Genomic DNA, 72,089 nt, shown 5'->3' on the forward strand with positions numbered 1-72,089 from the left:
CGAGGGGATACATTGTTGTTCCCGTATTTATCTGGGTGCGTGGCTGTAATAAAGGAAGGTTCGGTAATAAATACGCCTGGAAACGTGCAACAAATTGTTGATTATTGTATTGTTATCGGGAGCTGAGCTTCCCTAAAAGTTTCAGAGTGCTAGCTAGCGGGAAAGTTGGTGAAATATCGATTGCAAGATTTGATCATCACAGACAGACAGAGGGACACGGAAGCGAGCTAAGAAAAACGTGGTAATAAAATAGGGGTGAAATGGTAGAAATTCGTTTTTTGGCGTTGGATTGTATGTTCATTACTCGAAGTTTTAGTTTTTCCACGTGTAATCATTCTATTGAATCGTAAATTCCTCTCAGGATGTAAAATTGCATAAAACTTTCGGCAAAAATACACCATGAACTTGAAAATCACAAGAAGAGCAATAACTCCATGTTTTTCCATCGGTTTTTAGTTACAGTTTGTAAAATGTGTTAATAATAGAACACGAATTTATTATTTGCTTTCTCTTCATGAAAAATATTCGAACGAGTCGAATCTCAGCATTACGTTTCCTATAGTGCATATAATCGTTCATGTTATCATCGTTCAGGGTATAACTTCGCCCACACTAATCAAACAATTGCTGTAGAGTGCACGTGCCTTATGTGTCTCATATAAGATGTACATGAATGTCATTGATCAATTTAAAACAAAATTGTTTGATAACCGAAAATTATCTGTTTCAGTTCCGGATATTACTTCGTTCACTGTAGACAACGTAAATCTGCACCAATCCTTCGATGTTCACTTCACCGCCGTGTGCCCTGACGCATACTGTTATGGAATCAGCGTGAATGACCTCAGCATTCAATACCCAGTGACAACGGATACCACAGTTACTTATGATGTACCGCCCTGCACTGACTTGACGTTCACCCTCTATTTCAAGAACTGCGCCGATGAAACCGACGCCGGATGCTCAACGGACTTGCCGTACATCACAGATCCAGGTAGCATTCGCTATCTATGATAAATTATGCAATTGCAACTTCATTTTCATCTAATTTTGTCATTAAAAGTTTATCATACATGTCAATTTTCTTCCATTTGCTAAATGGAGAGAATAACACTAAATCCATGAATGCAGATATTATATGACCAAGGTATGAATAGCTGCAAATAGTTAAATGAAGAGCTTCGCCGCTACTTCAATTGACAAGCTTACGAGTTTTTTTTGTAACCGCAATTGGCGTCGTCGTAATATTTTTTTACGCAACGGTAACTGATGGCGCCATTAATTTCTTCGACGATAAATTAATTGTAAAGTTCAATATAAATTTCGTCAAAACGTCAACTGAGGACGGCATAATTTTTTGCCACTACGGTAATTGACAGCGTCGTAAATTTCTCCGTCATGACAGTTATTGTGTGCGTCGTAAGTTCTTTGTCTGTACGGTAACTGACGGCCTGTTAAATTTCTTTGTCAATGAGGGACGTCATTGTGAAGTTCATTGTCACTACGATAATTTGCATACACATTATAAGTTTTTTGTCATTTCGGTAATTACTTACGGCACAAATTTCTTCGCCAATACGATAATTTTCAGCGTTGGAAGCGCACGTTGATACGGAAATAGAAAGCGTGCCGAGGTTGCTCACCAATACGGTAATCGACGTCGCCATTAAGCTCTTTGATGCTGCGGCAATTCGCGGCAGTGTGAAGCTCTTCATCGCTCCGTAACTTAAGGCGTCTGGAAATTATTTGTCGCTTCGGTCACTGATGTTGCCGTGAAGTTAATTACGTGCTTTCTGCAGTAATTGGTGTCAGTGTAGAGCTCCTGGTCACTACGATAATTTGTGTCGACCTGAAGTTCTTTGTCGATACGATAATTTGTGTCGTTGTAAAATACTTGGTAATTACAGCGTTGGAGACAAGTGAATAGACTTGACTACTGTTAAAATGTACGTTATGGTAGCCTGCCTCTAACAACTGGTTATTATTAATACCGATTTAGCACTTGAAAATGGTAGAAATTCGTTTTTTGGCATTGAACTGTATGATCATTGCTCGAAGTTTTAGTGAAGACAACTTTCTTCAAGGAAAATTGCCACGTATTATCATTCTATTTAATCGCAAACTCCTCTCAGGATGCAAAATTGCATATAAATTTCGTCAAAAATACAACACGAACTTAAAAATTACAAGAAGATGAATAACTCCATATTTTCCATCAGTTTTTCGTTATAGTTTTTAAAGTTTAATGATAATGTTGATATATTTATTATTTGCCATCTTTTCATGAAAAATATTCGAACGAGTCAAATCTCAGCACTACCTTTGCTATAGTGCATATAATCGTTCATGTCATTATCGTTCAGCGTACAACTTCGCCCACAATAATCAAACAAGTGTTGTAGAGTGCATGTGCCTTAAGTGTTTCATTTAAGATGTACATGAATGTCATTGAATAATTTAAAACAATATTGTTTGATATCCGAAACTTATTTGTTTCAGTTCCGGATATTACTTCGTTCACTGTGGATAACGTAAATCTGCACCAATCATTCGACGTCCACTTCACCGCCGAGTGCCCTGACGCGTACTGCTATGAAATCAGCGCGAATGACGTCAGCATTCAATACCCAGTGACAACGGATACCACAGTTACTTATGATGTACCGCCCTGCACTGACTTGACGTTCACCCTCCATGCCAAGAACTGCGCCGATGACTCCGACGCCGGATACTCCAGGGACTTGCCGTACATCACAGATCCAGGTAGCATTAGTTATTTATGATAAATTATGTAATTGTAACTTCTTTTGCATCTAAATTTGTCATTAAAAGTTTATCCAACATGTCAATTTTTTTCTATTTGCTTAATGGTGAGAATAACACTAAATCCGTGAATGCGTATATTATATGACCAAGGTATGATTAGCTGTAAATAGTTAACGGCTTAAAGTTGGAAGCACGTCAGTTACGTTGTCGTGTAGTGTTTTTCAACACTAGTACTTGACGTCGTCGTAAAGTTATTTGCCACTATAGGAATTCACGGCGTCATGAAGGGCTTCGCCGCTACATCAATTGACAGGCTTTCGAATTTTTTTTTGTAACCGCAATTGGCGTCGTCGTGAAATTTTTTTTACGCAACGGTAAGTGATGGCTCAGTGAATTTTTTCGACGATAAAGTAATTGTAAGGGTCATGATTATTTTCGTCGCTACTTCAACTGAAGATGGCATAAATTCCCTCGCCGCTACGGCAACTGACTGCGTCGTAAATTTCTCCATCATGGCAGTTATTGTGTGCGTCCTAAGTTCTTTGTCTGTACGGTAACTGACGGCCTGTCAAATTTCTTTGTCAACGAGGCAATTTTCAGTGTCGTGAAGCTCTTTGTCGCTTCTGTAAACGACGTCATTGTGAAGTTCTTTGTCACTACGATAATTTGCGTACTCATTAAGTTCATGGTCTTATCGGTAATGACTTACGTCGCAAATTTTTTCGCCAATACGAAAAATTTCAGCGTTTGAAGCGCACGTTGATACGGAAATAGAAAGCTTGCCGAAGTTGTTTGCCAATACGGTAATCTACGTCGCCATTAGGCTCTTTGTTTCTGCGGCAATTCGCGTCATTGTGAAGCTTTTCATCGCTACGTATATAACTAAAGGCGTATGGTTTCATGTTTTCTGCAGTAATTGGTGTCAATGTAAAGCTCTTGGTCACTACGATAAATCATGTCGGCCTGAAGTTTTTTGTCGATACGATAATTTGTGTCTTAAAATTNAGGTCCCAGAAGGATTACTAGAATTTGAAACAAGAACCAACACCAGGGGCCACAGCTATAAACTAAAAAAACTGCGGTGCAACTTATCCACGCGACAAAATTTCTTCTCGCTTCGACTCACTGACATGTGGAACAGCCTCCCTGAAGATATTGTTGACGCTCCGAGTATGAACGCGTTCTAGAACAGACTAGACAAGGCCATGCAAGAGGAGGTCTTAAAGAGGAGGTCTTAGTCTTAAAATGCCTCGTATCCTACGGAACAACTGATATCTAGAATCGATTTTAAATCTACCGTCCGTTGAAAAGATCTGATCAAAAGGCCAGTCTAGTTAAGAAAAGCACAAGAATCGGCGACAGGTCTATCCAGGCCTATTCTCTAATGCCGAAGATACTATACTATACTATACTATACTATTATACTAGTTGCTAAATGGAGAGAATAACACTAAATCCATGAATGCAAATATTATATGACCAAGGTATGAATAGCTGTAAATAGTTAACGGCTTTAAAATGGAAGCACGTCTGTTACGTTGTCGTGTAGTATTTTTCAACACTAGTACTTGACGTCGTCGGAAAGATCTTTGCCACTATGGTAATTGACCGCGTAATGAAGAGCTTCGCCGCTACTTTAATTGACAAGCTTACGATTTTTTTTTGTAATCGCAATTGGCGTCGTCGTAAAATTTTTTCACGCAACGGTAACTGATGGCGCCATTAATTTCTTCGACAATAAATTAATTGTAAAGTTCGTTATAATTTTCGTCAAAACGTCAACTGAGGACGGCATAATTTTTTGCCGCTACGGTAAGTGACAGCGTCGTAAATTTCTCCGTCATGACAGTTATTGTGTGCGTCGTAAGTTCTTTGTCTGTACGGTAACTGACGGCCTGTTAAATTTCTTTGTACTCAGTGCCCATCAAGACAGCGAGGTGGGATGTATGCTGCCAGTCGCTCTATGCCTCGCTGACTTGGTTTGAGGCTTAATTACGGTATCTAGGCTACGTTAAGACTCTTTTACGTCCATTTACGTCCAACGCGGCAGTTTTTGAGCGTGTTGTAAACCTCCTACTGCTCTCACGGAAAACCTATCTCCTAGAGTTTTAAAGCTACAGCAATGAGACATATACCATTCGATTCGTAAAGACCATACCTATCGATTTGAACATCACTTTTTTAAATTTCTGTCTGGTTCGTTTTTTATATGGGGGAGAAGGGAAAAAGTGAAAAAATTGGAAAAACTCGCATAAAAAAAAACACGGGGAAAATGAAAAAAACCCATGTTTGAATCGATAGGTATGGTCTTTACGAATCGAATGATACGTGTCTCGATGTTGTAGGACGATATTTGTAGGAGATAGATTTTCTAAAGTACCCGTTTTTGGCCGTTTTCTATGAATTTGACGTTTTCTATCAATTTTTTCGAAAAATTCATATGAGCAAAATGTTATTTTTTTACATTTTACGTATGTATGTGAAGTTTCATGATGATCGGATAATAACTGTAGAAGTTTTTCCGGAGGGTAGCCGGTCCCCTTAATTACGTGCTTTCTGCAGTAATTGGTGTCAATGTAGAGCTCCTGGTCACTACGATAATTTGTGTCGGCCTGAAGTTCTTTGTCGATACGATAATTTGTGTCGTTGTAAAATACTTGGTAATTACAGCGTTGGAGACAAGGGAATAGACTTGACTACTGTTAAAATATACGTTATGGTAGCCTGCCTCTAACAACTGGTTATTATTATTATCAATTAGCACTTGAAAATGGTAGAAATTCGTTTTCTGGCATTGGACTGTATGATCATTGCTCGAAGTTTCACTGATAACCACGTGTTATCATTCCATTGAACCGCAAATTTCTTTCAGAATAAAAAATTGCATAAAAATTTCGGCAAAAATACAACATGATCTTGAAAATCGCAAGAAGCCAAATAACTCCATGTTTTTCCATCAGTTTTTGGTTATGCTTTTCAAAATGTCTCAACAATACTAGAAAAATTCCTTATTTGCTTTCTTTTCATGAAAAAACATTCGACAGAGTCAAATCTCAGCATTACATTTCCTACAGTGCATATAATCGTTCATGTCATTATCGTTCAGGGTATAACTTCGCCCACACTAATCAAGCAATTGCTGTAGAGTGCACGTGCCTTATGTGTTTCGTTTAAGATGTACATGAATGTCATTGAATAATTTAAAACAATATTGTATGCTAACCGAAAATTATTTGTTTCAGTTTCAGATATCACTTCATTCACTGTAGATAACGTAAATCTGCACCAATCCTTCGATGTTCACTTCACCGCCACGTGCCCTGGCGCGTACTGCTTTGAAATCAGCGTGAATGACGTCAGCATTCAATACCCAGTGACAACGGATACCACTGTTACTTATGATGTACCGCTCTGCAGTAGCTCGACGTTCACCCTCTATGTAAAGAACTGCGCCGATGAATCCTACGCCGGATCCCCATCGAGTTTGCCGTCTTACCCTACTGCAGGTCAATGTTTGTCTCTGCTGTTTTGTTTCATACATTTCATGAAACTCATAATAAAATTTATTTCAAATAACATCTCGCTATGAGTTTTTATCTTTTATTACATTTATCAATGTAAACTCAGCCAATAATGCTAGTTTTCTAGAAAATTAGTGAATAAGAATCATTAACAATATTTCTAATTTCACGAATTAGAATTTGAGTTGGATTTGGAAGTACTAAATTAATATTTCCAAGAGGAATTTCATTTTATTTCCATAATGTTTCGAGTAAGCATTATTTTATGTTATTCTAAGGTCTTCGACAAAACTTGCATTAGGGAACAGCTTCTGTCAAACTATAATCATGAGATGTACCGTGGAAAAAACGTTTTGTTACATCAAATTTAGAACACGTTCTTTAATCGATTTCAAATTTTGAATTCGATTTTAGAAAACACTTTCTGATATTTACCTTACCTAGCCTAGCATTAATTCCGGTTTATGTCGACCACTTTCGGGAATTGCATATGAGCCATATTTCTTTCAATTTCCATGACATACCTACAGGAAATCTGACACAAAATATTTCATAACAGATGTAGCACTGCACTGTGCTCTTAACTTCTTACTTCTTTAACTCTTATATCCTTCTACGACTTCCCTCTTATACTTATCCAGCATTCAACTCGTCCTAAAATCCATATCTCCAAGATCTCCATTCAACTCATTTTACCAAATATTTTCCTATAGGACTATATGGGATGTACCAATAGGATTATTTTGTATTTGTATCTATATTTCACCACAGGACAAGTGGATGGCTTGAACGTAGTCCCGTACAGTCCCCTGGACAGTTGCTACGCCTACAGCTCTCTCCACACCATACAAAGCGAAGCCAAAACAAGGTGCTCCAGAAACCTCTTGAAACTCCTCGACTCCAGAGACAACCTTGATGCCTATAAGTTCTTTACGACCGTTGCTAGTAAGTTTATCAAAGAACACCTAATTTTTTTTAACATTTATATTCGATTTTGTTTTTAAATATCGTCAACTCGAGCAAAAATTTCATGGCCTACAAGAACTTTAGGAGTCTTTGATCTGAAGTTTTCCCAGGTTTTTCACTAACTCTATTTTTTCGCTCTGAGGCTTGCATGGGTTGATCTGAAGATTCCACTTATTTTTACTCAAATAATTTTTCTATCGTGCAGAGGCTTGGGTTGATCTGAGTTATAATGGAGTAAGCTGGACGTGGGGGGACGGGTCTACGCTCCTCTCGAACGATGCGCTCTGGGAACCAGGCTACCCAAAACTGCCTTCCATAAGGCGATGCGCGTTAGTCATGAGAAAAACCAAGCGACTTCGCAACGGCAAGTGCACGCGCAATCTGGCCGCAACTTTGTGCATTCAATAAAATCGTTGCAATTTCGACCCCGTGAAAAACATGGTTAGTAAGGTGGATATAAATATCGGCGAATTAATCAGCATGCAAAACCTTTTCGGAATGCGTTTTATTTTTCTCAGAAATAGTCACCTGGAAGTCACCTGGAAAAAACTGGCTATTTTAAATGATAATCCAAAAATGTTTTAACTGGCCATCAAGAAATTATAACCTAAAGAGCTTAACGAAGTCCTGTATAGCCTCATCGGTAACACGTATCTTGGCTAGGCAGCGAATGGTCAAAATTTTATTGAAGCAATAAAGCTTCCAGCTTTTTCCCTGTATGGATTGCACTGCATTGATCAAGCTGTGAGGTGAAAATGAAAGCAATAAGTATAGATATGTTGGGACGCTGGTTAATCGAACTTCTGAATAGTCGAACCTTTGGATGACTGGACCACCCAATGATCATCGGATCACTGACTAATCGGACCACGAATAATTGGACGACTGACTACTATTGGACCACTGACTAATTGAACGTTTACGTATTTCTTATCATTAGTTGCTATCTGACTAATTTGTATTATCCACGCTTCATAATAATTTTGATTAATCACGCTTCAGAATTTTTTTATTAAACTTGCTTCATAAAATTTCATATTAAACTTGATTCATTTTAATTTTTACCAATCACGCTTCAGAAAAAATTGTATTAACCTTGCCTCAGAAATTTTTGTATTTAAATTTCTTCAAAAAATTTCTTGTTAACTTGCTTCGAAAAATTTTGTATTATTCTTGCTTCCAAAAAATTGCTATTGAACTTGCTTCAAAAAATGTTTATTAACTTTGCTCTGGAAAAAATTTGTTATTGACCCCGCCTCAGAATAATTTTTATTAACCTTGCTTCAGAAAAATGTTTATTAAATTTGCTTCAGAAAAATTTTTTATTAACCTTGCTTCAGAATAATTTGCTATAACCCCGCTTTCTTTAACTCTTTCAGGGTATGTAGTTGCATTTCCATGGATTTTTTACATGATATACGTTATCTTTTCCCATCATAGTTAGACAAAAAACTGCAAGTGGTTAACCCAGAGGAGAAAAATATTCACATTCTTTATCAATTTAAATACCACAAATGAGAGATGACTGATAAAGTTCATTCAAGGTTTTAAAATTTCTTCTCTTTTGACGTTAGTTTTTAACAATCACTCAGAAGAATGAATGGGTCACATTGTACTAAAATCAACGCACCTCTGCCCGTAGCACTGGTAAGCATTATTGATATGCGTATTATTTTGAAGTTATGACCCACGCTCTTTGGACAAAGACCAAGAAAGTAAAATATTTGTACCTATTATATTATTTTATAATATTTTATCTTATAAAATAGTTTTTTATAACATATTATTTTATGTTACATTCATTTTATATCAGATCATTTTGTTTTATAATCTTTGGTGTGTAATACAATTAATTGGTGGAATTAACTCAAAATTTTCACGTATATAGGAAGGGCTTTATTAAACTTCATTAGGTAACCTATAACTTCACTATCTATTTATACACTGTCTCTAATGGTACGATTATTCCTTTTTTCTACAGTATTGAGTTTTAGGAGCAATTAATATGGTGATAATTAGTATATAATTTAAATGTTTCATATTTAGTGTCTAGATCGATTTGATTCAGCTTAATGTCTATGATTGTCAATTATTCAGTATACACTTGAAAAACTGATTATTATTGGCAACTTTGGCCAAGCCGACAAATGGGTTGGCCAAACCGAGTCATAGCGAGCTTGCAAGCTGCTCTTCAACCCTGAGCGGGAGAAGATATGAAGAAGCTAATTTACGTGCTGCCCGAGTCCTAGGCGACACGTACTTCATAGTCGGATAAGCATCAAAATTTTGTTAAGATAAAAAGTATCGAGAATTGGGAAAACGGTGAGGTAGGTCTTGCTATAAGGCATCGGGATGTATAGCATTAAATACAAATATCCGGAGAAAGGACTTCCAATTTTCTTTGAATTATACGTGCACAAGTAGAGGTTCTACCCTACAATGGAGAGACAAGGCATTATGAATAAGCTTTTACGAACACTGCAATTTATTTCTCTCGACTTACCTCCATGAAAGCCCAATCAGTTCGGTTACGTAGATAGCTGGTCCTTCGATCCCCTGGGCGCTGTGTTAGCGGTATTTACGCGCAGATAGAACGTTCCATGTGCTAGGGCCAAAATCCAGAAGAGCAAATTGATATCGCCAGACATCAGCTACGTACTGTACATTACCATTGTGGTCCAACGTGGCCTCTTCAGTGCCCACATGGTAGTTGCCGCCAGTCCCGATCGCTCCGTAGTTCTCAAATGACTCATAGAGACGGCTTGAATTGGATGAAGAGAAGTGAAGTTGGTATAAACCCTTTTTATGAGATGAAGTAAAGAGGTAGCTGATAAGGTTGTACAGGTGCCGGTCACCTGTGTTTTTGCTCAGAGATGATTAGCCATAGACTCCATTCCGAGATTGCAAGGAGTAGACTGTGTAGCGTAACTGTGTATAATAGACTGTAAACTGTGAGAATCAGGGATAGACAGGGATAGACTTGGACACGAAAAAGGTGCAAGTTAGACCATTATTTCGAGTCATTATATGCAAGAAATACAGAGGATTAAGCTACGAAACAACTGCTGGGCTCGTATAAGTAAGGATGAACTTATCATTGATAAAATTTATGGCATTCAATTAAAATTCAAATTGGAAGCCCCGTCAGAAATTAAAAGAAACTGAATGAAAAATTAAACTTACTAAGTGAAAAGTTTCGTCAAACAAGGTAATAAGGGACGGTTTTGAGAGTTTTTCGTTAATAATTTCCTACCATGAAATATTTCATAAACAAGTTTGGACTCATTTATAGCTCTGTGTGAGGGCTATCGTATGGTATCTTAAAAAAATTCCATATGCTATTCGTAAGGTGCCAGATGCAAGAAAGTGTCCCGAATTACCCCTGGTAACGGGGTAATCCGGGATACTTGAAATAAAACTTAATTTTAAAACGTTGGAAGCACGCAGAGTGTACACATCTATTACTAACAGTAGTCAGAAGTCCTTCTTTTCCTTAGTAAATGATGTAGATGTATGGCCCAGATGAGAGCCGTGAGAGCTGCGTCGTCATTTGGACAATTTTATTTTTTTTAGAAATAACATTTTTTGTGATTTTTGCTTGTTTTTTCATTATTGATATGATATTACTATATCCATACATTACCGTATTATTGATGTGATATTACTGTATCCATGAACATGCCATTGAGCATTTACAATAACTTTGTCCACTGCAAGCTTCATATCAGTAGCCATTCAGCATTTCTTCTGTATATGTAAGCTTACAGGATGGCTTGTAATTTCACACCATTTTAATTGTGTCAAGTGAATTCACTATACCAAAAAATTTCGTAAAAACATACCTGAAACCAATATAGGAATATATAAAAGGAAACCATAAGGAATATATTAAAGGAAACCAAAAGGAATGCGGATAATGCGGAAATATCGTGTATCGTTAAACCTGTATATCTGGATCAGTAGGAAAATGCAATGGGAATATGTGGTTGACAGTTTTACTATTCCAGTTGTAGTCAAAGACGATGATTATAAACTCATTCGGAACTGGCTCATTTGGGAGAACCAAACTGATGGACGTTGTTCTTAAGCATTTTTGGCCATCTAGTCGTGGGGAAGGTTGCTGCGGACATTTGCAGCACATGTGTCCACTTCCAATTATTTAAGGTTTCTTCTCGGCTGGTTTGTCCTCCAATTTTGAAAGTTTGGCGAAATCATCTTTTGATCTATTTAGGTACAAGGGATTTGGTCAAGTTTCCCAGGTCGAGATGTGGGAATGTCGCCATTTTAGTAGCGGTCGATCATTATTATAAGTTCATGAGCGCTGTACCGTTGCGAGATAAGACAGTGAAATCCGTAATATAGATACTCTCGTTGGACTGACTTACTTACATTCTTCAAAGTACCAAACCGTATTTTGACAGATAATGGGTCAGAATTTGTGAGTAGTAATTTTGAGGAGGCATTGAATTCATTCAACATTTCCCACATTTTATCCACAAAATACAAAGCGTCATCAAACGGGTCTGTCGAGAGATGCAACCGTACGATAATAGAGCTATTTGAAGGGTTTACAGGCGGTGAAGCGAGAACGGCTTGGGCCCAGAATAAGGGAAAGTAGTGATTATTTATATCAACACTTTTCACTCAGAATTGGGTATGTCGCCTAATAGTTTTCTTCTCGAACGATGTCACGAAAAGCCGGATAATTTAATGATGAACTCTGAAGTTTTGAAAGTGTGGCGTGATGGACTTTATGCATTCGAATCGTTCGCAGTATACGATAAACTAGCAATTGAATTTTAATAAGCTATCATTAATCCTCTGATAAGCTATTGCAGATATACGATCGTCAATATGAAGTAATGCAAGTAACAACCTTGCTGCCTTGTTTTAACCGCCTTGCTGGGCAATAACTCTTTGTAAGTCGTTTGAAACTTTAGTAGAGTTAATATCGACTGTTTGCTAGAGGCCCGTAGGAAGTTTTTTAATGGCGATTCGGCTGCATCAACAAAATATGTATTTCGTCGGCATTCTATATCGGCAGAAATGGGTAACTCCCAACAGGTAAGGACATTTGCAGTTTCGGTAACAACATTTTTGATTTGCTGTTTCAGCTTTGCCGAACCCCAAATTACTGTTTCGAAATTATCAAAACGAGATTTGATGTTTCAACATTACGAAACAGGTCATACCTCTGGGAGTGTGGAAAAAATTGTAACGGCTAAACTACATCTCTCCGTCGTTCGAAAGTAATAAACTCATCAAATCTAAATGTTTAACGAATATTTCGCTTGAGATTAATCAACGTTCGATTTATCAGTGTTTAGAACAATCGCTTGAGATTTATTTTGTATTGAGATTTATTTTGTATTTTTTGCATTTATTTAAAAAAAATTATTTTGTTCAACAATTACTGTCGAAAAATTTCAACAACCGAGAAGAAGTCAGCACGCAACTGTCGAGAATCATTGATACTGAATCAAATTTTTAACTATTCTCATTACATGTCAGACTTGGCTCAATTTTCTCAAGTTGTTATTCGAACAAGCTAAATCTCCCGTACTTAGTATCATCAATCTATCTCTTAAAAAATAAAACTTTTGTTCAGAGTGAAAAAGGGCCTGTAGGATGTGGAGTTCATTTGAGATTTCTTGTCCATACCATTTTGAAGACAATAACGGCAGGGCAGTAATGGTGACATCGCAGGGTTAAATCATTTTCATTTTACATAGAGTTCATCAAAGAAATTCTGATTTATGCTAATCAAACGGCACGGATCTCAAATGAACCTGAAAACTGCACGCGATTGGTTTCCTCAAAATTTTATCATACGATTGGGTAACACACGTTACCTTCCCCTGATTTGTAACGATGAATTTCTTTCTCGTTGTAACACTTCAAACAAGAAGCGAATGGCCCCAAACCACAAAGCATTCGAGACATAAAAGGCTAAATAGCGACTACAATTAAACAGATTCTCCTGCGTTTGCCGGCCAAAGTTTTTGTTCCAGAGCCCATCACAGTAGAGATAATTCCAATTGATAGCAAACAACATAAAATATTTATCAGTGTAGCTTCATATCAAAAAGGTTTCATTATTTGAACAATAAACAAGGTCACTTTCATGCGAAGTAAAAATTGTCCAAATTCTCATTGTCCAGGGCCAATGGTCCTGAGCATTTATAAAGCCCGATGTGGTGGGAACACTGCTACAGCTAGATGTGATAGAAACACTGCTACAGCTGGATGTGATAGGCACATTGTTATAGCTGTATTTGGTAGACACATTGTTACCGTTGGATGCGGAAGTAACACTGCTACTGCTGGATGGAGTAGATCTCGCTTCTGAACGGCAGTCTTCGTTGACGACCGGTCGAGTTTTCCCGTCAGATCGGCAGTTAGTTTTGCTGCCATTAACCTTAGAACTTATTGGCATATTCATTTTCAGCTCACCTAAGCTTACATCGTAAGTTAACAGATGGCGACACTCCTCAAAAGTTGATTGTTATGCTATCCATGGCGTTTACACTTTCAGTAAACGTCAGTGGAAGCCAACAGAGATTTCAGTTTGCTCTTTAGGGTGAGACAAAAATCTTCTATGGAGTTCACAACGTCTATCATCTTCAGATAGTTTTTTCTCTCTGTCTCGCTTCGTTTCATCGTTTTTTGGCGGAGGCCATTTCCTTTTTAGGCAACGGAGGAATTATTTCGGGAGGTGATTCAGGTGCATCTAATCCTGTGAGGATATAACCTCCTCTGTGCCTTCCTGACAGGGAGGAGTATCGACGCTCAGGCCGAGTCTTCAAATTATTCTCACCGTAAATCTTTCCAGGCTTAGGGACCATGTCTTCAAAAGTGAAACGGGTTGCCGAGATGGAAATAGGTTTCAATTTCCTACTGCCCACCAATTCTTGGGCCCGAAGAGCAGCGTCTTCAGCAACAACTTCGTCGGCGTTGACGGTCATGTTGAGCTTTGTTATCCCAAAAAAATCCATAATGATCTGCAGAACTCTGGGAATCCGACTACTGCCTCCGACTACGATAACTTTCTTTCACTTCAGTCTTTGCAATTTTCGCTGTTTTGATAAGGTTACTGAGAATAACTTGCACCTTTTTGTCCAAATTTCCTATAAAAGTTTCTTCAAATTGTCACTGCGTCATTCTGCTTTTAAATTTTCAAATTTTACACTAGATATGCCCAGATTGTAACAATCTGAGAGTCTTTCATGAACGTCAAGTTGGTCTTTATTTTCTCACAAGAAAACTTTTTTCTCGTCAAACTTTGTGGAGAATCAGGGTTATTATCTTTACTTTTCTGGCTGGTTCTCTTATCAATCTCTTTCATCAGCACTCAATCTAAATAGTCTCCTCCTAAGTCCTCATCCCCACTCGCTGCCAGCACTCGCACCTCCAGGTAGTCAACTCTTAACAGCGACACGTCAAGCTTTCCTGCCCCCATGTCGAAAACCAAGACGTTGTACGCGTTGTGAAGTTTGAGGCACTCACTGAAGGATAAATTTGAGGCTGAACCTGAATTTTCCAATAATATTTTGTTGCGCTATAGATCATAGCCGTCGCCTTTGGTTCAATGATGAGGTCCAGCAACTCCAGGTCGGCTATTTTACACGCGGTCACAATCGCCTCGCGTTGGGAGGTGGTGGTGCAAGCGGGCACCGAGCCCACGGCGCCCGCTTAGCTGTGCTCACCACTGCTTATCAATAGATTCCAGTCTAAAACTAGATAACAGTTTATGCTAGATACTAGTTTTTACTAGCTACTAGTTTGTACTAGATATTAGTTTGTACTAGATACTACTTTGTACTAGATACTAGGTTGTACTAGATCCTAGTTTGTACTAGATACTAGTTTGTACTAGATACTAGTTTGTACTAGATACTAGTTTGTACTAGATCCTAGTTTGTACCAGATACTAGTTTCTACTAGATACTAGTTTGAGCTAGATACTAGTTTGTATTAGTTACTGGTTTGTACTAGTTACTAGTTTGTACTAGATACTAGTTTGTACGAGATACTAGTCAGAAGTTAATGAGCCAACTGCTCTAAAGAAGTTGTACTTTGTTCAATAATATTAATAACTTTATAAATATTTCACTTATATAATGACGAAAATCATTTATTGTCCAATACATAATTATTTTTTTTATTTGCATTTCTATGTCATAAAGCCAAAAGATCAATCATAGTATTTTCCAATAATTTGTTCATTTAATGCTTTAATATCCTTAAAATTTTATCGTTAATATAATGCAATATCTCTTCTACATTATATTAAAATATAATATAGTGCACGTGCGTCACGCTCACATCAAAGTCTATCTCGAGCCAATGAAGAAGATAAGAAGCCAGTCAAAATTCCCGAGCCCTTTGATTAAAATTCGTTAACATTCACGAGGACTGAATTGCTGTCTGGTGGTACTGGTGGTACTGGTGGTACTGGGGGTACTGGTGGTACTGGTGGTGCTCGTGGTACTGGTGGTACTGGTGGTACTGGTGGAACTGGTGGTACTGGTGGTACTGGTGGTACTGGTGGTGCTCGTGGTACTGCTGTCTAAGGTGATACTTGCCATGAATCACTCGGAAACAATTTTTCATTATGAATTAATGCGGAATTCGCTATTATGAATAATTATTCGATTTTCCGAGCTCTCAATTGCACTTACCTGATACCAGTCGTCCCGTACAAAAGACTGTCAGTGAATTAGATAAGCAATACAACTGCGTGACATCCACGGACGTCATAGAGCCTGGAATGCTGCAGTCATTATTTCCGTATCATTATACGAAACGTGATCTGGGATTACAGAATTGGAGATTACAGGGTTTGGGATTACAGGATTTAGAATTAAAGGACTTTGGATAACTTGATTGATGATTACAGGATTTAGGATAGCTGAATTGATGATTACAGGATTTGGGATTACAAGACTTAGGACTGCTGGATTTGGGATTATAGGATTTATGATTGCAAGATTGATGATTGCTGATTTCTGATTACAGGACTTAGGATTACTGGTTTTGGGATTAAAGGATTTGGAATTACTGGATGTTGAATTACAAGATTTAGGACTATCGGATTACAGGATTTAAGATTACAGGATTTTCGAATATATGAGAACTTGATTCTCAAATCTGCCCCATGCCGAGCCACATTGGATTTTGCTACTTGTGTATTAAATAATATTTTAACATATAATAATAATAATAATAATAATAATACAATGTATAGTTTATATAATTGTATATTATATAATAAATTGTATAACGTGGTTATTGTGGATGATTCTGTTCTCTAAATATCACGCTGGACAGGGTTGTAAAATTAGAGTTTTTATTGCGTCTCAGAATCCTTTTTCTAATGTTCCACAAAATATTACCATCGAATAATCAACGAAGTGTTTTACGAAACTAATAAAAATTCTAGTCAAGAGGAATATTTTCATTTTATTTATTTATTTTTATTTCTAATAATTATTTTAGACGCCATAATAACCAATTTTACTACGTATTTATTTCAAGTCTACGATGATTTAGAAAATATCGTTTGCCAGAAACCGACATATGAAAGCTACTCAGCACATTATTCTACATTCTTCATATTGCAGAGGTGAACTTGGCATTAGTGTGGCACTTATCTTCCATCATACACGAGATAAGGCACATATGTGGAAGGAATTTAATGGCTCTCACCTCACTGGACCACATGCTTCACTAGAGGACCACACGCTTTACTAGAGGGCCACACGCCTCACGCTCCACGGTGACCAATTACACACACGAAAATTAGTGTGACTTTGTCCAAGTAGCGGTGACATACAAGACTCGTGCCTAATAAGTGGACTTTAACTCAAAACTTAGAATAAATTAACTTCGGAATAAAACTTGAAACTAACTTGAAATTAAAAGTTTTGGTTTGGTAATAACATTACCATGACATTGTTCAAGGTGTCAATAAATTGTAATTGATGAATATATGTGTTAATGTTTCATGATTCTATTCTATTCGTTCAGTCACTCTTTATTCGTCATACGCATCTTTGCGGGGCCAAACTGTGTCAATATGACCCGCATATGTACAATGAGTGCGTTTGTGAAAAAATGCTTTGGTGAAATAATGGCTTCGTAAATTCCTCGCCTTTGTGAAAAATTTCTTATGTGAAAAAGTGTTTATGCGAAAAAATATCTGTGCAAAAAGTGCTTATGTGAAAAATTAAGATATATGAAAAAATGCTTAGGCGAAAAAATGCCTTTGTACAAAAGTGCACAAGGATTTAAACAATATATCATCCATTTCTACGAAAGCTCATCCGAAAATGGCTTGATCGCCTAGGAGAAATTCTTCAGGAACACTCGCAGGCATAATTGCGCTCATGCTGCGGAAGACTTCAATTTCCTTCCCGAAATTTCATTGTGTCTTGAATTCTTATTTTGTTAATATAATATCCCTGTGAAATTTCTGTCTATTTTATCTACATTACTTAATTATTTTTTAATTGACCTGGCCGTGCATTACAATTTTCAACAGTTAAGTATTTAGTTTTCTGCTCTATAACTTTATACTACAGTAACTTTATTATTCAATGTTACCACTTTCATTTAATGATGGAATTTTGGCGGCTCCTTTTTTTCGTATTTTTTAAATAATATTGAGCCTAGGTATTATTGTTACTGTTTCCTGATGATGATTTTTTAGGTAACACTGGTACTGTTCGAAGTTACTTTAATTACTTTTAAGAGTTAAACATTATAAAACATAATTATTAGGTAATTATAATATAATTATTTGAAATAAGTTATTATTATTATTATTATAAAATAATTATAATTATTCATATTATTAAAACCGGGATGCACTGCCATGTTGAAATCTTGATCCCTCAAGCGTAAGTTCTCAGCAATGTTCATTATTATGGAATTACATGCGAGCAAAACCAGCAAAACCATCAAATATTTTCAATATTTCTCATTTCCCAAGTTATATGATGGTGCTCTGTCTCTTTGTTGTGGTCCAGATGTAGCAGTCCCAGGCCACGCTGGTGCATGTATGAAAAAAGAATCTTTTTCGTTTCAACTGTTTTTACGAGTGAAATTTAACTGTTATATTATATCATAACTGTTTTTTTATTATATCATAACTCTTATATTTGCTGCTGTAGGGCGCTCTCAGTACCCGCGCTCTCAGCTAGTACGCGTATTAACATTGATGTCTACACAGCCTATACTCGTGAGGCAGAAATCGCTGCAATGGAGTGTACGATTTTAGTATTTCGCTCATGTCTTGGCAACGGCTGCTTCGATTCAGTTCAAACTTTTTTCACTGCATGTCCACATATTTTTAACAACTATTCATGCAGGTCTCGAGCCGAAATTTTTTTTCGTATTAACAATTTTGTGAAAAAACATAAATTTGGACGATTTTTTTGCAAAAATTAAAGTCTTATAGTCTATAATCTATCCTCGATCGATTTTGTTTAAACTTTACAGGCACGTGCAGCTAGTGCTGATGAACATTTTGATATATGACTTGCTTCGTAAAAGTAGATTTTACTATATAATTTTCTTATACGAGAAAAAGGCAGTTTTTTGTTCATATCTCAGTTGCATATTTCATGATCATGTTTAAACTTTACACACGCTTTCTCACAAGTGATATCTACATAATAATGTAGGTTTCGTTTTTTGGAATATTGATATTTTAGAAAAAAATTATTGTCAAATTTGAGTTTTTCACATTTTTTTCAAATCGTAATTTTGACTTGACTTCTGAATGAGGCATCGCATCTATTTCGAGTTTTTTCCTAACGATTTATCAAATCAAAAGCTACAGGACGATGGGTAGCACATGTCACAGCTCTTTCTAAAGCGGCCGTAATTTGTCGATGAAAATATCATGTTGAAAATTTCCCAAGTTCCGTGAGATCTACCGCTACGGTTCCGAAACGTGTTTATCGTATCTCTACTGTATAGATGTTAATAAGCACAGTCTCTGGTAAATAATTTCGTGTGTTAATATATTTTTAGCTCCCATTTCACTCTGAGATAGAACGGTTAGAGTAAAAATGATTGTGAGATTTTCTGTACGAGGAGCAAATTTTCTATCATATATGGGGCCAGTATGGGTGTTCATGTTGATTAAGTTACATCATACTTCCTTGTGACTCCGATAAGGTCAATATTTGTTCATAAATGTCTCCTGTAACTTGTTTTTTGCCCTATTTTAAAACTTTTTTTGAGTTCCATGGTGTTTTATTCGATCTTACATCATTTCCGGCCTTGGAAGTCCAGGTTCTTTGTAGATTCTGATGAAGCCCCATCCACAGCTCTTTGCGGCTCAGTCTTTCGTGCCCAAGTACGAAAGACTGAGCTGCCTTTCGTGCGTCTCGCGCGGGTTCTTCGGCGGATGCGGTGGGACCCTAACGGGTTCCATGCGCAGTGGGATGGGACCCGCCAGTTTAACGACAGGTTAGGTATAGGACACCACTTTATTTTAATTAATGTTATTACAGCGGATTTCTGTTGCAGCCCAGATATAGCTGATGGAATCTGGGGTTAGGTTAGGAGTGCCAAGTTATTTTGTTAGCAGGGCCGACTCGGCAATAGAACCCGAGGTTGGGTTAAGGACTGCAAGGCCTTTTCCTTGTATGAATGATCGTGCTATCGGACATGGTTGTGTCAACCTCGACAAATTATCTGAAGGACATTAAGGTTAGGTTAGGGACTCCAGGTTGTTATTTATAATGAAATTATGATTGAGTTACACGCAGTATGACGCTGAGTCAGGGTTGATGTTGCTAAAGGGAAGGGAAGTAAATGTTTTTTTGTGGTAAACATCGTGGGATGTAAGATGCCTTAGCTTCCTGATATTGATATTAAGGGGCGGGTTTATGGTATTTTGGGTTATGTTGGTTTTTCTATTATTAAAAATTTTTTTTATGAATATTGGCCAATGTATGATCTTCTTTTCAGTGGAAAGTGGGATACACCGAGTCATTCAGTTATATAGTTTTCAGAGCCATAATGAGGATAATATTGGCCCTACTTCTCCCTGTGGTAAGTAGGCTACCTGCTACTGTGCTACTACTTCTACTTCTTTTCACACCATTAGTAATACTACTACAAGTATTAGTACTACTAATGCTACTGCTAGTGCTACTCCAATTTCTACTCTACTGATAACTTATTAATTAGTAAGTAATTAGTAATTTTATTCAGTATACAAAATATTACTGACTAGCGATAATTCAGAATTTGAATTATTACCTAATAGTTATTATTCAGTTGGTAAATTATCACTAAAAATGAATTATCCAGTGTATAAATTATTGCTGAAATGTAATTATTCAGTATATAGATCTTTTACGAAAATGTACCTAAAATATATATCACCTAAATTACGACTTATTTCAATAATAATTTATGCATGTATTGCTTATTAACACATCAAGACATACATAATATTATTGAAGATGAAAAATAATGTGTTATGCACAGCTAATTTCAGTGTTGTCTTCTTTTTTATTGTCAATAAATCATTATATAAATATATAATATTATAAATCAGTGCCTTTTTATTGAGATGTAAATAAATAAGCCGGGAAGAAATAACAGTGTTTTTTACTGTCATTTGAGAATATATAATTTTAATATGAAACGAAAAAAAAATCATCAAAATTTTTGTCTTGAAGGTTCTATATTATTTTGAACTGGTGGGAACTTTGCATTTTTAGGGAGCAGATCCCTACATGCGTGGAAGTTTTTTCAAAATGCCCGAAAAGAAGAAAAAATGTGAAGAATTTTGTGTTGACTCATTCTGTGTCAGAAATTTTCATATCTATGCATGGTTTTTATTGCTAAAAGTTGTGATTAGTTCCAAATATTTATGAAATTTAGAATGAAATTAATCAATGATTATTAGTTAATAATTTATACTGAAAACACATTTTTTCTTCGACGCTATGCAGCACAAAGAAACTAAAGATGCTGTAAATATTGGCCGCCGTTGGGTCTATGTGTAATTTAAAACTCGTATTCATCTACATATTTTAGAATGTACTTCATTTACCAAATCTATATTACGAAGAACAGATATTTGCCTGGTATTGATATTTTCCTGATTTTGATAATTTCCTAAAATCGATATTTTGCAGGTATCAATATTTTCCTGTTATTAATATTTTCCTGGCTTTGATATTTTCCTGATATCGATATTTTCCTGAAATCGATATTTTCTTGATATCGATATTTTCATGAATTTGATATTTTCTTGATATCGATGTTTCCCTGATATCGATATTTTCCTGATTTTGATATTTTCTTGAAGTCAATGTTTTCCTGATATCAATATTTTCCTGATTTTTATATTTTCTTGAAGTCAATGTTTTCCTGATATCGATATTTTCCTGATATCAATATTTTTTATGATATTGACAATTTCCGGATATCGATTTTTTCTTGATATCGATATTTTACTGGCATGGATATTTACCTCATAATTATTGTTTCCTGATATCGATTTTCCTGATATCGTAATAGATAGTAATTTTCCTGATAGTAATATATTCCCGATATCGATATTTTACTGATAATGACATTTTTCTGATATCAATATTTTCCCGATATCGATATTTTCCTGATATCGATTTTTCCCGATGTCGATAATTCCTGGTATCGATAAATTCCTGATATCGCTATTTAATGATATCGACAGTTTCTTGATGTCGATATTATCCTGATATCGATATTTTCCTGGTGTCAATTTTTTTCATCATATCAATACTTTCCTGATATCAATATTTTTTTGATATCAATACTTTCCCGATATCGATGTTTTCCTGATATCGATATTTACCGGATATTGCTATTTTCCTGATAATGATATTTTCCTGATATCGCTATTTTCTTGATGTCAATGTTTTCCTGATATCACTATTTTCCTGATATTGATATTTCCCTGATATCGATAATATCCTGATATCGATTTTCTATATGACATCGATATCATTGACAGAGCCCACCATTCACTCAGTGAAGTAGAGAGGACATATTGACCACATACTGACACATTTACTTATCCACAGCACGGAAACAGATCGTACGAAGCAATGAAATGCACTTTTTCTACCTGGCCAGACTCGGTCAGAATTTGCTGCACGAGGCTAAGAAGTGCGTCTCGATTTGGACGAAGTCTCACTCGTTTTTCTGTGTGTTCAGCTAAACTCGTCCCTTTCTCAGTTAAACTCGGCGTCCCAGGATGAGTTCAACTCGGCGTCCCACCGTGACTCTCAAACTGTTCAACTGCAACTCCGTGGGGGCGGCAGTGTCCAGTATCAGGAGCTCGCCGTCAGCCCTGATTACATCCTTTGTTTGAAGTCCGTAGCGACGGTTTTAGTAGCCGCCACCTCCTCGGAGTGCCGCCAGGTGGCAGCCGCTGCAGGTGCGTAAAAAATTTGGTGCTGCAGGTGCTGAGTAGATGGGGAGCCAGCAGGTGCTGAGTAGATTGGTTGACTGTAGGTGCTGGGTAAATTGGCTTCAGCGCAGGAATATGCGAAATGACGTCATTATTATTATTGAAAATATGGTATCACTAAGAGTACATAGATTACATTCTAATATATTGATATAGTAAACCAAATAATTGAAAAGTCCTTCTTAAAAAGTAATGAAATTGAGTAAATTGGTAGATGAATGCATGAGATGTAAATAGGCAAAATAATAGTTAAGTAAGATAAGGACTTGGTTTATATTGAAATGGCGAAGGCGACTCTTTTTTCGGTAAATATTTATAGAACTCGAAATTTAACTTCAAGAAGTTGCATTAATCCGTAAAAAGAGTTTTTAGATTGAGATTTTTTATGAAGTTTTTTAATAATTTATAAATTGAAGTAATTCCAAAATATGTAAAAATGTAAAAATACTTTGAATGTTTTCAAAATAGAAACCTTTAAAGGGAGCGTTTGGGTCCAAAAGTCAAATTTTCGGCTTTTCTGGTTTTTAATCTCATCTTAAAGCTTACTTTCTGACGCATCGAACGGTACTAGAACCATCTCTGTACGTTGATTTATGCGTTCACTACAGATCCCGTAAGGGGGAAGGGGGGGCATCAGTAATTCCAAAGTGGGAAATTAACTATAAAATGTCCTATCCACTCGGCTAGAGCTCAGTAACCTCACAGACAGCACGCTGGATGGTGTTCATTCAGTGGCTCTATGCACCGATGAATGACTTTGAAGTGAGTTGACGCTTACTTTCGATATCTAGGCTACGTTACGTGCCTTTACGTGCCGCGCAGCGGTTTTTTGTCTCTACTGAAAAGTTGCCAAAGCTGAAAATCTCTCCCACGGCAATCCTATCTCCTCGTACAGTTTTGAAGCTACAGCAATTCGAGATATACTGTTCGATTTGCAAAGAAAAGATCTACAAAACCTTGCATAAATTTTCCTAATTTCGTTATAGTTTGGATTTTATAATGCAAAAAAGGGGGAAAGGTGGCGGCGGTAAAATCGAGAAAATTCGAAATTTTATGAAAAATGCTCCCACACCCACAAAACTAAAAATTTCAAAAAACGTATGCGGCGTTTTATAGATCTAGTCTTTACGCATCAAATGATATGTAACTCGATGTTTTAGCTTAAAAACCCTAGGAGGAAATAGAATTCTAAAGTATCCTCTTTTTGGTTCGTTTTCTAAGAATTTCACGCTTTCTTTCATTTATTTCGAAAAATTTACATGGACAATAAAATTTTCTCTTTTGGTTTTACACATGTGTACCAAGTTTCAGACTGATCCGTCTGTAAATAGCTGAGATAAAATTTTGCCCAGACGCTCTCCTTAAATACTTGAAATCAAAACCCTCGATCTTCTAATGAATAGAGGAAATATATTGATTTTGCACTACTTATACTATACCACATTGTACCTTAAGATTGATACCACAGAGTACAATTCGTCCCCTGCTCATATTACCTCATGTTTGATGCCACAGCGTACAATTCGTCCCCTGCTCATATTACCTGATGTTTGATGCCACAGCGTACAATTCGTTCCCCTGCTCATACTACCTCATGTTTGATGCCACAGCGTACAATTCGTTCCCCTGCTCATACTACCTAAAACCGCATACAGAAAAAACGGTTCCAATAGGAGAAAATTACAAGTTGCTTCTATCTCCAACGAATTTCAGAGGGAGAGCGTTAAATTAGGGAAAATTATTCGTGCCAACCTCATTTAGTCACCCAGTGTTAACTTTAACCCTATAATTAGTAATATTATTACTAATAATATTATTGATTATAGTCTAGGCGTAAAATGGGCTTCATTTTTGCATTACAATGACTCTACACCTCGCTGAATTTGTATAGCCAGCTAGGCATTTGAACCCGTAGTTCACTGCACCAAAATTGATGTTTTAACCATTCGGCCATCATTCAAATTTTAACCATAATTTTTGTAGCTAGCACGGATCAAACCCGCAGCACACTGCCTAAATTTTGGGGGCTCATAATTTCACCCACTTGGCTTCTCTGCCATGTTATTAGTTTCATCTCAAATGTAATTAGAGATATTATTTTATAACGATAACAAATGTAACAAAAAAGTCTAATGTAATCATAGAAGAGCATACACAAATTCTATCTCATTGATATGCAGTCGAGTTTGGTTTTTGAGAATAAACGTACGTTTGCAGGCTTCTTACCAGTTTAAAAAATTTGACTTTGATATGAAAATAACAGTTATTACTCTTTGTTTCATGTAGCTACTGTGATACAAGACTTCTGGATCACTGACTTCCAACTTGGACAAAACTTCAAGGTGCAATACATCGCTGCCTGTTCAGCATACTTCACTTTCAGCCTCAAAGTCGGGAGTAAAAGCGTTGGTGCTGTTAAGTCCGGCGACGTAATTTCGTACAACGTACTACCCTGCACAGCCATGACGTTCACTCTCACCCCATCCTACGGGGGAGTTGTTGGAACGTCAAAGACGTTTAAGATCAAAACTCCTAGTGGTGAGCTTTGAATTTACTGCTAGAAATTTTCAGCTAAATATAGGTGGAAGTTTTAGAATAAAGCCAGGAAAAAATATTAGTTTTTTCTGAATTCTGGTAATATCGTCCGAGATTTATTTGATTTAATTCTGAATGAGACTTTGTCTTAAAAGCACTGCATTATATGCTTTTGTGTGGGTTATTTCGGCCTAGTTTGGCGTAAATGTGTTTGTGCTGTCCTCATGAGTGTGTTTGTGCTGTCCTCATGAGTGTGTTTGTGCTGTCCTCATGAGTGTGTTTGTGCTGTCTTCATGAGTGTGTTTGTGCTGTCCTCATCATGAGTGTGTTTGTGCTGTCCTCATGAGTGTGTTTGTGCTGTCCTCATGAGTGTGTTTGTGCTGTCTTCATGAGTGTGTTTGTGCTGTCCTCATGAGTGTGTTTGTGCTGTTCTCGTGAGTAAGTTTGTTCTGTACTTGCATGAGTGTTGGTGCTCGAAAACTGTTTTTCCTACCATATAACCATTTTGAATCTGCAGAACATACAAAAACGTTAAAGTGTTACTGTTTATTCGTGAAACCTTGCATAATACCCGGAAATTATTTGTTTCAGTTCCGGATATTACTTCGTTCATTATAGACAACATAAATCTGCACGAATCCTTCGATCTTCACTACATCGCCGTTTGCCCTAACGCGTACTGCTATGGTATCAGCGTGAATAACATCAACCTTCAATACCCAGTGACAAGGGATACCAGAGTAAACCAATGGTTACCGCCCTGCACTGAACTGACGTTCACCCTCCATGCCCTGAACTGTGCCGATGAATCTTACGCCGAATACTCAACGAGCTTGTTGCCATTCCATACAAGTCAAGGTACTCGTATATTCATTTTTTTGATAAATCATGTTATTGCAAATTTGTTTTATTTTAATTTATTATTAATAATTTATGTCATACTAGCAATTTTTTCTCTCTGCTTGATGGGCGTTTCCAAGTTCATGAACGCTGATACACAAAAGGCATAATTGGATGCAGATAATCAGAAATGACTGAAGCTGGAAGCAAGTCAAATTTCGTTGTCGTGAAGTTTTTTGTCTCTACGGGAATTCAAGGTTTTGCGGAATTCTTTAGCTCTAGGGAAATTGTGGTCGTGCTTTGTCGTTATGACAAGTGTTTTGCTGCTAACTGTCAAGTGCATTGTCGTTTTGACAGTTAACGTCGTCGAGAAGTTATTTATAACATTGGTAACTAACGAGTTGAAAAGCTCTTTATCTCTTTGTTAATAGACGGTGTAGAGAATGTCTTCGTCGTTGTGGCAATTGACGTCGTCGTTAAGTTTTTTATAGTTTTTTTAATTCATGGCTTCGCGAAGCTCTTTGTCACTACGTTAATTGACATGTTCGTGAGCTTATTTGTAGCTATGATACATGTGTGTCCCGGAGTCATGAATTTCGTCATAAATGAGATCATTATCGGCGCTGTTAAGTGATTCGTTGTTACCGCACTCGACGGAGTCGATTGCGGCGAAGTTCTTCGCCGCTATATACGATTCCATGTTGCGTTTTTCCTTCCCGACAGCTTTGGGTTTACGGTTGCCACTAGATCGATTTGAACATAAATTATTGGCTCTGTGCCCGCATCATCCGAATTTTTTTGAGCGAAATTAGCACCTAATCAGAAAATTGTAAATACCCTAACGGTCGTGGGGCAACTGAGGAGCGCATGACCTGACACTTTCTTTGGCAGAAATGGTCGAATGTAGTAAGGGGGGGGGTTAGGGTTTGGGGATTTTATCACATAAGTTGTATTTCGAATATTCACGTCCTATAGAATATTACAGAACAAAATAACATGGAAGAAATTGTATCATCGATGCACAAGGAAGCAACTTGCTAATTTGAACCGATTATAATATTGGTAATTAGGACTTTCAAGAACAACATTCCACATCACCCACAGCCAAACATTCTTCAACATTAACCAGCGCTCAACATTTTCTTGCATTCACGAGCGTTCAACCTTCTCCCACACTGCAAAAAGCCAAATTTTATGCAACAATCACCAGAACCCGAAATTCTCCAATATTCGCCAACGCTAATTGTTCGCCTACATTTTCTAGTACTAAACACTCTATCCTATTCACCCGAACCAAACGTTTTTACTTATCCCGGGTACCTAACATTATCCAAATATACCTGTGCATACCAATAAATATAATTCCCTCACATATACCAGATTCATATATTTCCTTATAATCACCTTAAGATCCCCCCAGCTAACATACCCAGAGTGTTTAGGGACACACACCCAAAGCCATGTTGAAAGCCCCACTTTTATGACGGCGACTAAGCGCCGTCCACTAGCGACACCGAGACTTTAACTGAGCTTCCCGGGGCTCGAACCCACGCCTAGCTTCTCATCTCGATGCCGCGGTGCCGACATCACTGCGCATATATGCGCGGCTCCACACAACCACCTCCTACGACAGCATTCGGCAACCTGACCACGCGACGCTTGCCGCACACATATAAGCGCGTCAAGCGCGTCGAGGAAACACCAAGTGTTTCAAAACGGGGGGTCTTTTTATCTCAGTGTACATCGGCGCTTACCACTGCGCTACCGGTACCAAGCGCCACCAAAATTGATTCTGGTGACATTCACCAGCATCAAAAATTTATTCCCATTCACCACTCATCAGTAGCAAACCTCCTACATACAATAGTACCGAAATTACATGTCACACACCAGTGCCAAGCATTTTCCCGCAATAATCAAACCTGACTGTCCTCCCACAACATTCACAAGCAACAGCCTCGTGTATCTACTAGATTCAATTTAAAGCATAGTCTTGATTTGAAAGTAGTGATAATGCAATAAAGCGCGGTTTGAATAGGGAAGCTAATTCTTGTATATGCAGGGATGGAATAAGCCAGACAAATGGCACCATACTTCGAACGCAATAGCATCTCCGCTGCATTGCTTCAAACCAGGGTAATGGGTAACCCCACCTTTGCCGAGGAACCGTAATAAGGGTTGTTTCAACATCAATGCTTCTGCAGCGGGTTGTTGAAGTCATGTATACATGTTACGTTCGCATACCTATGTACCGTGCCAACACGCGACGCTCGCATGTTGCCGTAGAGGTAACGCAAGCTTGTTTTAGATAACGCAATGCCTGCGTGTTGCTGTACAAACATGCAAGCGTGTTGACATATGAGCATCGTACGCGTATTGAAGACAACGCAATGCCCGCGGGTTTTGCTAAACACAGGCAATGCCAGCGCGATGACGGACATGCATTGCATGCTTGTTGAAGTGAAGCTTGCACTACTATCACGTGAGCATAACGTACTCATCACAAGCGTATTAAAGATATATTAATGCAAGTATGTCAACGAAAACTCAACGTTCTAGTGTAGAAACGCTTGCGTGCTCATAAGTACGAACGCATGCACATGCATCGTCAAGACTAAGGCAGGAGCTAGGTTCGCTATAGTGCTATGAACTCATGCAGCTACTGAACAGGGTGAGCATGGGGCAGCCTGACCAGTCGCTTATTTCTGGTGGCAATCGGCCTTATTTTTTTTGCCATTGAACCACCTAGATTAGTTCCTAATTTAGCGGCTGAATAAAGTAGACGGCCGATTCATGTCTGATTTACCTCTAAGGTAACCCTATCGAACTTTTGATTCCTGTCAGCCGCTGGCTCAAGGACGCCTCAAGCTCGCCTAGCGCATAAATTATAGGCTCTATGTCCGCTTTAGGTTCTGGTTGTACTGTACGAGGGAAATAAGCGCCTGATTAGGATCCGGTCCATTCTTTGACAACCATGGGGCGACTGCAGGGCGCGCGTATTGGTACCTGATACGTTTGGGGCAGACATGGCCGAATCTGAAAAATGCGTCAAAAAATGCCCCCTCCCTTCCCCCCTTTAAAGTTAAAGACCCTCTCCCTCCCTGAATGACGCAATGAATGTCCCTCCTTATCATCCTAGACATGTATCATCGCGGCACAATGAAGCAAGTGGCAAGTAAACACGAGTTCAAATGGGAATAATATCTGTTAATACAACATTCAATCACACCCACCTCATTTCCCACAACATTCTCTAATATTTACCTGAATTGCAAAACCATCGCACATTGCCCGAGCAAAATAATCTTCAATATTCACCAGCGGTCAGCATTCTCACACGTTGCCCAAAACCAAACATTTTTCAATATGCAATAGCACTCAAAGAAATCGAAGTAAAACTTTAGATTAAGTGCATCCAAAAGAAGGGTGTTTTTTTAATTATATTTTTTTTGGGGTGTAGATTAAAAACCTGAAATCCGTTTTTGGCGGTTGGCATGGGAAACCCGATTTTTCCCCCGAGGCTCTAATTCTTCAAAAAAATTGGGCAAAAATCGGCGAAATCGGCGAAAAAACCTAACCTAACCAAACCTAACCGTGGTTGCAATGTCGTGGTTGCCTGCAATGTCGTGGTTGCAAGAGTATATGGGTCACCGAGGCTAAGTTAAAAACGCTATAAATCCACGGATATTGGGGCCAAGATTTAACTTGTATTTTATCTTACAAAATATATAAAACAAATCGGAAAAAATCGGTTTTCCGATGCCGACCGCCAAAAACGGATTTCAGATTTTTTATCTACACCCCAAAAAACATATAATTAAATAAAACACCCTTTTTTGGATGCACTTAATCTAAAGTAATACCGAAATCGAAAATCACCCAACTCATAATACTCCGATTCCACTCTGGTACCAAACCCAATGATAAAACGAAAAACAAGCATATAATTACAAAGAACCAGCAAAATGATTACTTACGGAGTTGAGACTAGGATTTCTATCCATGTTTGTACGCGTTCCTCTTGCAGCGGAACGGTGACTGGTGCAGACTAAACTCAACCATGCAATTGAACTCGTAGATGAACTGGCATTCCCATAGATGAATCCAACTTTCTCGATGAATTAGAAACTAAAACCTTAAGAATATGGACACGAACCGTTGAAATATCATGATCATTTAAGCATATGCCTCGAGTTAAAAGTTTCCATTACTGACAGTTTCAAAATCTCTGAAGTCAAGTTGAAGCCGGCATCATGGCGCCATTATATTCGCGTAGTGCCGCTATCGGTGTCGTGTTTTTCTATGAACTCCACTTGCAGAACCATTGTGCATGAAAACGAATACATTTCTAGTTTCTAATAATGTTCAGCTTTTAAAATCTATAATTTTCGAGTCTAATACATCACAAGTTCACTTTTCCCTCTACGATTACAGGATTGAAATGAGCAACGTTCGTCGTTGAACGTGTGATCATCACTAGTACCACTAGCGAACTAACGCCGGGCGTCCGCAAGGTAAACGCACCGTGTAGTGTCTTGTACGACGCTGTTCACTCACTCCCTCAAGCTGCATCACGTTACCCAGGAATAATATTTGAACATTTAACGAGGCTAGCAACAAATTTAGCCCTGCGAACATGATAAAGTAACTATGAGGAACAAGAACCATAAAGCAATGACCAGGTTTTGTCATCGAGGTTGTTTGAACTAATGATTAAACTTTTTTTTTAATTCGTTCAAAAAGTAGTAACCCTAGGTGCCTGAGCAGAGTTATGTACGTTATGTATGACACTCACACCCAGTAACCGCCATTGAATGAAACGATCTCGATTCACTGAAGGAATTATGTGAACCGCACCAAAATATGAAGCAATTGTGAACCTCACATGAAAATATTGAAATTTTTTAGACCTTACTGAACATCGGAAGGTACATTGTTCAATGCCTGTTATCAGGCAATGCGCTGTCATCACAATATCAAGCAGTTTCATCGCAAATCATAGTGACCTGAACATTTGATAAAATACTTGTAGGCCCTGAATGCAAAATCGAACTGTCATCGGTTGCTTTTTCTGTCAATTAACAGCTTACATATTAGTTATGTGTGTTATGACAAGAATTAGAAATTTATCTCATGGAGCTACAAGCATTATTTTTACTGCCTCGTACTTATCAAGTATTTTTCTGCTCCTTCGCCCCTTAATCAGATTTCCATGCTTTCAAGTATCCTGCGGTTTAGAAAGACAGCCAAATAAATCCAGATATTTTTGTTCAATAATTATTGAAATGATTATCTTACAACACGTAAGCTTAGAAAATTGGGAAAATCAATTCTCATATCGTTCCATCGTATGCCTTGACAAACGTTCTCATGTACATACATCGACGCCATATGAAGAGCGGGAGATGGTCAAGGTTCGCTCAAATAATAACGTCTGCCCACAGAAGCCTGGCCAGCTGCTTTTTTCCGGCTGGTTTCGTATATTCGCCCTATCGGCTACCGACTCCCGCAATCGGCTCGTGAATAGCAGTTGGGTGGTCTATATGCAGTTAGGTGGTCTATAGGCGCCTGAGTCACCTCTAAGGCAACTGTATATAATCTGGGGCGGCCGTTAATGGCCGCTCTGATTCCGAATTTTGATTTTTGATTGGGTAATTGAGGGAATCGTGAAGTTTTCTGTCCCGACGCTAATTGATGTCATCGTGATGTTCATTGTCGCTGCAGTCATTGACGTCGGGGTGAAGTTCTTGTTACTAAGATAATTTGGGCCGTCGTGAAGTTTTCTGTCCCTACGCTAAGTGATGTCGTCGTGATGTTCATTGTCGCTGCAGTCATTGATGTCGTGGTGAAGTTCTTGTTACTAAGATAATTTGGATCGTCTTGAAGTTTTCCGTCACTGCGTTAGTTGGCGGGTAAAAGTATTATCTTGACTGCTGTTAAAATATTTGTTATTTGACTTTTTGTAACAAATAATATACTTTCTTTATCGTCATTTTGCATTATAAATTATAAATTTTTCTCTGCATTAGATTGTGTGTAAATTGCTTGAAATTAGGGTGAAGACGTCTATCTTAAAGAAAAATTCCTTTATGTTGTCACTGATGAATAGCAAATTCTTTTCATTATGTAAAATTATATGAAAATTTTTGCAAAAATATAACATGCACTTGAGCATCTAGGAAAGACGAATAACTCTGTTTTTTCCAAAAGTATTATTGGTAGAATTTTTGAAATTCTTCATAAAATTAGATGAGTATCATATTTCCTATAATTTTATGAAAAAAAATTAAATCTTTTATCGTAGTAGAACCTGTTCATTGCCTATACTAGTGTGAACTATTTTAAGATATTTCCAGCGTGCAACCCTGCCCACACTATAACCCATGCAAGTGTTTTCTGTAGTGAGCACTCGTCTGATGTGTTTCATTTAAGATGCGTTTGAATAACATTTAATAACTCAAAATAAAATTGGTGATAACCGGAAATCATTTGTTGCAGCTCCGGATGTTTATGCGTTCACTGTAGATAACATAATACTGCACGAATCATTCGATGTTCACTTCATCGCCGAGTGCCCTGACGTGTACTGTTACGGAATCAGCGTGAACGACGTCAGCATTCAATACCCAGTGACTACGGATACCACTGTTAATTATGATGTACCGCCCTGCACTGACTTGACGTTCACCCTCTACGCCAAGAACTGCGCCGATGACTCCGACACCGGATACTCAACCAGCTTGTGGCCGTACCACACAGATCCAGGTAGAGTTTGCAATTTATTATGATTAATGTAAATGCAACTTTATTTTCATCTGAATTTGTTATTATAAGTTTATGAATTATGACAAATTTTCTTGTGTTTGCTAGTTGGAGGGAATAAAACCTGATCCATGAATGAAGATCCACGATCAAGGCATGACTATCTGCAAATTGCTAAAGGCTTCAAGTTTGTACCACGTCAATTACGTAGCCTTGTCTATAGTTATTTCTTCAACACTTGTACTTGAACACTTGCACTTGGCATCGTCGTAAAGTTCTTTATCACTATGGTAATTGTGTGCATCGTGAAGTGCTTTGCAGCAACTCTAATTGACGGCATCATGAATTTTTCAACTTAAATTGATGTGGTCGTGAAGTTTCTCGCTGCAACAGTAACTGCCAGCGACGTGTATTTCATCGACGACTCTGTATTTCTTGGCGTGGTGATGATCTTCGTCGCTACGACAACTGATAATGTTATTAAGTTCTCTGTCAGTATGGTAATTATCGGCGTCATTAATTTGTTCGCCGCTACCGTAATTGACGGCGGCATGAATTTCTCTGTCACGACAGTAATAGTGTGCGTCGTGGAGTTCTTTGTCTCTCTTAAACTGACTTCGTCGTGAAAAGCTTCGTCGCTACGACAATTGAAGTCGTCGTGAAGTTATTAGTTGCTACTGTAATCGATGTCATTGTTAAGTTCTCTGTCGCTACCGTAATTCTCGGCATTGTGAAGCTCATTGTCGCTAGAGTTATTTATGGCGTCTTGAATTTCTTTGTCGCTTTGATCATTGATGTCGTCGTGAAGCGATCTGCTGCTAAGGTAATTGATGTTGTTCTAAAGTTCTTTGACACTAAGATAATTTTCGTCGTCAGTAAGTTTTTTTTCGTCTCGGTAATTGCCGACATTGAGAATTTCTTCTTCAAACTGAAATTTTCAGCGTCGTCAAAATATCCCACGATTCTGGAATAAAATGCGAAGAGAATTTTTGCCGTAACAGAAATCGACGTCGTCGTAAAGTTTCTTGTTGCTACGGCAATTCGCGGCGTTTTGAAACTCTTCATCGCTGTTGTAATCTATGGTGTCTTGAAATTCTTCGTCTCTTTGGTCATTGATTTGTCGTGGAGTTATTTGCTTCTACGGTAAATTACGTCGCTGTACAATTCTTCGTTTGCGTCATTAAGACGCAAACTTTGTGTCACTTCGATAATATCTGTCGTCGTGATATTCTTGGTGACTTCAGTAATTGGCGGGCAAGGGAATCGGTTTGGGTACTGGTATAAGAAATGTCTATGCTTGTTTGGCTTTAACAAATGATATAATTTTGTATACCAGTTCTGCGCTCCAAATTTGTATAAATTCTTTTTCTGGTGGTAGATTGCATATTCAACAGCTGCAGTTTCAGTGAAGTCAATTTTCGTTAAAAAAATTGTTCCGTATCATGCATATGAATCATAAATTACATTCAATATGTTAAATTACATATGACTTAATGCAAAAATATAGCATGCACTTAAAAATCAGTGGATCGTGAATACCTCCATGTTTTCCCAACAGTTTTCTAGTTATTATTTTTGTAATTCGTCTATAGTTGTAAATGTATGCTTTCTTTGTTGTCATCTCATGCAAAATATTTGACCGTTGTCGAATCTGAACATATTACCCCTCCTACTGCATAATTGTGCATGCCATCCTCGTTCAGCGAACAAACTCGCCCACACAGATTCAACAGTGCTGTGGAGCGCACTCGTATGATGTATTTCATTTATGATGTATGTGAAAACCATAAAATAAATAATAATAAATTTGGTTGATAACCGGAAATTATTTGTTTCAGCTGCGGATATTACTTCGTTCACTGTAGATAGCGTAAATCTGCAACAATCTTTCGATGTTCACTTCACCGCCGCGTGCCCTGACGCATACTGCTATGGTATCAGCGTGAATGACGTCAGCATTCAATACCCAGTGACAACGGATACCACAGTTACTTATGATGTACCGCCCTGCACTGACTTGACGTTCACCCTCTACGCCAAGAACTGCGCCGATGGATCCGACGCCGGATACTCAACGAGCTTGATGCCATACCACACAGATCCAGGTAGCGTTCATTATTTATGGTAAATTATGTAATTGCAAGTTCTTTTTCATCTAAATTTGTCATTAATAGTTTATCCAACATGACAATTCTTCTTCCATTTGCTAGATGGAGAGAATAACACCAAATCCATACATGAATGCAGATGTTATATGACCAAGGTATGAATAGCTGCAGATATTATAATTACAGTAAAGACTTCAAGTTAGAAGCACGTCTGTTTCGTTATCGTGTAATGTTTTTCAACAATAATACTTGACGTAGTCGTAAAGTTCTTTGCCACTATGGTAATTGACGGCGTCATGAAGGGCTTCGCCGATACTTCAATTGACAGCTTTGCATAGTTTTTTTTTGCAACTGTAATTGGCGTCATCGTGAAATTGTTTGCGCAACGGTAACTGGTGGTGTCGTGAATTTCTTCGACCAGAAGGTAAGTGTAAAGGGCGTGATGATTTTCGTCGCTACTTCAATTGAAGATGGCATAAATTCCCTCGCCGCTACGGTAATTGACTGAGTCGTAAATTTCTCCGTCATGACAGTAATTGTGTGCGTCGTAAGTTTTTTGTCTGCACGGTAACTGACGGTCTCTAAAATTTCTTTGTAAATGAAACAATTTTCAGCGTCGTGAAGCTCTTTGTCGCTTCTGTAATCGACGTCATTGTGAAGTTCATTGTCACTACGATAATTTGCGTACTCATCAATTTCTTTGTCGTTTCGGTAATGACTTACGTCGCAAATTTCTTCGCCAATACAATAATTTTCAGCGTTGGTAACGCACGTTGATACGGAAATAGAAAGCTTGCCGAAGTTGTTTGCCAATACGGTTATCGACGTCGTCATTAAGCTCTTTGTTGCTGCGGCAATTTGTGTCAATGTGAAGTTTTGTGTGTCTGGAAATTATTTGTCACTTCGGTCACTGATGTTGTCGTGCAGTTACGTGCTTCCTGCAGTAATTGGTGTCAATGTAGAGCTCCTGGTCACTACGATAATTTGTGTCGACCTGAAGTTCTTTGTAAATACGGTAATTTGTATCGTTGTAAAATTCTTGGTAACTACGGTGTTGAAGGCAAGGAAATCGACTTCACTACTGATAAAATATACGTTATGGTAGCCTGCCTCTAACATCTGGTAATTATTAATATCAATTTAGCACTTAAAAATGGTAGAAATTCGTTTTCTGGCGTTGGATTGTATGTTCATTGCTGGAAGTTTTAGTTATTGCCACGTGTTTTCATTCTATTGAATCGCAAATTCCTCTCAGGATGTAAAATTGCATAATAATTTTGGCAAAAATACAACATGAACCTGAAAATCACAAGAAGACGAATAACTCCATGTTTTTCCATCAGTTTTTGGTTATACTATTTGAAATGTCTCGACAATAGTATAAAAATTTCTTTTTGCTATTTTTTCATGAAAATCATTCGACCGAGTCAAACCTCAGCATTACCTTGCTATAGTGCATATAATTGGTCATGTCATCATCGTTCAGCGTACAACGTCGCCCACAATAATCAAACAAGTGTTGCCAAACAAGAGTGCACGTGCCTTATGTGTTTCATTTAAGATGTACATGAATGTCATTGGTCAATTTAAAACAAAATTGTTTGATAACTGAAAATTATTTGTTTCAGTTCCGGATTTCACTTCGTTCACTGTTGATAACGTAAATGTGCACCAATCCTTCGATGTTCACTTCACCGCCACGTGCCCTGACGCGTACTGCTTTGAAATCAGCGTGAATGACGTCATCGTTCAATACCCAGTGACAACGGATACCACAGTTCCTTATGATGTACCGCTCTGCAGTAGCTCGACGTTCACCCTCGATGTCAAGAACTGCGCCGATGGATCCGACGCCGGATTCCCAACGAGTTTGCCGCCTTACCCTACTGCAGGTCAATGTTCGTCTCTGCTGTTTTGTTTCATTAAACTTTGCATGAAACTTATATTAACAATTATTTCAAATAATATCTCACGATGAGTTTTTATCTTTTATTACATATATCAGTGTAGACTCAACCAAAAATGCTAGTTTTCTAGAAATTTAGTGAATAAGAACCTTAACTATTTGCTAATTATTTTCTAATTTCACGAATTAGAATTTGAGTTGGATTTGGAAGTACTAAATCAACGTTTAAAAGAGGAATTTCATTCTATTTCCATAATGTATCGAGTAAGCTATATTTTATGTAGTCCTATGGTCTTTGACAAAACTTGCATGAAGGAAGAGCTTCTGTCAAACTATAATCATGAGATGTAGCGTGGAAAAAACGTTTTGTTACATTCAATGTAGGATGCGTTCTTTAATCGATTTCAAAATTTCAAATTCGATTTTAGAAAACATTTTCTGATCTTTACCTTACCTAACCTAGCATTAATTCCGGTTTATTTCGACCACTTCCAGGATTTCCATATGAGCCATATTTCTTTCAATTTCCATGACATATCTAAAGGAAATCTGACACAAAATATATCATAACAGATGTGGCACTGCACTGTGCTCTTAAATATTTACTTCTTTAACTCTTATATCCTTCTACGACTTCCCTCTTATACTTATCCAGCATTCAACTCCTCCTAAAATCCATATCTCCAATATCTCCATTCAACCCATTTTACCAAATATTTTCCTATAGTACTATATGGAAAGTAAGTAAAGGATTATTTTGCATTGGAATCTATATTTCACCGCAGGACAAGTGGATGGCTTGAACGTAGTCCCGTACAGCCCCCTGGGCAGTTGCTACGCCTACAGCTCTCTCCACACCACACAAGGCGATGCCAAAACAAGGTGCTCCAGAAACAGTTTGAAACTCATCGACTCCAGAAACAACCTTGATGCCTATAAGTTCTTTACGACCGTTGGTAGTAAGTTTATCAAAGAACACCTAATTTTTTAACATTTTTATTCGATTTTGTTTTTAAATATCGTCAACTCGAGCAAAAATTTCATGGCCTACAAGAACTTTAGGAGTCTTTGATCTGAAGTTTTCCCATGTTTTTCACTCACTTTATTTTTTTCGCTCTGAGGCTTGCATGGGTTGATCTGAAAATTCCACTTACTTTTACTCAAATAATTTTTCTATCGTGCAGAGGCTTGGGTTGATCTGAATTATAATGGAGTAAGCTGGACGTGGGGGGACGGGTCTACGCTCCTCTCGAACGATGCGCTCTGGGAACCAGGCTACCCAAAACTGCCTACCATAAGGCAGTGCGCGTTAGTCATGAAAAAAACCAAGCAACTTCGCAACGGCAAGTGCACGCGCAATCTGACCGCAACTTTGTGCATTCAATAAAACCGTTGCAATTTCGACCCCGTGAAAAACATGGTTAGTGAGGTGGATATAAATATCGGCGAATTAATCAGCATGCAAAACCTTTTCGGAATGCGTTTTATTTTTCTCAGAAATAGTCACCTGGAAGTCACCTGGAAAAAACTGGCTATTTTAAATGATCATCCAAAAATGTTTTAACTGGCTATCAAGAAATTATAACCTAAAGAGCTTTAACGAACTCCTGTATAGCCTCATCGGCAACACATAGCTTAGCTAGGCAGCGAATGGTCAAAATTTTATTGAAGCAATAAAGCTTCCAGCTTTTTCCCTGTATGAATTGCACTGCATTGATCAAGCTGTGAGGTGAAAATGAAAGCAATAAGTATAGATATGTTGGGACGCTGGTTAATCGAACTTCTGAATAGTCGAACCTTTGGATGACTGGACCACCCAATGATCATCGGATCACTGACTAATCGGACCACGAATAATTGGACTGACTACAATTGGACCACTGACTAATTGAACGTTTACGTATTTCTTGTCATTAGTTGTTCTCTGAATAATTTGTATTAACCACGCTTCATAATAATTGTTATTATTCACACTTCAGAAATGTTTATGTTAAACTTGCTTCAGAAAATTTTTCATTAAACATGATTCATAATGATTTTTAATGATCACGCTTCAGAAAAATTTGTATTAAACTTGCTTCAGAGTAATTTTTATTAACCTTGCTTCAAAAAATTTTGTATTAACCTTGCTTCGGAATAATTTTTATTTACCTTGCTTCAGACAAATGTTGTTTAAACTTGCTTCAGATGAATTTGTACTAAACTTGCTTCAAAAAAATGTTTATTAACTTTGCTCCGGGGAAAATTTGTTATTAACCTTGCTTCAGAATAATTTTTATTAACCTTGCTTCAGAAAAATGTTTATTAAACTTGCTTCAGAAATTTTTTTATTTAACCTGCTTCAGAATAATTTGCAATAACCTTGCTTTCTTTCACTTCTTTCAGGGGACGTAGTTTCAGTTCCATGGATTTTTGGCATGATATACGTTATCTTCTCCCATCATAATCAGACAAAAAACTGCACGAGGTTAACCCTAAAGAGCAAAATATTCACATCCTTTATCAAATTGAATGCCACAAATGAGAGAGTACTGATAAAGTCCATTCTGGGTTTTAAAATTGGTTCTCTTACGACGTTAGTTTTTAACAATCACTCAGAGGAATGAATGGGTCACGTTGTGCTAAAATCGACGCACTTCTGCCCGTAGCACTGGTAAGCATTATTGATATGCGTATTATTTTGTAGTTATGACCCACGCTATTTGGACAAAGACCAAGAAAGTAAAATATTTGTACCTATTATATTATTTTATAATATTTTATCTTATAAAATAGTTTTTTATAACATATCATTTTATATTGTATTCATTTTATATCATATCATTTTGTTTTATAATCTTTGGTGCGTTATGCAATAAATTTGTGGAATGAACTCAAAATTTTCACGTATATAAAAAGGGCTTTATTAAATTTTATTAGTTAAAATATAACTTCACTATCTATTTATTCACTGTCTATATAGGTTCGATAATAATTTTTTTTTACAGTATCAAAAAAAATACCGAAGAGCAAATTGACATCGCCCAGATATCAACTACAGTACCATTGTGGTCCAACGTGGCCTTTTCAGTGCCCACATGGGAGTTGCCGCCAGTCTCCAATCGCTGCGTAGTTCTCAAATGACTCATAGATTTGGCTTGAATTAGATTAAGTGAAATGTAGTTGGTATAAACCATTTTGAAGAGATGAAGTAAAGAGGTAGCCGATAAGGTTGTATAAATGCCGGTCTCCTGTGTGTTTACTCAGCGATTATTAGCAATATAGACTTCCTTTCGCTAGTGCGAAGAGTAAACTGTGCAGCGGAACTGTGTATAATAGACTGTAAACTGTGAGAATCAGGGACAGACTCGTTGCTAGGACATGAAACAGGCGCAAGTAGGACTATTATTTCGAGTCATTATGCAAGAAATACAAAGAGATTAGGCTATGAAACAGCTGTTTGTGCTTTTGTGCTCATATACGTAAGAAATTAGCATTGATGGCAGAATTTTCTTATTGAAACGCGTGCGTATAATGACCCGAGAATGCATTATATTACAATTTTCAGAGAATCAAAAATTCTTCAGATGACGTTAATAGATCACGAGGCAGGTCTCGGCAATTATACACACGTAAATAGGATACAACACGAATTTTTTTAAGTGGAAAATGGAAAACTATCTCAAATTTCAGACAATTCCGGTATAGTTTGTGAACGGACAGCTGGAGTCCAATCCCATAGACGAGGATTCCAGCAATCGTCGGTCGGTTAATTTTGGGCGCCACTGCATGATGACGATGCTGGTGGGTTCCTCCAGCACTGCATGATGACTATGCTGGTGGGTTCCTCCAGCACTGCATGATACCGATGATGGTGGGTTCCTCCAGCACAGTGCAAGCAAAGGTCTTGTGGGCTTGTCTCAGGGGGTTCTCCTGTTCTCTAATGACTGAAGTAGTCAAGTAAGACGGTCTCAATGTCGTGGTTTTTAATCCATTTACTCCAATGTAGCCCAAATGATGAAGTCTTCAACCTTCTTTGAAAGTAGAAGTAAGAATGAACTTATGATTAATAAAATATATGGCATTCAAATAAAATTCAAATTGGAAGTCTCGTTAGAAATGCTAAGGAATTGAATGAAATATTAAACTTACTAAGTGGAAGATTTATAGATAATGCCTTCAGTTTGCTACAGCTACAATAATTCGCCACCAATACCCTCGCTCGGGGATGTCATCCGCTTTTCAACTGCGCAGTGGCTGCATAATTTTTATAGATGTTAGTTAAGCCAGTTCAGAATTTGTGTTTAACTTACTCGAAGAATCAATTCAATTCTATACAGTGCAGTGGCTGCATTAATGCAGTATATGTTAGTCCAGCCGTTAACGAATCACATAGACTTAAGGGTAATGCTAGTGTCGCATGTCTTAGAGCAGGCTCATCGACTTGGCGTGAAATTAGACGCGTAACACCGGAAGGTGATTAGTAACATGCAGCAAGAGGAGATTTTGTCTTGCGAGGAATTGCTGTTGGCAGCGTGTGAACTTCTTAAGCCCGAAATATGGGTGCATCACGGGATGTTCGCTCCTGTCATCTGTTAGAGTACCGAGAGCGACACCAAGACGCAACGGGATGCTTTGATATTATATGTGGAGAAGCCGGTCTTGCATTTGCAATGTTTGTCATTACAATCCTCTTCAAATTATGAGGTCTAAAAATAATTATTTTTCGTCTCTGGTTATTGACAGAACCGTAAATAGGCCTTGTCTGGATGAAGGAGCTGCTAATAATGACAGCAAGGTAATTGGGTCCTGCGTCGAGGAGACGGAGAATGTAGTTAATTGCTGCAACGTAGCTTAGAGGGTGGACGTTTTTTTTAAGTGTATCTTTTTGTGCTGGCGCTATCGGGACCGAGATATTCTGTTGCCTAGTTGATACAGGAGCTCCAGTTAGCCTGATTAGTAATTTTTCTGTAGGAAGACTTTGATGTTGGTAACGATATTGTGAAGGTGAATGCAGAAAATAAAAATCCAACCGCGATAGATAACTCTTCAGCAGAAATGTATAATTTCCCTGAAGCTAGAGCATCTTGGGGTGGATACAGCAACCATGCCATTCGCGGTGGTTGACCAGAAAAATATGTCATGTTCGATGATGTTCCTGGGCATCCTATGGTTGTTTTTTGTACCCTTCCATCGCCGATTCAGATAGCCAACAAAAAACAGATATGAAGTATGCTATTCGTTAGGTGTAGAAATAAATGATGACCTTTCAAGTATTTCTGACGAGGATTCGAGATAAATATCAGATATTATTTTAAATTCGAGCATTCTGCGGCGGTAATCCAAAGAAGATAAGGCGTTATTAGGATGCTGAGGCAATCACTCAACCTGGGTCTGCACGCCGAATATTGAGCTTTGAATTTAAATATAATGTGGAAATGTCGTGTATCATTAAAGGTGGTGAAACGAGACAGGATTGGGCACAGAATTAGGGAAAGCAGTGATTATTTATATAAATATTTTTCACTCAGAATTGGGTATGACGCCTAATAGTTTTGTTCTCGAACGATGTAACGAAAAGCCGGATAAATTAATGATGAACTCTGAAGTTTTGAAAGTGTGGCGTGATGGACTTTATGCATTCGAATCGTTCGCGGCGTACGATAAATTAGCAATTGAATTTTAATAAGCTATCAGTAATCCTCTAATAAGCTATTGCAGATTTACGATTGTCAATATGAAGTGACGCAAGTAACAGCGTTGCTGCCTTGTCTAAACTGATTTGCTGGGCAATAACTCTTTGTAAGTCGTCTGAAACTTTGGTAGAGTTAACATCGACCGTTTGCTAGAGGCCCGTAGGAAGGTTTTTTAATGGTGATTCGGCTGCATCAACTAAATATGTATTTCGTCGGCATTCTAAATCGGCAGAAATGGGCAACTCCCAACAGGTAAGGACATTTGCAGTTTCGGGAACATTTTTGATTTGTAGTTTCAGCATTGCCGAACCCCAATTTACTGTTTCAGAATTACCAAAACGAGATTTGAGGTTTCAACATTACCGATAATACGACAGTACGAGTAGACCGAGACGCCCAGAAACAGGTCATACCATCTGGGAGTGTGGAAAAAAATGTAACGGCTAAACTACATCTCTCCGTCGTTCGAAAGCAATAAACTCATCAAATCTAAATGTTGAATGAATATATCGCTTGAGATTAATCAAGTTATCAACTTTCGATTCATCAGTGTTTAGATTAATCGCTTGATATTTATTTTGTTCAACAATTACTGTCGAAAGATTTCAACAACCGAGTAGAAGTCAGCACGCAACTGTTGAAAATCATTGATACTGAATCAAATTTTTAACTATTCTCGTTACATGTCAGACTTGGCTCAATTTTACTCAAGTTGTTATTCGAACAAGCGAAAATTCCCGTACGTAGGTATTAAAATCACTTGACTGCTTAAATCGCAAGTTTATCAAAAATTTAAAAGCAAAGAAAATAACCAAAAAATTCACCATTTCTTAAAAAGGAATGCTGTTTATTGTTCATTTCCTTACTTTGGTCCCGCTTCTGAATCTATGGCTAAAGAGTTGAAAGATTTGTTCTCTAAATACCTCCCAAATGTAAATCTTCATGTATTGCTGGTGAATAATTTTGAAATCAGTTCTTTTTTCAAGTATAAAGACACACTTCCTGTTTCTATTCGATCGTCCCTAGTTTATCAATATAGTTGTGCGCTATGCGCATCTGCGTATGTCGGTATGACATCTCGCAACTTTTATACTAGGCTGGCGGAGCATGAAGGAAGGAGTTTTAGAACAGGAAGCCTGTTTGCGCATCCCACTCATTCAGCAGTACGCGTCCATGCCGAGCAGTGCAACGTGCCAGTGTCCGATAGTGATTTTCGAATTTTAGCCTCCACGACCGGTGTTTCCGACTTGCGAATTCTATAGTCCCTTTATATTTTTAAACAAAAGCCTATTTTAAATGCCGCTAATAGTTTATATCCCCTCGAAATTGTAAATAGATAGATTTGTGCCCGTGTTTGCTTCATTCTTGTTTGTTTCTCATTTGACGATTTATGCATCAATGTGAATTTATTGCTAATTGTTTGTACCTGTGTTTTAGGTTTTGAACTGATGATGGAGCTGGTCTCCGAAACGTTTTCCTTTTTAAGAAATGGTGAATTTTTTGGCTATTTTCTTTGCTTTTAATTTTTGATTCCCGTACTTAGTATCATGAAGCTATCTCTTAAACAATTAAACTTCAGTTCAGAGTGAAAACGTGCCTGTATATAGGATACGGAGTTCATTTGGGATTTCTCGTCCATACCATTTTGAAGACAATAACGGCAGGGCAGTAATGGTGACATCGCAGGGTTAAATAATTTTATTCTACAAAGAGTCCAGCAAAGAAATTCTGACTTATGCTAATCAAATGGCATGAATCTCAATTGAACCTGGAAACTGCACCCCCATTGCTTTCCTCGAAATCTTATCATACGATAGGGTGACACACGTCACCTGCTCCTGATTTGTATGGTTTAATTTTTTCTCGTTGTAACACTTCAAACAAGAAGTGAATGGCCCCAAACCACAAAGCATTAGAGAAATAAAAGGCTAAATGACGACTGCAATTAAACAGATTCTCCTGCGTTTGCCGGCCAAAGTTTTTTTTTCCGGAGCTCATCTCAGTGGAGATGATTCCAATTGATAGCAACCAACATTAAATGCTTCTCAGTGTAATTTCATAATAAAAAGGTTTCATTATTTGAACAATAAATTTAGTCACTTTCATTTGCAGTAAAAATTTTTCAAATTCTTATGCCTCACCCTGAATTTGGGCCAATGGTCCTGAGCATCTATAAAGCCCGATGTGATAGGAACACTGCTACAGCTGGATGTGGTAGGAACACTGCTACAGCTGGATGTGATAGGCCCATTGTTACAGCTGGATTTGGTAGACACATTGTTACACTTGGATGCTGTAGGAACACTGCTGCTGCTGGATGGAGTAAATCTTGCTTCTGAACGGCAGTCTTTGTTGACCAACGGGTGAATTTTACGGTCAATTCGGCCGTGAGTTTGGCAGCCATTCGCCTCAGAACTTATTGGCATATTTATTTTCAACTCGCATAAGCTTCCGTCGCAAGTTAGCAGATGGCGACACTCCTTAAAAAGTTTATTTCTGATTTTTTTTGCATCTGTTTCGGTTATGCTATCCTTGGCGTTTACATTTTCGAGCGCCTCGTCAGTGGAAGCTAACAGAAATTTCAGTTTGCTCCTGAGGATGAGACAGAAATTTTCAATGTCGTTCACAACTTCAATCATCTTCAGATAGTTTTTTCTCTCTGTCTCGCTTTGTCTCAGCATTTCTATCGCGGAGACAATTTCCTCTTCAGGCAACGGAGGTAGTATTCTGGTAGGTAATTCAGGTGCACCTGATCCTCTGTGGCTGTAATCTCCTTTGTGCCTTCCTGACAGGGATGAGTATCGACGCTCAGCAGAAATCTTCAAATTTTTCTCACCGTAAGACTTTCCAGACTTGAGCATCATGTCTTCACGAGTGATAAGAGTTGCCGAGGCGGAAATCGATTTCAATTTCCCACTGTCAACCAGTTCATGGGCCCAAAGTGCAGCGCCTTCAGCAATGGCTTCTTCGGCGTTGACGGTCATGTTGAGTTTTTTTATCCCAAAGAAATCCATAACGATCTGCTGAACTCTGGGAATCCGACTACTGCCTCCGACTACGATAATTTCTTTCACTTCAGTTTTTGCAATTTTCGCAGTTTTGACAAGTTTACTGAGAATAACTTGCACCTTTTTGTCCAAAGTTCTTATGAAAGTTTCTTCAAATTGTCGCCGCGTCATTCTGCTTTTAAATTTTGCATTAAATCTGCCCTGGTTGTAACAATCTACCGGCGAGTCTTTCATGAATGTCAAGTTGATCTTTATTTTCTCGCACGCATGCTTTTTGCTCAACAAACTTTTTGAAAATTTTGGATTATCATCTTTACTTCTAAGGCTGGTTCTCTTTTCAATCTCTTTCATCAGCACCCAATCTAAATAGTCTCCCCCTAGGTCCTCATCCCCACTCGCTGCCAGCACTCGCACCTCCGTGTAGTCAACGCTTAACAGCGACGCGTCAAGCTTTCCTGCCCCCATGTCGAAAACCAAGACGTTGTGCGCCTGTCTAAGATTGAGGCACTCACTGAAGGACGAATTTTGGGCCGAACCTGTATTTTCCACTGACCTTATGTTGTGCCGGTAGGCCAAAGCCGCTGCCTTTGGTTCACAGATGAGATCCAGCAACTCCAGGTCGGCTATTTTACACGCGGTTACAATCGCCTCGCGTTGGGATCTGGTGGTGCAAGCGGGCACCGAGACCACGGCGCCCCCAATCTCCCCCAGCGCTGCTTCAGCTTCCTGCTTCATCCTCAGCAGCAGCATTGCAGCCACAAGTTCTGGTCTCAACGCCATAAAGTCTCCATTACGGAGAAGTATTATCATCGGTCGGTTTCCCTCGTAAGTGATGATCGCGTATCTTTCACTGTAGCTGGTAACACTTTGGTCCTCATAGGCTCTTCCTAGAATTTTTTTGACTCCATAAATCGAGCTCATAGAGCTGAACAGCGCCTGGTCTTTTGCCTCTTCCCCCACCAGGTATTGCACGTCGTTGAAGGCCACCCAGCTGGGGGTCGTCTTGTCCCCTCTTGCGTTCGGCAAAACTTCGGCTTTGCCGTTCATGACGGTCGCCACGCAGCATTTTGCCGTGCCGAAGTCGATGCCGATTGTTGGCTTCGCCATCTTCCTGAAATATCAAAGACAGAATAAACTTGCGCATATAAAAAGATTTCGTTTCTAACACAAGTGAATTGATGATTAGTCTTTTGTTCCTAGAACACAGATTATTGAATTCGAACTCACTCACTCGGAAAAAAAATGAATTTTCCTATTGCCCATTGCTCAGACACTTTCTCAGTAAAGCACCAATGAACCAATTTTCCAGGCTAAACTGGGTCAGGATGACCCTCATCGCCACTTGAACAAAGACTCACTCGTTTCTCCGAATGAATTGTCTTTACTAATGTAAATGAAATGGATTTTTGGACATCTGGGACAATAAATTTTCAGTAATTTTAAAGTTTAATTTAAGCAGGCTGGCCATGGCTGGTACCGTATACTATCATGTAAATTAATAACATAAAATTAAGTATTCAAAATCAAATTAAATTTCCAAGGCAATACATCATATTCTTATAGAAAATATTTCGTAGTCGAGCTCTATCATCAATTCAAAAGTTTTAGAATTCAGGTACAATCAGTAGTTAGTACAGTCGACACTATAAATCTAATTTAAATCTAAATTTAGGAATAAAATACAAAGCCAAACCGTTAACAGATTGACGGTTTGGGCATGGGTAATCAACTCGGCCCAAACTGTGTCAATATTTTTATGTGTTTTCATGAGGATTCTTGTCTGTCCAATTATCCTCTGAATTTTGTGCCAACATTCTACAGCAGATATGTACTATAAATATATATTTTAATTTCGAGCATTCCTCTCACGTCAAACGCAATCCCACCAAACATAGTTCCATAAAATCAAAAACACCACCCATTAACAATGTTTGCCGACTTCCGTATTCGAAGAACCAACTTTCACCTGTCATGTCCAGTTTTTAGCGCATTTTCTCATTTATGGAAAAATGCACTATTGTGCTCGCCATGTCCGTCTGTCTGTCTGTCTGTCCGTCCGTCCGTGACCTCGAGTTTTCGTCGACGAGAAAATGCGCTCTCTGTCACTCACTGCAGTGAGCACTGAATTATAATTTTTTAGCTTCGTTCATTTGGATTTAAAGCTAATTAGCTTCAACCATTATGTCACCGAAGCGTTCGCATTTTTTTACAAACCTTGCTGTGCACGCTGAGTTGTAATTTTTGCTCAATTTCTTCTTGGTCAATGGACTTCAAACAAATCTAATGTTAGCCCAAATAAAGAAAATCATGTTCAAACGATGCGTTGAGGTTGTTCACGAGTTCGACAATAGAAACGCTATTTATTGTTCTTTTCCTTACTTTGGCCCTGCATATGAAACAATGTAAAGCGAGTAAAAACTTTTGTTCCTGAAATATTTCCTATATAATTGTCATCATATTTTCCGGTCAACAATTTCAATATCGGGTCTCTTTTTAGGTACAAAAATATTCTTCCTATTCATGAATGTCTCCGGTTTGTAAATACTATTGCGCGCGCGGTGCATCTGCGAACGTTGGGATGACGTCACGCCATCTTTATTCTAGGGCCACAGAGCATAAAGGGAGGAATTGTAGGATTGGCCACTTGTTATCGCGCCCCCTCATTGGGCTGTGCGTACACGATCACGCCGAGCGGTGTTCCTGTATCTGACAGTGACTTTAAGGTGTTAGCTTCAGCTTTCGGTGCTTCCGATTTGCGTATTTCAGAATCCTTGTACATTTTTTAACTTACGCCCAGTTTGATTTCACTTCTGGCTCCTATCCACTTGAAATGGTAATTAGATTTGTCGTTTTCCTTTTAGTCGTTTGTCTTTTATTTGTAGATATAGGTCATAATTTCAGTTTTTTTGTTTCGACTGCACTTACTACTTATTGTGTCAGCATCATAAAATTCCTTAACTGAAGATAGCGCTGGATTCCAAAACGTTTTCTATAAAGATATATGATTTCTTTACTTTAAAATTCAGCGAATTTGCGATTCGAGCAAACGAGTGACTTGTATTCTTATGAAACTGTACTAAATTTAGATCGATTTCATAATATTTTACAGTTTTAAAATCAGACAAATGGAGAAATAACTTATTTTCTTAAACTGGAATATTCAGACATTAAATTTTCTTCTAATTGAACCATTCTCAATCAATGACAATAGACTCGTTTGGTTACAGTGAGAGAAGTATTCTTGACTTAATATATCTCTAAAACTTTCATCATTATCAATTAGAAACTCGTGAATTTCACCACTTCGATTATCACACTAAAAACTCATTGTAATTACATGTTTTGGAAATTATCTCACCTTGAATTATCATTAATTTTACTGAAAATTTTTCACCATTACCTCGCTGTCGCTTGAACAGAACCTCCGCGTCCACCAGCGAGCTTGGAATGAGTGCGATCGAGTCGCCCAATCGATGGTACAGAAAACTTCGGGTTTATCAAGAATTTCTGCTTGCACAAAAATATAAATTTTCCACACATGTATTTAGTAACAGTTGAGAGTTAAATCATTATCTCATAATATATTATTCCTCAGGTGAAGACGTAAGCTGTTTCTGTAAACATAAAAGTTCAAATCCCAATCCGATTGTACTGCGTTCGTTAAGAAATTTCCGTATCCGGAAATTTCTTGATATTTGGCATCAGTATTGCCACGTATTTCTGTATCCAAGCAACGCCTTACAAACATGACTGCACCTGAGGTCGTTACAAACACGTATTATACGACGAAAATAAATCTAATGTCTCTTGAAAGAATACAAGATGAAACATGTATATAATTTAGTTGCACAATGACCTAATAATTAAACATTCATCAATATTATAGTTTATTGAATTCAAATTTAATCAAATTCAACTTTTTTAACCTCAATTTCAGTTGGAATTTTTGGTCAATCGAATAATATAGCGGCCAAATTACCAAGCCTTCTGTCAATGTCGTATTTATTTATTTTTATTCACTGACGAACCTCACTCAAGATTGCGTTATCATTCAAAATTATAAAAAAGCAATTTCAACGATAAAACTTGTATGTGACGCGGTGACATGCAGAACTCGGCTGTTGGGTTTTAGAGCCAACTTCACAATTTAATTCCGTTCACTTCATGGATGTTATGATTCCAATTTGTTGTGGCCTATTTCCGCCGTGATTTTAGCGTTTCATTCATTATTTATGATAGCCGTGTTGTAAAGAAAGATCAGATCAATTATTCCTCGTATAATCGATCGACAAATAAGTCTTGAAAAATACGGAGCGTGATGTTCATAATTCCAGTCTCATTCATTTCCGATGATATAGTTCATAATTAATTTTTAGAAAACCATTTCGTTACATGCCATTCTCTCATGAACTTACCTTCACTAGAATTTATTTTTCCGTATAAATAATAATAATATGATTTTGATATCATTCCCGTGTTTAATGCGTCATAATATTTTCCAACATGCAACTGCCGAAATCAGTTGATATTTAATGCAAAAATTCGTTAAACTCTCGCCGTTGCCTGCAATATTGAGGACAGACAACCTCACGTCAGTCCTTCCTCTGTTGATTCAAGGGAGCACTTCATTGAATCAAGGGCGCATTTTTAGCGCATTTTCTCATTTATGGAAAAAATGCACTATTGTGCTCGCCGTGTCCGCCTGTCCGTCTGTCTGTCCGTCCGTCCGTCCGTGACCTCAAGTTTTCCTCGACGAGAAAATGCTCTCTCTGTCACTCACTGCAGTGAGTACTGAGTTATATTTTTTTAATCAAGGGCGAATTTTGTTTAAGAAAAGGGCCATTTTAACCTTTGGTGCCCTAAGGGCTACCTCTATATGGTATGTAGGAATGGCATATAGAGCATATATTTTCCTTACACGTAGGAATAACAATGAAGAAGGTTGAAGTAACCGTAGACGAGTGACCCTATATGAACATCTGCGTTCATCTTAAAGTTATCACATTTACATCATATTGTGATAAATTCAATTTATCACATTCAATTTTGTCCTAAAAGGTAAAAATTGAGAACCTGGAAGATTTTTTATTGGGATAATGTTATTATACTTTCAATTGCTGATAGAGAAAAGAGCCTTTATAGTTGATTCCATTTTTCTTAATGAAGTTTCACTTATCAATGTTTTGTAGTGACGGAACCTTGACGAAAGTTAGTTAAATTAGTAAATTATTATTCAAAAATGGTCGTTTACAGTATATATCTTCAAATTTTATTCTTATTCCTTAATTTGTCCTGGAAAAGTCATATACGCTTCAAACATTATTTACCTAAATACCTGAGTATGATATTAAATGAAAATTACCCATAAACTCCCTCTATCACCATGAGATTAAATGTACTATGTACTATTAAAAGACGATTGCATATTCATTATTGAACAAGTACCCCCCAAAATCCGCATACAGATAATGGCGAATGTCAGGCGAAGCGCCGCTGACGGAAGAAAATTTAAATCAACAATCATAAATTTCTCCATAATATGAAAGCAAAATTACCCTATAATTCAAAAGCAAAATAACCCCATAATTTGACAGCGAAATTACCTCATAATTTGACAACAAAGGTCCCCATAATTTGAGTGCGAAATTACCCCATACTTTGACAGCAAACTTACCCTATTATTAGAGAACGGAATTAATATGTTGCCTGGTAACCAACAGCTGAATTCGTCCCTGCTGAACTTAGACAAAAATTTATCAGGGATTGGATTAAATATTAGGGAAATGCATCCATCACGGGCTGGTACCATGGGCATACAGTTGATACATCAGGGTTACCCTAATGATACAGTTGATACATCGTGGAAAAGGGCTGCATTTTCAACAATAATGAATTATATATAAAACATTAGCTCACAAGTTGCTTTGACAACCCTGCACTGTTTGGAACCATAAAAGAGCAAAAATTTAACCTGTGTACAACTTAATGTTATACAAGTATCTTGTGTCTCACACGCGTGCTCAAGGTTAGCTTTATAAATAAATCGTTTATTAGAGAAATAAAAATTCAACATCGCATATACGTTGACTCAAAAGCGGCACTTTACTCGAGTCTCATTAGGACTCAATTAATTATTAATTTATTATTAATAGCGGTTCCAGCGTTTATTAGGCCGTAGGCCTGTCGCCGATTCTTAACATCGCAGAACACTCACAGCATTTTGCGGTCTCGAACTCGCAACTCACTGCTACAATTCTGCTGTGCTTAACCGCCCGGCCTCCACGCCGATTCTGACCAGAAACTGGCGCACAGAGCTGGGATCGAACCCGCGCCTCTCTGCGCCAATCTTGGTACTCTGAACTGTAACCACTGGGTCCAGGGTCACCCTGCTCAGTTTAAGGACACAAGGATCTTTAAGGACTTTAAGGTTTAAGGAAGGACTCAAGGACACGTCGAAACATGGAATGGATCATATTATCCAAATTTTGACACATATTCTGTACGTGGCACTCACTGATTCGCCATTTTGCTGGGTCTCGATGACCCACCTAAGGGTTAAAAATGCTTCGGTATTTGGACAAAGTTTCATTAATTGCTCTGAATAAAACTGAAATTTTCCTACAATTAGTGCAGAAATTAGGCACAAAATCCAATTTGAACAGTTCATCTGGCTTTTTGCGATCCTATCGAGTTTACTTGATCCTATGAAATTTTTTTTTTATTTAGGGCGATTCATAAATCCAATTTGAATATGGATGAGATCCACTTTATCGGTTAAAACGGTTCTTAGTTCTACGATGGTCGTAACTTTAGCTTGCGTCGTTGGGGGTACAAGACCAGTATGGTTATTCTGTGACCTTATAATGATGTTGTTCTTTATTAAAGAACTCATTAGGAAAAATGTTGTAACATTCACGCTTATTGACCACATCTAATCCAATAAACATCTAGAAAAACAGTGGACCTTATCATAAATCATATTGAATTCAGGCGATGAAATGAAAATTTTTATTTGGAATTTAACGTCTCCGCAGTTATAGTTTTACAATACTATACATACGCGGAATGCTATAGTGCTGTGCTACCTAAAGTACAAAAAATTAAAAATCAGTTCTACTGTAAATAACTCACGACATCCATCTTGTTGGTGTCACACTAGCTAGATAAAAGAATTAAAAATTATAGATCTAGTAGACCAATGTCAGGCTCACTCCTGAAAAGTAGTATCACGTAGGATTCAAGGTTGTAAACATTAACTTTATTAAAATATATGAAACTACTGCATGGGATTGTCTTTCTTATGTTGCAATTGCTGTGGTTCAGGCAACTAAAATGCTACACAGGGTAATTGTGTGGCGTGCTATATGTGTTAACGCTTATTATGGAGATAAATGGTTAGATGAATATTAGAATCAAGAACTCTGATTCACTAACACTCCATTTCACAATCTGATATTGAAGTGGAATTTCTGGCAGCAAATGCCGAAAATTTTACCTAGCAGTTCCGCCTCGAAATATTTAGCGTGGTGATACAACGATCCATGCAAGCAGTTCAATGTTCCCCTGAACTGAGTTAGAATAAACGTGCAGAAAATAAAGATGTTGGTCACGAAGCCAACAACGAAAAAATGAAATTCGTGAATTTGGTTCGTGGATTAATTAACATGACATCGATGCTGCTGTCAAATTATAAACTAAAATCTTCCTTTCCTTCTTCGCGATATTGACAACCTCTTTCGATCAATTATCTTATTTTCGGTTAGTTTTCCTATGTTTCGGTGGATATCTTCTTGATTTTGTTAAAATTCTTGGTTCTTGGAGTTCTGCAGAATTTCGACGTCGAGTCGCGCGTGATCGATTCTGGATTCGTACTTGTCCAGCTCCGGATCGTGTTGGGTTCTTCTTCATTCTAGTTGAGGGATAAGTTCAGAACTATGCCCACCCACTGAACGTTCAAGGCTTTTTCAACGTTATTCCCAACGTTCGTTGAAGTTGCTCTCGCAATAATTAAACACTCGCGTGGTGCGAGGTTGTCTCAGGGCGAGAAGTTGTCCAAAGTCCAACCAATGGCATATTGCCTATTTAAGTCACGCTTTCATATCACATATAAAGTATCACGCTTTTAGGGAAATATAGGATTTAGTACCTTTATACTTTATTTTTAATTTTTCATTACATAAGCGGACGTTAGATATGTAAGCTCCGTCACTTCTAGTCAATGTGTTATTTATATTTGAAAGTGTTTTTTATTTAGAATATTCTGTGTAGTTAGACTAATTATTCGGGAGAAGTGTTTGTTTATACTTTGACTACCTTCATAGATTTGTTCAGGTTATTTACTCTTTGTTATTTTTAGGAGAGTTGTGAATTGTGGATTTATGGATTCAAGAGTAAAGACACAACCGAATTGCCTTTTATTATGTCCCTTTGCTGGGGTCGATCTGTTTTGGTGTCTACGGAAAGTACTTTGAGGACGACTGGGAGGACCCATGTGACCCCAGCAACGTGTTCACTCCAGTTTCGATGTATTCACCGTGACTTCCTTTCCCACTTGCTAATTGGATTTTCCTGCCTATCTTTTAACCGTCGCTTCTTGGAAGTGATCTTTTATTTTTCTTGAGTTCTCACCGGCAGAATTGTGATTGTTGTAGATGACTCCTTCTCCTGGAATGTGCTATTTTTCTATTAATTTGATGGATTTTACAGTGAGTGAAATCGACATTAGTCTTCGCATCTTGATTCAGAATTTTATCATCTAGTTAATTTAATAAATATTCTAGAAAACAGATGGATAATCATTTTCAACTTTAGCTTGATGATAATTCAGATAATTCATCATCAGTATCAGAATCCAAGAGGTTCGAAAGTTCGCGACACTTCATTCGAAATTCTTTTCTCACTTCTTTGGAATTGTTTTCGTCCATGCCATCTACGACGCTTAAAATCTTCATAACATTTTCGGTGGCAGTCAGCATCGAATTAAGTTTACTCCTAAACCTGGAGCAGATCTTTTTCAAGTCGTCAGCGACTTTAACTGGCCACAAATATTCCGTTCTCTCTGTTTCGAGCTTTTTCAGCGCTTCCTTTGCGTCGGATATTGCTTGCTTAGGCAACGGCGGCATCAAGCCTCGAGAGATTGCACATTCAAGAGACAACTGTTCCTTTGTGCTTTTAAGAGAAAATATGCCGAATTTTACTTGCTGGTATGCGAGTAGGTTCATTCTACGCGTGTCATTGTGTATTTGGTCTCTTATGTAGGTAGTCCTACCGACCTTGCATTCGGTTACATGCCTTACAGGACAGAAATCCAACTGTTCCTCAGATGGATCAAGCACCAAGTCACGTAGACGGAGACGAGTTGACTGACTAGCCAGTTCATGGGCCCAAATTGCAGCGCCTCGAGCGACAGCCTCGTCAGCGCTGACGGTCATGTTGAGTTTTGTTGTGCCGAAGAAATTTGAGAGGACTTTGCGAACTTTAGGGATCTGACTACAGCCTCCAACTACAATGACTTCTTTCACTTCGTCTTTTGAAATTTTTGCCTTATCAAGAAGGGCTCTGGAAATTGTACTATACTTCATGTATAAAGTGCCATGGAAATGTTTTGGCGATTGCGTGCGGAAGAAATTTCGTGATGCATTCGTCTCGTTGTTTTTGCACAAGTCGATTAGCTTTTCAGTCTTCTCCATCATTACATGTCGAAGATAGACGTCTCCTAATAACTCACCACCACCGTGTGCAAGCAAACGCACCTCATCACGGCAGACTTTTATTAGCGAAATTTCCAACCTATCTGCACCAATATCAAAAACCATAACGTTGTGAGCCTGAATATTTTTTTTCAGGTGATAGTGATATGGTCGCAAGAGTGGTAGGTTCTCCCTGTAAGCCAAAGCCGTCGCCGTCGGTTCGCTGATGAGGTCCAGCAACTCCAGGTCGGCTATTTTACACGCGGTCACAATGGTCTCGCGTTGGGCGTTGGTGGCGTAAACGGGCACCGAGACCACGGCGCCCCCAATCTCCCCCAGCGCTGCTTCAGCTTCCTGCTTCATCCTCAGCAGCAGCATGGCAGCCACAAGTTCTGGTCTCAGCTTCAGAACTTTTGACTTATGGCAAATTTGTATCACGGGACGGTCTTCTACGTCGGTTATTGTGAGTGCGTATTTTTTTTTGTGTAGTTTTCAACAATTTTTTCCTCATAGGCTCTTCCCAGAATCATCTTAACTCCGTAAATCGAATTTTTTTGATTAAGCAGCGCCTGGTCTTTAGCCTCGCCCCCCACCAGGTATTGCACGTCGCTGAAGGCCACCCAGCTGGGGGTCGTCTTGTCACCTCTTGCGTTCGGCACGGCAAAACTTCGGCTTTGCCGTTCCTGACGGTCGCCACGCAGCATTTTGCCGTGCCGAAGTCGATGCCGATTGTTGGCTTCGCCATCTCCCTGAGATATAAACGATAAACTACAGAGTAAACTTGAGCATGAAAAAAATGTTCGTTTCTATCACAAGGTGAATTGACGATCAGTGTTATTGCTATTACTATTGTTATTGTTATTATTATAGCTTTTTTTGTGACTATAGATTATTGAATTCGCGCTCATTCACTCAGAAAAATGGATGGGTCCTATTGTCCGGCCGCTGCTGAAATAGTCACTTTCTCCGTGAAGTATTGGTGAATAAATTTCCAGGGCTAAACTGTGTCAGGATGACCTCCATCGCGATTTGGACAAAGACTCACTCATTTCTCCGAGCAAATTAAGAGTCTGTCTTAATTTGCCTTAGTCTTAATTTCTCCGAGCAAATTAAGAGTCTGTAATAGTGTAATTGTTATAAGTTTTTGGATAACTGGAATTTTAATTGTATTAAGATTGTTAAGAAAGCGTCACGCATGTCATGGCTGATATATATCATGTAAATATCAGTATCATGTAAAGTATATATAGTATCTATAGTATATAGTATATTAGTATATAATAGCTATAGTATCATATAAATTATTTACTTCAAACTGTTTAAAATGTGGCCCCCTCTTATATTATACTAAAATTTTCACACTCTTAAAATATAACACCAAGCGAAAACAACTTTATTCTTAAACTGGAATAATATTCACACGTTATTTTCATCTAACATCGGTTACCAATGCAACAACACCTGCTATGATATATACGGTGAGTGAAAAAGCACCGAGTCAAAGCTTATTCGACTTTAAAACTTTCACTAAAATGAATTCATCTACTATCTACCACACTAAAAACTTGTTTACTTCGCATGTTTTTGAAAGATATCTGACTTTGAATCATCATTCATTGTACCGGAAATGTTTCACCATTACCTCACTGTCGCTTGTACAGAACCTCCTCGTCCACCAACGAGGCTTGGAATGAGCGCGATCGAGCGGCGCAATCGACGGTACAGGAAAACTTGAAGTTCGTCAAGAAGAATTTCTGTATGCACAGAAATAAAGACTTCGGACAAGTTGATTTGATCACTATAAGAGTATGCAACCATTATCTAGTATGTAATAAATTTTCGACTGAAGACGTAAACTTTTTCTGCAAACATAGAATTTTCATTCCCAATTCCATTGTATTGTATGCGTACAAGAATTTCAGTGCCCGAGGAACATCTTGATATTTGGCAACACTATCGCACGTATTTCTGTATCCAAGCAACGCGTCACAAACATGACCTCTGCTCCAGTTCGTTGTAAACGCGTCTTATACGAGCAAAATAAATCTAAACTCCCTTGAAAGAATTCAAGAAGAGACATGCACATTCAACCAATATTTAAATAGGTATGGAGATTATGGCTCATTGAATCCAAACCTAATTGAATTTAGCTGCATTTTAATCATTTAATCGATTATTTTCCGTATATCGATCGACCAGTTAATCGTGAAAAATAAGGAGCTTGATGTTTATAATTTCAGTCTCATTCATTTACGATGATATATAGTTCATTACTTATTTTTAGAAAACCGTTTCTTTAGACGCTATTATTGACATGAATTTACCTTCACTAGAGATTATTTTTACAGATAAATACTAAAACCAATATGATTTTGATCTCATTCTCTCGTTTAATGCGTCCTAACATTGAATTAAAGAATTCGGAGGATATTTCATGCAATTACCCTCGAAACACTCGCAGTAGCCATCAATATTATAATGGGCAGTTTTCCTCACGACAGCTCTTGTTTTGTTGAATCAAGGGCGCATTTTGTTGAATCAAGAGCGCATTTTGTTGAATCAAGAGTGCATTTTGTTGAATCAGGAGCGCATTTTGTTGAATCAACGGTGCTTTTTGTTGAATCAGGAGCCCATTTTGTTGAATCAACGGTGCATTTTGTTGAATCGAAGGCCTTTTTTTGTTGAATCACGAGCCTAGATTGTTGAATCAAGAGCGCATTTTGTTGAATCAAGAGTGCATTTTGTTGAATCAAGAGCGCATTTTGTTGAATCAAGGGAGCATTTTGTTGAATCAACGGTGCATTTTGTTGAATCAGGAGCCCATTTTGTTGAATCAACGGTGCATTTTGTTGAATCAAAGATGCATTTTGTTGAATCGAAGGCATTTTTCTGTTGATTCACGAACCATTTTGTTGAATCAAAAGCACATTTTATTGAATCAAAGGCACATTTTGCTGAATCAAAGGCACATTTCGTTGAATCAAAGGCACATTTTGTTGAATCAAAGGCACACTTTGTTGAATCAAAGGCACATTTTGTTGAATCATAAGCGCATTTTGCTGAATCAAGTTTGCATTTCAACCTTTACTGCACTAAGGACTAACTCTAGTTGCCAGACCTACACGAAATAATAGCATTGAAAAAGGTTAAAGTAACCGTTGACAAGGGACTAACCTTATATGAACATCTTATCGCTCTACCGCCGTATGTCACTCTCCGGGAACATAACTTTAGAGTTAACCCTCTACCGCCGTATGTCACTCTCCGGGAATATAACTTTAAAGTTAACCCTCTACGGCCGTATGTCACTCCCCGGGAATATAACTTTAAAGTTAACCCTCTACCGCCGTATGTCACTCTCCGGGAACATAACTTTCAACTTAAATTATACGTAAACTATTGAGTGTAGCAACCTGAGGACGTTTGTACGCAACAGAGAACACTTTAAAGTTGTCGTACGTGGCGGCAACCATCAGTGCAAGTCATTTTGCGCTCACAAGAACGTATCCTTTGCGGGATGTAGGCTTGTGACAATATTGCTCCGGTTACTCGTGTCAGGAGGTAGAGGGTTACCATTGTCATACATGTTGATATATAGAGGTTTGTGATATTATATTGGGCTTATGCTTTTAATTTATAATATACAAAAGAGGGTCTCTGTTTTAGATTCCATTTTTCTTCCGAAAGTTTCACATTATAATGTTTCATTGCAACGTAATCATGAAGATGTCTAGTTAAATTGTTTGCTTATTAATCAATAATCTCGATTGTAATATACTTCTTCAACTTAAACTTTAATTTTTTGCGTAATAATTTTGGTACGATTCATATATTTTATGCTTAAATACCTGTATACGAGATCAAATGAAAATTACACATCTATTGACTCAACCATTCAAAGCCTTATTATGTATCATTATTAATTAATTACCTGCGAATTACCAATTTAAAATTAATCATTAATTAACGTTAAATTGGTTAGAGATCAGAAACTTTCAACGATAATATAGGCCTTTCTTTCAATAAAATAAGCATTTTATTTTTATGCAGTTTCTTGAACGGGATCTTTTTTAGTTTCACAACAGCTTTAACATTAATCCGACACAGAGAAGAAACTTTTAATAAAAATTACCTTATATAATTAAGACATATTCAGTCACTCATTTGAACTAAAAAATCACGATATTAACGATGGCAAATTCATTAATTCAACATGTCGACTTCGATTGTTTCATCTTGTACTATTAGTATTTCATCTTTGTACTATTATGCATCATTATGTACCTGGTCCAGGAGAAATACATTTCGTGGTACGCATATTTACCACATCTAAGTCAACGTGTTAATAGAGAAGTACCGCCTAAAAAATACTCATGTAAATAATGGCGAATGACATGCGTAGCGACGACCTTCAATACAAATATAAATCATTAATTTTTGATTAATTAACTCACTAATTTCCCAATTAAAATTGGAAAGCAAAAATACTGTTGAATCGTAGCCAACGACTTGCATAATTGGAAGTCGTTATTAAAAATATAATTTTTTACCTATATAAACATATATAATATATATAATTGCCCCAGCGGAAGGATCGGTGCGTTCCCTTTGAACTTGAACAATAATTGATCAGGAACTGAGGTAAATATTATATAAATTCATTTATCAGGGGCTGGCATCATACATTAGAGGTTATAAAGCATTGATCAAGCAATCATCATTTACAGGAATGGACAAATTTAAGTCGAAATATTTTTTCGAAATGCAAAATTTCGAGTTTGCGGATTGATAGTAAAATTATCGAATTGATATAACAAATAATTAGAAAATAGATATTTTTTGTCGCTGCACGTAAATTAAATGAAATAGATCAATTGTGAATGAAACCGCATCAAATTTCCAGTTATTTTCATCATGATAAATTAATCCTAATAGAATTGCTATGTCACTGCACTTCTTTTTACATTGACTGATTAAGAATAATATTCACATTAGTCGTTTTGACTTCACTACTTCTCTGGCCATTGTTCCATAGTCAACGACAAAAAATTCAACATTGCAACAAACATTACAACACAAAATATATGGAAAATCAGGTTGAATAGCACCATTAAAGTGACACCTAACGAACATTAACGAAAATATAGAATACATTTTTTGGTTTACACTTACTGTGGTACAACATTTACATTTTTGGTTTACACTGTGAATACACACTTACTACCGATAATCTCCGGCCTTATTTTATGAACGAGGTTACTATAGAACGTCTCTATACAGCAAGAATATTACAGGCATGACAAATACCGTATGATACATCAAAATATTACAGACTACATCAAATGCTGCCGCTGACGATACTTCAAGTCTTTATTGCGTACGTAAGGTAAATCCGCTACTGCACCTCTCGCATTTGATCTTAAGGCTCTGATTGGAGTAGATTGCTGCAGTCCCGGTAGAGCAGTTGATATGTCAGACGCTTCGCCGCAAAATAGCAGTTCCGCTACATCAGTCGCACTACCGGTGCTCATTCTTTGTAATATATCAAAACGTTTCTCTCGACTTTGACGTCTTCTCTCAGCTATAAATCTCGGCCATTCTCCCACCAAATCTTTCAACTTTCTCAACGCTGTGTATCCCGAGGAAAAGGTTGTTTCGGCTGCTCTTGACCGATCCGGGTTCGTGGTATACTGTTTACCTACTTCGTTGAGTGGTGACGAAGTCTGATCGTATTTCGCCGTAACTTCACCGTTACCATCATCGTTGGTTTTGTCAGCTCCGTCGTTCCTACCTTCCACTGATGCGCCTCTCATACCAACGATGGTTTTGTCAGCTCCAGCGTTCCCATCGGCCACTGATGCGTTTTTACGATCAGCGTTGGTTTGGTCAGCACCGGCATTCCCACATGTGAATGGTTCACCTCTACCATCAGCGTTCGTACAGCTGTAAATTTGAAGACAATGAGCTTCCTTTTCTTCAAGACTATGCTCAAAAATTTCAGGTTCATTTTGTTGCTCAAAGTCTTTCGAATTCTCGACATCGGGTTGAAAATTATTGGTTCTTAAATCACAGTTGTTCTTGCGTACCTCAGAAACTTGATCAAATTCATTTTCATTCGGTTGAGGTACCAACTCCTCCATACATTGCACTGCTACAGAACATTTTTCAACGATTGCACCGCATTCTACCACATCCATTTTTGTTTGCACACCGATGGATATTTTTTCCAATGCACTGCCGGTCAGTAGCATCGTGATGAACTGATGTATAAAAATACTGCCGACTGCGCTCAAGTAACTCCAACGTTAACGAATTCTGGTTAAGAGACGAAATTTGGACATCTCCATAATCATAATTGGCTTGGTCAGCGACTCCATTTCCACCTGTTACACGTGAGTCTCTACAAGCAACGTTGCTTTGTTCTGCAAATAATTTCTCTTCTGCCACTGGTACGCTGCTACCATCAGCGTTGGTTTGGTTACCAACTGTATCCTCATTCGCCACTAGTGCGACTTTACCATCTGCGTTGGTTTGGTAAGCTCCGGCAATCCCACTTAACACTGGTGTCTTTTTACCATCTGGGTTTGGCGTGTCGGCATTCTCATTCAACACTGGTGTGACTTTACCATTTGGGTTTGGCAGGTCAGCATTCCCACATGAAACTGTTGCGGCTTTGTCATCAGATCCCGCTTGTTCAGAACTGGCGTTGACACACGTCACTTGTTTGCCGTCAGCTTTGGAATTTTCATATCTATTGTTCTTCCTCCTGGCTTCACAGGAAATATTTTCCTTTGTATTTTTCGTCACTGAACAGACGGGTTCATAGACTTTTTCTCTACGGCGATCTTCCAAAATTTCGTAATCATCAGCTGGCATATCGCTAATAAAATGCATCTTTTCTCTATCAGTACCACAAATTTTACAGTCAGCATCTTTTGTCACCAAGGAACAGTCGACGTTATACTCTTTGTTCTTCGACAAACTTGATTCATTGTCAGCATGGTTTTCATCAAGTGTCGACAGCTTGTTGCATTTCTCAAGTAGTCCATTCTTAATTTTTTCGGCATCTTTTTCGGCCATTCCATCAATGGCGCTTAGAAATTCGATGACCTCTTCTGTGGATGCTAGCAAAGAATTGAGTTTGCTCCTGAGGTTATAACAGAAATGTTCCAGCTCGTCTGCAACTTCCAACTGCTTCAGATGGTTTCCTCGCTCTGTCTCAAGCTGTCCTAGCAGAGTCACTGCATTGGAGACTTGTTTTTTGGACAACGGAGGCATCATGCCGAGAGATACGGCAAGTTTAAGAGGAAGTTCATGAGATTGAACTAGAAATATACCGTATTTTCCTTGCTGGTACAACCTATGTCCATCAGAAGCCTTCTTGCTTTTCGTTGGGGCTCTGATACTGATCGAGATATTAGCCTTACGCTCAATAAAATGCTTCAAATTATTCTTTCCCGGAGGCTTTGATGGGTCAGGCACTAAGTCCCTTAAACTGAAACAAGTTGAATGACCGGACGATTCACTCACTCCCTGAGGGTGGACAGATTGGCTTGCCAGTTTAAGGGCCCAAAGTGCCGCGCCTTCAGCAATAGCTTCATCCGCGTTGACGGTCATATTGAGTTTTGTTATCTCAAAGAAATCCATAACGATCTGCTGAACTCTTGGAATCCGACTGCTGCCTCCTACTACGATGACTTCTTTTACTTCAGTTTTGAACATATTTGCTTTTTTGATAAGGTGACTGAATATCGCCTCCAATTTTTCGTCCAACAATCCAGAGACAGTTTCTTCAAATTGCTTCCGTGTAACTTCACGCTCAAACTCCTTGTGATCGATGCCCAGGTCGTCACTTGTTACTTGCGTGTCTTTCAGGAGAGTCAAATTTAATTTTATTTGCTCGCAAGAAAATTTCCTTCGCAACAAGTCCCTTGGTGCGTTAGGTTCGTTTTCTTTGAATTTCAGATTGGTAATCTTTTCAATCTTGTCCAGCAACTTCCAATCCAAATGATCCCCACCTAAGGCCTCATCCCCACTCGCTGCCAGCACTCGCACTTCATTTTCGCTGACACTTATTATTGACGCGTCAAGCTTCCCCGCTCCCATGTCGAAAACTAAGACATTGTGAGGCTGTAAACTATTCTGGTTCTTGGTGTTGCGCAGATTGGAAGCATTTGGTTCGTTGGTGGTACCATTAAGTTTGTCCTTGCTGGCCAAGGCTGTTGCCGTTGTTTCGTCGATTGAACCCTTCAGGTTCTCCCTGTACACCAAAGCCGTCGCCGTCGGTTCGCTGATGAGGTCCAGCAACTCCAGGTCAGCTAATTTACACGCGGTCACAATCGCCTCGCGTTGGGCGTTGGTGGCGTAAACGGGCACCGAGACCACGGCGCCCCCAATCTCCCCCAACGCTGCTTCAGCTTCCTGCTTCATCCTCAGCAGCAGCATGGCGGCCACAAGTTCTGGTCTCAGCTTCATAACCTTCTCTTCCCGTTGAATTGTTATCATCGGTCGGTTAATGCCGATTGTTGGCTTCACCATCTCCCTGAAATAAAAACTGCAGATTAAGCTTGAGCATGAAATTTTTTTTCCTTTCTACCACAAGTTGAATTGATGATCAGTGCCGTTGGTAATATAATTGTTAATAATATTATTATTTTTATTATTACAGATTATTGCATTCGAGCTCATTCACTCAGAAAAACGGATGGGTACTATCGTCCGGTCGCTGCTAAAAAAGTCACTTACTCCGTGAAGTATTGATGAATAAATTTCTACGGCTTAACTGGGTCAGGATGACCCCATCTCGATTTGGACAAAGATTAACTCATTTTTCCGAACAAATTAAAAGTCTTTAATGTAAATTATGTAAAGATTATTAAAGAAGGCGTTACGTATGCTACGGCTGATAGCTATAGTATCATGGAAATTATTTACATAGAACTTTTTCAAATGTGAGCCGCTTTCAAACTAAAGTACAATTTTTACTTTATACAAACAAAGATAAATTTTATTCTTAAACTGGAAAAATATTCAAACGTTATTTTCACCAAGCTATCGGTAACCAACGCAACAACTCCTGCTATGAAACGGTGAGTAACAAAGCTCTGAGTCAAGGTTTACTCGACTTTCAAACTTTCACCAAGATAAATTCATCTACCATTTACCACACTAAAAACTTGTTTACTTTCAATATTTTGGAAATTGTCTCACTTTAAATCATCATTCATTGCACCATAAATGTTTCACCATTACCTCACTGTCGCTTGAACAGAACCTCCTCGTCCACCAGCGAGCTTGGAATGAGCGCGATCGAGCGGCGCAATCGATGGTACAGGAAAACTTCAAGTTCATCAAGAAGAATTTCTGTATGCACAGAAATAAAGACTTCTGCGAAGTTGATTTAATCACTATATAGACAATGCAACCATTATCTATTATATATTAAATTTTCGACTGAAGACGTAAACTTTTTATGCAAACATGGAATTTTCATTCCCAATTCCATTGTATTATATGCGTGAAAGAATTTCAGTGCCCGAGGAACATCTTGATATTTGGCAACACTATTGCCACGTATTTCTGTATCCAAGCAACGTGTCACAAACATGACCTCTGTTCCAGTTCGTTAAGAACGCGTCTTATACGAGCTAAATAAATCTAAACTCCCCTGAAAGAATTCAAGAAGAGACATGCATATTCAACTAATATTTAAATAGGTATGGAGATTATGGCTCATTGAATCCAAACCTAATTGAATTTTGCAGCATTTTAATCTCGTTCTCAGTTGGAATTTTCGGTTACTCGAATAATAAATCGGCAAAATTCTGCTACCGATCCATCTATCAATTGCGTACTTATTGAAATTTCAATTCACTAACGAACCTCACCCCACATTGCGTTATCAATTTAAAATTTTTTATACAAAACTTGTGTAACGCAGTGACATGCAGAACCCGGCTGTTGGGTTTCCTATTTTAGAGCCAATTTCACAATTTCATTGCGAATCGCAGCATTTTCTGAATTTACAGCATCGATGTTATGATTCCAATTTGGTGTAGCTGATTCCCGCCGTGATCGTAGAACTTCGTTTATTTTTTATGATGACCGTGTTGTAAAAAATCAGATCGATTATTCCCCGCATAATCGTCAGACCAATTAGTCGTGAAAAATGTGAAGCGTGATGTTTATACTTTCAGGCTCGAAGTGACAGCTTGATTATCCTGCTTCAGGTTAACCAATTAAGTTAATCAATGCAATAATCAGCAGTATTTCCACATTGGTGCAATTAGTTCGGAAGAATACTGAGCCATTCCAATGCTAGTTTGCAATTGATTTTTTTTTGTTACAGGCCATTCGCAGCGAGAATTTACCTTCAACAGAATTTATTTATGCAGATAAATATTACAACTAATGTGATTTTGATCGCATTCTCGCGTTTAATGCGTCTTAACGTTCAATTACAGAAATCAGTTGATACTTAATGCAATTATCATAGAAACACTCGCCTTTGCCAACAATATTACGGGTGGTTTTTCTTGCGACAGCTCATGCTTTGTTGAATCAAGAGCAAATTTTGTTGACTGAAGTACGCTCTTTGTTGAATCAAAAGCCCAATTTGTTGAATCAAGGGCACATTTTGTTGAATCAAGGGTGCATTTTGTAGAATCAAGGGCACATTTCGTTGAATCAAGGGTGCATTTTGTAGAATCATGGGCACATTTCGTTGAATCAAGGGTGCATTTTGTAGAATCAAGAGCACATTTTGTTGAATTAAGGGCGCATTTTACAGAATCAAGGGCGCATTTCAACCTTTGCTGCACTAAGGATTAACTCTATATAGTTGCCAGACCTGCACGTAACAATAGCATTAAAGAAGGTTAAAGGAACTGTCGACAAGAGACTAACCTTAAATGGACATCTGCGTTCATTTTAACATTGGCAGGTTCATTGAAATTTAGAGCCTAGATGCTATTATATTGGGCTTATGCTTTTAAATTATAATAGAGAAAAAGAGGGTCTTTGTTTTAGATTACTTGTTTCTTCCGAAAATTTCACTTATTAATGTTTTATTGTGATGTAGCGGGAATCTACTACATCTAAACACTTTAAGGTCTCTTCTAGCGGGCCCTACGTTTCGTAGAAGGTTGAAACGACTAAGGATGATGTTCAAGCTAAATTTTACTCAAGAGATTTGCACAAATTACAATAACACTTGGAAGGTACAGATAAACGGAAAACGTTATGAGCACAACAATGGGTATGATGAAGAGGCTCTCTAGTAGAGACAGACTTGTTGTTGTTGTTTTGTCTGCTTCTTGAGGAAGTGGAGTCGTCCTCCATACACCTCACGGCTCAAAAGGCTCCCCCGTCTGGCAAGCCAATCTGTAATAAATAAGGCTATTAGGCAAAATAATTGTGTCTTATGATCATTAAATAGTGCATCTGATTAGTCTACCGGTTAGTAACCCTTACCTAGCACTAATCTTGTCATTTGGACACAAGGAAGAGACAGACTTCATCCGAAGACAGTTCGGCTAGTACATTTTTCTCTGCAGTCGTCTTTCGAGGAGTGCGGCGGCTTCAAATCTCGTACACAAAGCGGGGCCAAAATCTGGCCCGCTACAGTGACGTAATCATGGAGATGTTTAGTTAAATTCTTGCTTATTTATCAATAATCTTAATTGCAATATACTTCTTTAAACTTAAATCTCAATTTTTCGTGTCATAACTTGGGTGCGATTCATTTATTATATGCTCAAATACCTGTATACGAGATCAAATGAAAAATCTATTGCCTGAACCGTTCATAGCTTTATATTGCATCATTAGTAATACATTACCTTCGAATTACCTACCAATTTGCCGTTAATTATTAATTATCGTTAGATTGATTAAAGATCACAAACTTTCAACGATAATAAAGGCATTTCTTTCAATAAAATAAGCATCCTGTTTTCATGCAGTTTCTTGGACGGGATTTTTTTTAGTTTCACGTCAGCTTTAACATTAATCCGACACAGAGAAGAAACTTTTAAATAAAATACGTTATATAATCAAGACATATTCAGTCACGCATTTGAATTATAAAATCACGATCTTAACGATGGAAAATTCATTAATTTAACATGTCGACTTCGATTGTTTCATCTTGTACTATTATTTCATCTCTGTACTATTATAAATCATAATGTACCACTAAATCCAGTCAACGTGTTAATAGAGAAGTACCGCCTAAAAAAACACTCGTGTAAATAATGGCGAATGACATGCGTAGCGACGATCATCAATACAAATATAAATCATTAATTTGTGATTAATTAACTCACTAATTTCCCAATTAAAATCGGAAAACAAAAAAACTGTTGCATCGTAACCAACGACTTGGAAGTCGTTGGTTGGCATAATTGGAAGTCGTTATTAAAAATATAATTTTTACCTATATATATACGTATAAAAGTAATTATATTATCAGTCTGCTTATATCGCAAGTTCACAAGGAATTTAAAAGCAAAGAAAACGGCTTATATATGTATAATATATATAATTGCCCCAGCGGAAGGATCGGTGCGTTCCCTTTGAACTTGAACAAGAATTGACCAGGAACTGAGGTAAATATTATATAAATTCATTTATCAGAAGCTGGCATCATACATTAGAGGTTATACAGCATTGATCAAGCATTCATCATAGAAATGGAAAAATTCAAGTCGAAATATTTTTTCGAAATGCAAATTTTCGAGTTTGCGGATTGATAGTAAAATTATCGAATTGATGTAACAAATCATTAGAAAATAGTTATTCTTTGTCGCTGCACGTAAATTAAATGAAATAGATCAATTGTGAATGAAGCCGCATCAAATTTCCAGTTATTTTCATCAAGATAAATTAATCCTAATAGAATTGCTATGTCACTGCACTTCTTTTTACATTGACTGATTAAGAATAATAATCACAATAGTCGTTTTGACTTCACTACTTCTCTGGCCATTGTTCCATAGTCAACGACAAATAATTCAACATTACAACAAACATTACAACACAGAATAAATGGAAAATTAGGTTGAATAGCACCATTAAAGTGACACCTAACGAACATTAACGAAAATACAGATTACAGTTTCCTGGTTTCTATATTTTCACTACCGATAATCTCCGGCCTAATTTTATGAACGAGGTTACTATAGAACGTCTCTGTACAGCAAGAATATTACATGCATGACAAATATCTTCTTATACATCAAAACATTACAGATTACGTCAAATGCTGCCGCTGACGATACTTCAAGACTTTATTGCGTACGTAAGGTAAATCCGCTACTGTACCTCTTGCATTTGAGCTTAAGGCTCTGATTGGAGTAGATTGCTGCAGTCCCGGCAGATCAGTTGATAGGTCAGGCGCTTCGCAGCAAAATAGCAGTTCCGCTACATCAGTCGCACTACCAGTGCTCATTCTTTGTAATATATCAAAACGTTTCTCTCGACTTTGACGTCTTCTCTCCACTATCAATCTCCGCGATCTTCGTCGTCTTCTCTCAGCTATAAATCTCGGCCATTCTCCCACAAAATCTTTCAACTTTCTCAACGCTGTGTATCCCGAGGAAAAGGTTGTTTCGGCTGCTCTTGACCGATCCGGGTTCGTGGTATTCTGTTTACTTACTTCGTTGAGTGGTGACGAAGTCTGATCGTATTTCGCCGTAACTTCACCGTTACCATCATCGTTGGTTTTGTCAGCTCCGGCGTTCCTACCTTCCACTGATGCGCCTCTCATACCAGCGATGGTTTTGTCAGCTCCAGCGTTCCCATCGGCCACTGATGCGTTATTACGATCAGCGTTGGTTTGGTCCGCACCGGCATTCCCACATGTGAATGGTTCACCTCTACCATCAGCGTTCGTACAGCTGTAAATTTGAAGACAATGAGCTTCCTTTTGTTCAAGACTATGCTCAAAAATTTCAGGTTCATTTTGTTGCTCAAAGTCTTTCGAATTCTCGACATCGGGTTGAAAATTATTGGTTCTTGAATCACAGTTGTTCTTGCGTACCTCAGAAACTTGATCAAATTCATTTTCATTCGGTTGAGGTACCAACTCCTCCATACATTGCACTGCTACAGAACATTTATCAACGATTGCACCGCATTCTACCACATCCATTTTTGTTTGCACACCGATGGATATTTTTCCAATGCACTGCCGGTCAGTAGCATCGTGATGAACTGATGTATAAAAATACTGCCGACTGCGCTCAAGTAACTCCAACGTTAACGAATTCTGGTTAAGAGACGAAATTTGGACATCTCCATAATCATAATTGGCTTGGTCAGCGACTCCATTTCCACCTGTTACACGTGAGTCTCTACAAGCAACGTTGCTTTGTTCTGCAAATAATTTCTCTTCTGCCACTGGTACGCTGCTACCATCAGCGTTTGTTTGGTTACCAACTGTATCCTCATTCGCCACTAGTGCGACTTTACCATCTGCGTTGGTTTGGTAAGCTCCGGCAATCCCACTTAACACTGGTGTCTTTTTACCATCTGGGTTTGGCGTGTCGGCATTCTCATTCAACACTGGTGTGACTTTACCATTAGGGTTTGTCAGGTCGGCATTCCCACATGAAACTGTTGCGGCTTTGTCATCAGATCCCGCTTGTTCAGAACTGGCGTTGACACACGTCACTTGTTTGCCGTCAGCTTTGGAATTTTCATATCTATTGTTCTTCCTCCTGGCTTCACAGGAAATATTTTCCTTTGTATTTTTCGTCACTGAACAGACGGGTTCATAGACTTTTTCTCTACGGCGATCTTCCAAAATTTCGTAATCATCAGCTGGCATATCGCTAATAAAATGCATCTTTTCTCTATCAGTACCACAAATTTTACAGTCAGCATCTTTTGTCACCAAGGAACAGTCGACGTTATACTCTTTGTTCTTCGACAAACTTGATTCATTGTCAGCATGGTTTTCATCAAGTGTCGACAGCTTGTTGCATTTCTCAAGTAGTCCATTCTTAATTTTTTCGGCATCTTTTTCGGCCATACCATCAATGGCGCTTAGAAATTCGATGACCTCTTCTGTGGATGCTAGCAAAGAATTGAGTTTGCTCCTGAGGTTATAACAGAAATGTTCCAGCTCGTCTGCAACTTCCAACTGCTTCAGATAGTTTCCTCGCTCTGTCTCAAGCTGTCCTAGCAGAGTCACTGCATCGGAGACTTGTTTTTTGGACAACGGAGGCATCATGCCGAGAGATACGGCAAGTTTAAGAGGAAGTTCATGAGATTGAACTAGAAATATACCGTATTTTCCTTGCTGGTACAACCTATGTCCATCAGAAGCCTTCTTGCTTTTCGTTGGGGCTCTGATACTGATCGAGATATTAGCCTTACGCTCAATAAAATGCTTCAAATTATTCTTTCCCGGAGGCTTTGATGGGTCAGGCACTAAGTCCCTTAAACTGAAACAAGTTGAATGACCGGACGATTCACTCACTCCCTGAGGGTGGACAGATTGGCTTGCCAGTTTAAGGGCCCAAAGTGCCGCGCCTTCAGCAATAGCTTCATCCGCGTTGACGGTCATATTGAGTTTTGTTATCTCAAAGAAATCCATAACGATCTGCTGAACTCTTGGAATCCGACTGCTGCCTCCTACTACGATGACTTCTTTTACTTCAGTTTTGAACATATTTGCTTTTTTGATAAGGTGACTGAATATCGCCTCCAATTTTTCGTCCAACAATCCAGAGACAGTTTCTTCAAATTGCTTCCGTGTAACTTCACGCTCAAACTCCTTGTGATCGATGCCCAGGTCGTCACTTGTTACTTGCGTGTCTTTCAGGAGAGTCAAATTTGATTTTATTTGCTCGCAAGAAAATTTCCTTCGCAACAAGTCCCTTGGTGCGTTAGGTTCGTTTTCTTTGAATTTCAGATTGGTAATCTTTTCAATCTTGTCCAGCAACTTCCAATCCAAATGATCCCCACCTAAGGCCTCATCCCCACTCGCTGCCAGCACTCGCACTTCATTTTCGCTGACACTTATTATTGACGCGTCAAGCTTCCCCGCTCCCATGTCGAAAACTAAGACATTGTGAGGCTGTAAACTATTCTGGTTCTTGGTGTTGCGCAGATTGGAAGCATTTGGTTCGTTGGTGGTACCATTAAGTTTGTCCTTGCTGGCCAAGGCTGTTGCCGTTGTTTCGTCGATTGAACCCTTCAGGTTCTCCCTGTACACCAAAGCCGTCGCCGTCGGTTCGCTGATGAGGTCCAGCAACTCCAGGTATCCTGCTTCATCCTCAGCAGCAGCATGGCGGCCACAAGTTCTGGTCTCAGCTTCATAACCTTCTCTTCCCGTTGAATTGTTATCATCGGTCGGTTCCCGTCTTTAGTCATTATCGGCGCATTCATTTTTCTATAGCTGATAGCACGTTCGTCTTCATAAGCTCTTCCCAAAATATTTTTGACTCCGTAAATCGAGTTTCTAGGGTTGTGCAGCGCCTGGTCTTTAGCCTCGCCCCCCACTAGGTATTGCACGTCGTTGAAGGCCACCCAGCTGGGGGTCGTCTTGTCCCCTCTGGCGTTCGGCAAAACTTCGGCTTTGCCGTTCCTGACGGTCGCCACGCAGCATTTTGCCGTGCCGAAGTCAATGCCGATTGTTGGCTTCACCATCTCCCTGAAATATAAAAGACAGGATTAAGCCTACACATTAAAAATATTTCGTTCCTAACACAAAGTAAATTAATGACTAGTATTTTGGTACTAGTAAACAGACAATTGAAATCGAGGTCACTCTTTTGGAAAAATGGATGGCTCATATTGCGCATTACCAAAATTACCAAAAA

The 72,089-nt window shown here is 38.2% G+C and overlaps 2 protein-coding genes across 2 annotated transcripts; one reads left to right on the forward strand and one right to left on the reverse strand.

Moving 5' to 3' along the window:
* Positions 1-730: 730 nt before the first annotated feature.
* On the forward strand, positions 731-38,840 carry LOC108665333 (the record flags this gene model as incomplete). Its single annotated transcript, XM_018152078.2, has 8 exons — positions 731-994; positions 2,500-2,763; positions 25,864-26,130; positions 32,611-32,877; positions 34,713-34,979; positions 36,611-36,874; positions 37,674-37,847; positions 38,073-38,840. Coding segments are annotated over 8 exons (1,970 nt in total), but the record flags the coding sequence as incomplete, so codon positions are not given.
* Positions 38,841-44,252: 5,412 nt separating this feature from the next.
* Positions 44,253-48,985, reverse strand: LOC125178164 (heat shock 70 kDa protein-like). Its single transcript, XM_047881296.1, has 2 exons — positions 48,972-48,985; positions 44,253-46,682 (listed from the first exon to the last, which is right to left on the reverse strand). Exon 2 carries the CDS (start codon positions 46,676-46,678, stop codon positions 44,666-44,668), a length of 2,013 nt encoding a protein of 670 aa, XP_047737252.1. The 5' UTR covers positions 46,679-46,682; positions 48,972-48,985; the 3' UTR covers positions 44,253-44,665.
* Between the last annotated feature and the right edge of the window lie 23,104 nt (positions 48,986-72,089).

Source organism: Hyalella azteca, unplaced genomic scaffold (genome assembly GCF_000764305.2).
Source record: "Hyalella azteca isolate HAZT.00-mixed unplaced genomic scaffold, Hazt_2.0.2 contig7558, whole genome shotgun sequence".
Taxonomy (NCBI): Eukaryota; Metazoa; Arthropoda; class Malacostraca; order Amphipoda; family Hyalellidae; genus Hyalella; species Hyalella azteca.

Coding starts and splice junctions, on each gene's coding strand:
- LOC125178164 (XM_047881296.1), bottom strand. CDS start 46,678: ATGGCGAAGCCAACAATCGGCATCGACTTCGGCACGGCAAAATGCTGC.